The sequence below is a fragment of the Pelobates fuscus genome, chromosome 3 (genome assembly GCF_036172605.1).
Source record: "Pelobates fuscus isolate aPelFus1 chromosome 3, aPelFus1.pri, whole genome shotgun sequence".
Taxonomy (NCBI): domain Eukaryota; kingdom Metazoa; phylum Chordata; class Amphibia; order Anura; family Pelobatidae; genus Pelobates; species Pelobates fuscus.
The window spans coordinates 360,689,999-360,762,087 of record NC_086319.1 but is presented as its reverse complement, the minus strand read 5'-3'; the positions used below and the strand labels follow the sequence as shown (position 1 = coordinate 360,762,087).

At 43.4% G+C, this 72,089-nt stretch overlaps 1 protein-coding gene across 1 annotated transcript in view; it reads right to left on the bottom strand.

The window, feature by feature from the left end:
• Positions 1 to 71,839: 71,839 nt before the first annotated feature.
• Positions 71,840 to 72,089, bottom strand: part of LOC134601851 (proto-oncogene Mas-like) — a 972-nt gene continuing 722 nt past the window's right edge. The window contains exon 1 of the mRNA XM_063446353.1: positions 71,840 to 72,089. This exon is cut by the window's right edge and continues 722 nt beyond it. Coding sequence (XP_063302423.1) covers positions 71,840 to 72,089 — 250 coding nt within the window.

Genomic DNA, 72,089 nt, shown 5'->3' with positions numbered 1-72,089 from the left:
AGCCATTTACGTTGCACTCATTAGAACCAAACACTGTGGGGTGATTTCACCAAGGACCACACGACGGAACAGGATCTGATTTTTAGGGTCCTTCAAATTGAAAAGGAGGATCCGGTATTTATTCTTATATCTGCTGTCAGTACACAGGAAAAGTTTAAATATTTCTTGTTCTACGTTCTCTGCAACTCCACGCACCGACTCATCCAATACGTGAAGATCTGGGGTTTCTCTGACTCTCCTCAGTAGTGTATCAAACAGAGTCTGCACTGTGGTAACACGGACATCTTCAGGACATAACTCAACTATTTGCAAATAGGCAGTCTGCAGCTTCTCTTTTTCACCTGTTCTCTTCTTTCTCTTATGCGTATTCTTGTCTATATGCAGGTCTCTTGCCTTTCTTTTAACCAATTCGTTCCTTCCATATGGTTTCAAAAGATCTCTGGCATCATTACTTTCAACGCAAATAACGTCATCATAGTTAGTCTCCTCATTATTCACCGGGAAGAGAGTGTTTGCACTGACTACCCACAGCATGCTCTTGCCATTGCCTACTCCACCTTCAACGACAGGGTGCAAGTCCCAAGGAGAAGGATCATTCACTTTATTATCTGTCTTTATTTCACAAGTAGTGCCTGGAACATCCTCATGGGTCACTAGATGTAAATCTGGACTAATGTCAATCACAGGGTCTGGAAAATCATCAATTTGAAATTTTTCGAATAATCCCAGTGGGCTGCCACATTCTTCCTCCTCTGATGGTATTAAAGTTTGCAGAGATTCACTATGGGGTGGTGTCAAGCATTTTGGAGAATAATTAAGCATCTCCATCCCAATACGTTTCAGATGTCCTATCAGCTCTTCCACCCTATGCGATACTATGGGCAGGCTACCCGTGACGTCATTACTCACGGCCCTATTTCACGCGGACACTCTGTGTCAGTGTGTATCATGGTCTCTGTGGACAGGGAACAGTCTCTATTCTGTTCTGTGTCAGTGTGTATCAGGGGTTTTGAGGACAGGTGTCAATCCATATCTGCCAAGTGACCCTATGTAGGGGGAACAGTCCCTATTCTGCTCTGTGTCAGTGTGTATCAGGGGTTTTGAGGACAGGTGTCAATCCATATCTGCCAAGTGACCCTATGTAGGGGGAACAGTCCCTATTCTGCTCTGTGTCAGTGTGTATCAGGGGTTTTGAGGACAGGTGTCAATCCATATCTGTCAAGTGACCCTATGTAGGGGGAACAGTCCCTATTCTGCTCTGTGTCAGTGTGTATCATGGTCTCTGTGGACGGTGAACAGTCTCTATTCTGCTCTGTGTCAGTGTGTATCATGGTCTCTGTGGACAGGGAACAGTCTCTATTCTGCTCTGTGTCAGTGTGTATCAGGGGTTTTGAGGACAGGTGTCAATCCATATCTGCCAAGTGACCCTATGTAGGGGGAACAGTCCCTATTCTGCTCTGTGTCAGTGTGTATCAGGGGTTTTGAGGACAGGTGTCAATCCATATCTGCCAAGTGACCCTATGTAGGGGGAACAGTCCCTATTCTGCTCTGTGTCAGTGTGTATCAGGGGTTTTGAGGACAGGTATCAATCCATATCTGCCAAGTGACGCTATGTAGGGGGAACAGTCTCTATTCTGCTCTGTGTCAGTGTGTATCATGGTCTCTGTGGACGGTGAACAGTCCCTATTCTGCTCTGTGTCAGTGTGTATCAGGGGTTTTGAGGACAGGTGTCAATCCATATCTGCCAAGTGACCCAATGTAGGAGGAACAGTCCCTATTCTGCTCTGTGTCAGTGTGTATCAGGGGCTTTGAGGACAGGTGTCAATCCATACCTGCCAAGTGACCCTATGTAGGGGGGACAGTCTCTATTCTGCTCTGTGTCAGTGTGTATCATGGTCTCTGTGGACGGTGAACAGTCTCTATTCTGCTCTGTGTCAGTGTGTATCAGGGGTTTTGAGGACAGGTGTCAATCCATATCTGCCAAGTGACCCTATGTAGGGGGAACAGTCCCTATTCTGCTCTGTGTCAGTGTGTATCAGGGGTTTTGAGGACAGGTGTCAATCCATATCTGCCAAGTGACCCTATGTAGGGGGAACAGTCCCTATTCTGCTCAGTGTCAGTGTGTATCAGGGGTTTTGAGGACAGGTGTCAATCCATATCTGCCAAGTGACCCTATGTAGGGGGAACCGTCTCTATTCTGCTCTGTGTCAGTGTGTATCAGGGCTGGGCTTTGAGGACAGGTTTCAATGTTAGGTGATTTCTGCCCTTTATGGATTAAAAGCAGACTCTGCATCAACTGTGCAATTTTCCATGGGAGTTTTGCCATGGATCCCCCTCTGGCATGCCACAGTCCAGGTGTTAGTCCCCTTGAAACAACTTTTCCATCACTTTTGTGGCCAGAAAGAGTCCCTGTTGTTTTTAAAATTCGCCTGCCCATTGAAGTCAATTTGCGGAAGTTCGCGTTCGCCGTTCGCGAACCGAAAATTTCGGGTTCGCAACAACACTAACACTGACACAGAGCAGAATAGAGACTGTTCCCCCTACATAGGGTCACTTGGCAGGTATGGATTGACACCTGTCCTCAAAGCCCCTGATACACACTGACACAGAGCAGAATAGAGACTGTTCCCTGTCCACAGAGACCATGATACACACTGACACAGAGCAGAATAGAGACTGTTCCCCGTCCACAGAGACCATGATACACACTGACACAGAGCAGAATAGAGACTGTTCCCCGTCCACAGAGACCATGATACACACTGACACAGAGCAGAATAGAGACTGTTCCCCCTACATAGGGTCACTTGGCAGGTATGGATTGACACCTGTCCTCAAAGCCCATGATACACACTGGGGGGAGCTACTGTCCTCCCCAACCCCTGCGCGGTGGGTGGGGGCCATAAATCACAATGGGGGGACCTACTGTCCTCCCCCCTCGGCCCCCACCCCTGCGCGGTGGGTGGGGGCCATAAATCACAATGGGGGGGCCTACTTTCCTCCACCCCGGCCCCCTTCCCTGCGCGATGGGTGGGGGGCATAAATCTCAATGGGACGGACCTACTGATAGGAGTGGAGTATTGTTCATATCAGTTTAATACCTTCCGCGTCTCCTATCAGTGGACGTGTATATGGCAGCCATTTTAGGAATCGCACACCTGGGACCCGAGCAAGGTCACCTCGTTCAAGCTGCTCTGGTTCCTTGATAAGCCAGCTGCCCGTGAGTTAACATGTCCCGTGGAGAAGCACTCTGTCCTGTAAAGCCTCACCACAAAAAAATTAAATAAATAACAGCACTCGGAGTGGTGAGTTTAGTAAATGTTCATATCAGTTTAATACCTTCCGCGTCTCCTATCAGTGGACATGTATATGGCAGCCATTTTAGGAACCGCACACCTGGGACCCGAGCAAGGTCACCTCTTTCAACAGGCGACATGATTTGGCCCTGTAAAACTCTCCTGGATATTATGTACAATTTCTATGGATATGGCAGTGATTTCTGTAACAGGGAGATGGAAGAAGATGCTTGGTCGGTCCTCTTACTTGAAATTTGGGGCACTGCGCGGGCAAGCTAATGTGCCACCAGATAGGAGTGGTGAGTTTAGTATTGTTCATATCAGTTTAATACCTTCCGCGTCTCCTATCAGTGGACGTGTAAATGGCAGCGATTTTTAATTGTTGAATCACCTCCCCTTTTTAGGCCAAGGTGGGAAGATGCTTAGACCACTGGTATATTGGTGCCATCTTGGAGGATTTTTTTTGGGTTTGGTTTTTGAAGCCACAGTGCTGCACCAGTGGGCCTAAAAATTAGGCATGTACACATGCCTGAAAAATTTGGTATTGTTGCAGCCGCTGCTGTAGCAGCGGGCAGAAAAATTGATGTTTGTTTCACAGGCAGAAAGTGCCCTAAACATGGCGGCTTGAACCCTAGTTGGTGGCGGATAAGTCACGCAAGTCAAACGTAATTCAGAGCTAAAATACAGCAGCGTGGGGGGCGGAGCTTAACCAGCGAGCTAAACGGACGCCATCTCGACAAGCTCCCCAGTAAACGGGCACAATCTATTAAAAACACCCTCAGCCGATCCAACCTCCTCCAGCCCTCAGCTGGACTCCCTACCTACTCCCGAGCCGATCGATGCCCTTCTTTGCGGCTTCCACCCAGCAGAAGCGGAGACGGAAGGTTGGGGCCTACCCCACGCTCACAATGCCAGACCTGGAGAAACTACTCGGCGGCTACGGAGCGCGACAAGCGCGGGACGAAGCCTCCCTACAAAGGTCAGACCATCCGGCACACACACCAGCCATGGGCCGCCGCTCACAGCGCCCACAAGCCATAGAACAAAACCGGGACATAGGGACCATGCTTCAAAGGCCTGCTCCGGCTACAACTACTCCCGCGGACACGCCGCGTACGGCGCCCCACTACCAACACAAGGATCAACCGGAGGCAGAAACAACCTCAGAAGCCCACATAGGGCCACAACACCAACTAGACCCTCCAGCAGACATGACCCCAACATCCAGGCATGATTTAAAAATCCCATAAAATCCTTGCGGCAGAACTGGCCCCCATCAAAAAGGACATCACTGCCACTATAAACAGGGTACACACTAATGAAAAACACATTACAGACATGCAAACTCACCTAGCTGAGCTGCAAGAATCAATGCACCACCTTCAGGCGCAACAAAGAGCCATAATGGCACAGCAGACAACCATGGAGGAACGCCATCGGCGCACTAATATAAAAATTAGAGGCATCCCGGCAGCCATCTTGCCAGATGAACTACCGCACTACACAAGGCGCCTTCTGGCCACTATTCTGCCTCACACCACGGTCAAGAAGATGGTCACTGAGGAGATCTACCGCCTGCCTACGTCCTCAAAGGTACGCTCAAACACACCCAGAGATGTGATACTCAGGTGCCCAAATGTACACGACAAGATTCAGGTCATGTCTGCATTAAAAGGTAAAACACCCCTGATATTTGAGGGCGCTAGCCTAACCTTTTTCCAGGATCTTACAAAGTCTACCCTCATGTGGCGCAAAACCATCAGCTCCCTCACCAACAGACTGAGGGCAGCAGACATCACCTATCGATGGGGGGCACACGGATCCCTGGTGATACCACAGAACGGATCCCAACTCACACTTGCCTCCATGGAAGAGGCACCCACAATAATACAGGCCTTGGGACTGGACCCACCGACCGCCAACTCACCCTCAAGACCCTCTACTACCAATTGGGACCCAGAGCGCACCGCAACGTTTGTACCGCGGAACAGAAGCCCTAGGTCCTCGGACCCAAGACAGCCTCAAGGGACTGGCTGACAATGAGGCACAGTAGGGACACCTTCCCAGCGCTCACCTTTACTTCAGGTCTAAAGACTGCAAAGTTATTTTCATTGAACGTTTAACATTTCTTATAGTACCCCATTGTTCTTGGGGGCAACAATATATTTATATATTTTTTTTTTTGTGAGCCCAATTTTGGTAACCAAGTGCCGTTTTGGAAATGTTACGATAATTCCTACAGTTTGTACACTCAATGCGAAAATCACAATTGTTTATTACCTTGTTCTTTCTCCTGAACCTTGTTTTTGAGCCGGTGGCTGTCAGTTTGTAAGGTCTCCAAACATCTGATAGAGGTTAAAGCCAAGCTCAGTGTCCCATGACTAGGGGACATTACCCTCCTAAGGCTGAATAGGGGCACTAAAATTTAATAAACACATCTCACTACTTTCAAGCTACAAAAACAAGATTAAATGGTCTGACAAAATGTATATATTGCTAAAGCCCATTAAATGCTGACCTTATATAGATGACTAATCTAGAATACTGAACAGTAGCCGGCCTTTAAGAGGGCAGCATAGTAAAGGTACAGGTTGTATACGACCCATTACCTACCGTCAAAGTGTCCATATGGCAACGTACATTATTCTGCAAAGATTAGGGTTTGTCCTGCACTCTTAGTGGGTGTAGAGCTTTAAGCTCGAGGGTTTGTGAAGTCTAAAACGAGTCAAGAATTGCATACAAAAGCATAGGTCAGGAGAAACCTATCTAACTTCACACCATACCTGAGTTACAAAAGGACGTTTAAACGGTTTATTGTTTATGTTGTTGCGATCCCTACTAGAAGACTGACACACGTACAACAATCGACAGGCCTAACCCTGACATGGACCGTACTTGACTGACACCACAGGCTCAACGGGACCCACTCTCACACGACTGGTACACCTAAGACGGGGACATACCACAAACGCTTAATAGAGTGACTGCTACACTCTTACCACGACCACCCCCCCTCCCCTGCGACTCCCTAGGTTAGGAGTTTCGATCACGTGAGGCAGAGACCACACTCACGGCAGGAGGCAGCACTGGACAGCCCACACGCTTCAGAAGTCACTCACTAGTACACACCCATCAATATGCCCACGGGACACCATACCGACACATACAGGCACACCCAAGTGTCATAACCATGGAGGCACCACATACTCCATAACTACTTCACACACGGAACGCGGATACCAGCACCGAATATACGACTCAAACACACAAATAACACAGGTTAAGCGGTTAATGACCCGGATCCAAGTTATTGCTTGTATTTTATAAAATTATATAATTGGTGCAGTCTCACAAGATGCAAGATAAATATGTTGATGCTATATACTGGAAATTCTGACTTGCAATGTACTGTTTTACTGTCATGCAAAGCACCGCAAAAATAAAGAATTAAAAAAAAAAATAAAATACAGCAGCGTGTGGACCATTTTTAGCCCAAGGCAGCTCATCTCATCAGGCCTTTTTTAATCGAATGTATCACCCAGTGTCAGTCCCTTCGGGATCCATCATTCATTCACCTTAATAAAGGTGAGGTAATTTAGACTTTTTTGACCTAGGCGACTTCTCTTCTCAATACCTCCTGCTGCACTGAAGGTCCTTTCTGACAGGACACTTGAAGCGGGGCAGGCCAGAAGTTCTATCGCAAATTGGGATAGCTCAGGCCACAGGTCAAGCCTGCACACCCAGTAGTCAAGGGGTTCATCGCTCCTCAGAGTGTCGATATCTGCAGTTAAGGCGAGGTAGTCTGCTACCTGTCGGTCGAGTCGCTCTCTGAGGGTGGATCCCGAAGGGCTGTGGCGATGCGTAGGACTTAAAAAGGTCCGCATGTCCTCCATCAACAACACGTCTTTAAAGCGTCCTGTCCTTGCCGGCGTGGTCGTGGGAGGAGGAGGATGACTTCCACCTCTCCCCCTGTTAGATTCCCGTTGTGCTGTGACATCACCCTTATCCGCTGTGTAAAGCATACTTTTTAATTTATTTTGCAAATGCTGCATCCTTTCCGACTTGTTGTAATTCGGTAACATTTCCGCCACTTTCTGCTTATACCGGGGGTCTAGTAGCGTGGACACCCAGTACAGGTCGTTCTCCTTCAGCCTTTTTATACAAGGGTCCCTCAACAGGCAGGACAGCATGAAAGACCCCATTTGCACAAGGTTGGATGCCGAGCTACTCATTTCCCGTTCCTCCTCCTCACTGATGTCATTGAAGGTATGTTCTTCCCCCAGCCACGTACAACACCACGGGTACCAGATAGGTGACAACGAGCACCCTGGGATGCCTGTTGTGTTTGGTCTTGCTCCTCCTCCTCCTCCTCAAAGCTACATTCCTCCTCTGACTCCTATTCCTCACAATCCTCTTCCAGCATTGCCGCAGGTCCAGCAAGCGATGCTGATAAGGCTGTTTCTGGTGGTGATGGTGACCACAACTCTTCCTCTTCCTCTTCACGCTCATCTACGGCCTGATCCAGCACTCTTCGCAGGGCACGCTCCAGGAAGAAAACAAATGGTATGATGTCGCTGATGGTGCCTTCGTTGCGACTGACTAGGTTTGTCACCTCCTCAAAAGGACGCATGAGCCTACAGGCATTGCGCATGAGCGTCCAGTAACTTGGCAAAAAAATTCCCAGCTCCCCAGAGGCTGTCCTAGCACCCTGGTCATACAAATATTCATTAACAGCTTTTTCTTGTTGGAGCAGGCGGTCGAACATTAGGAGTGTTGAATTCCAACGTGTAGGGCTGTCGCAAATCAAGCGCCTCACTGGCATGTTGTTTCGCCGCTGGATATCGGCAAAGTGAGCCATGGCCGTGTAGGAACGCCTGAAATGGCCACACACCTTCCTGGCCTGCTTCAGGACGTCCTGTAAGCCTGTGTACTTATGCACAAAGCGTTGTACGATCAGATTACACACATATGCCATGCACGGCACATGTGTCAACTTGCCCAACTTCAATCCCGCTATCAAATTTTTTCCATTGTCACACACCACTTTGCCGATATCCAGTTGCTGCGGAGTCAGCCACTTTTCCACCTATGCGTTCAGGGCGGACAGGAGTGCTTGTCCGGTGTGACTCTCTGCTTTCAAGCAAGTCAAAACCAAGACGGCGTGACACTGCCGTAACCGGGATGTGGAATAGTACCTGGGGAGCTGGGGGGTGCCGTTGATGTGGAGCAAGACGCAGCAGCACAAGAGGACTCAGCCGAGGAGGTTATGGAAGAGGATGGAGTAGGAGGAGTAGAGGAGGTGGCAGCAGGACTGCCTGCAAGTCGTGGCGGTGTCACCAACTCCTCTGCAATGCCACGCATTCCTTGCTTGTCAGCCGTCAGCAGGTTTACCCAATGCGCAGTGTAGGTGATATACCTGCCCTGACCATGCTTTGCAGACCAGGTATCAGTGGTCAGATGGACCCTTGCCCCAACACTGTGTACCAGACATGCCATGACTTCCTTTTGCACAATCGAGTACAGGTTGGGGATTGCCTTTTGTGAAAAGAAATTCCGTCCGGGTACCTTCTACTGCGGTGTCCCAATAGCTACAAATTTTTTGAACGCCTCAGACTCAACCAGATTGTATGGTAAAAGCTGGCGGGCTAATAGTTCGGACAAGCCAGCTGTCAGACGCTGGGCAAGGGGGTGACTTGGTGACATTGGCTTCTTACGCTCAAACATGTCCTTGACAGACACATGACTGTGGGCAGATGAGCGGGAACTGCTCAAGGCGGGAGACGGAGTGGCGGATGGTTGAGAGGGGGCCAGGAGGACAGCAGTGGTTGACGTGGCTGAAGATGCTGGACCAGGAGGAGGATGGCGGCTTAGAGTAGGCGTGCTGCTTGTACTCATGTGTTGATCCCGTAAACGTTTGTGATGTGAGATCATGTGCCTACGCAAAGCAGTTGTACCTAGGTGGGTGTTGGACCTCCCACGACTCCTTTGGCACAGGTTGCAAATGGCATCGCTGTTGTCAGAGGCAAACACAAAAAAAAATGCCACACTGCTGAGCTCTGCAATGACGGCATTCTGGTGGTGGACACAGCATGCGTTGATTGGCGTGCTGTCGGGCTGACCCCGGGTGCCGATGCATGCTGTCTGACTGTGCCACTAGCTCCTTGCAACAGCCCCCCCTGCTTCAAACTCGTCTCCTCCTCCTCCTCTCTGTCTCCCCATCTGAACTTTCGCCCTGTTCTTCTTCTTGCCGAGCGGGCACCCACGTGACATCCATGGACGCATCGTCATCATCAACCGCTTCGCTTGTATCTGACAACTCAGAAAAGGAAGCAGCAGCGGGTACAACATCATCATCATCACACCGTACCTCCATGTGTTTAATGCTGCCTGCTTGAGACATATCCCTGTTATCTACATCCTCTAGCAATAATGGTTGCGCATCACTCATTTCTTCAAACGGGTGTGTGAATAACTCCTCTGACATACCAAGTAAAGCGGCTGTGGTGCTAGATTTGGTGGTGGCGGCAGGCGGGTGAGTGGTATCTTGAGAGGTGCCTGAAGCTAAGCTGGAGGAGGATGGTGCGTCAAGGTTCCGAGCGGAGGCTGTACAAGATTGGGTGTCTTGTGTTAGCCAGTCAACTATGTCCTCAGAACTTTTCAAGTTCAGGGTACGTGGCTTCTGAAAACTGGGCATTATTCTAGGGCAAAAGGGAATCACAGCACCACGACCACGATGGCCCCTGTGGGGTGGCCTGCCTCTGCCTGGCATTTTTTGGGGGATTAGTGGTACTATGCGTGCAAGCTACTGTGAGACCAGATATGATTGGCAATGTGCACTGTAACAGTTCTGCAGAGCACACACTGTAGGCCTGACACACCCGCTTGAAGACAAGTAACTGCTATTCAATCTATAACAGTGAAAAACTAATTTTGGTTTTAAAAGCACGCTATAGAGACACCAGATATGATTGGCAATGTGCACTTGAACAGTTCTGGAGAGCACACACTGTAGGCCTGACAGAGCCGCTTGAAGGACACTGACTGGCTGCTATTAGCTTACACTGGAAACCTTTTTTCTTTGTAAAAGCACGCTAAAGAGACACCAGATATGATTGGCAACTGTCAAAGCACGCTGGCACAGGTCTGCAGAGCACACGCTGAAGGAGGCCTGACACCCAGACGCTTGCAGACAACTAACTGCTCTTCTATTACAGTGAAAAAAAATTATTTATTTTAAATCTAAAGCTTAAGCTATTGTAAAAACAGATATGAGTGGTGGCACTGGGCAAGAGGGCACAGTATCCACTGTGAACCTCACACAGAAGCTGGCAGGCAGGCAACTGCTCTTCTATTACAGTGGAAACTAAATTTTGGTTTTAAAAGCACGCTATAGAGACACCAGATATGATTGGCAATGTGCACTTGAACAGTTCTGGAGAGCACACACTGTATGCCTGACAGAGCCGCTTGAAGGACACTGACTGGCTGCTATTAGCTTACACTGGAAACCTTTTTTCTTTGTAAAAGAACGCTAAAGAGACACCAGATATGATTGGCAACTGTCAAAGCACGCTGGCACAGGTCTGCAGAGCACACGCTGAAGGAGGCCTGACACCCAGACGCTTGCAGACAACTAACTGCTCTTCTATTACAGTGAAAAAAAAATATTTATTTTAAATCTAAAGCTTAAGCTATTGTAAAAACAGATATGAGTGGTGGCACTGGGCAAGAGGGCACAGTATCCACTGTGAACCTCACACAGAAGCTGGCAGGCAGGCAACTGCTCTTCTATTACAGTGGAAACTAAATTTTGGTTTTAAAAGCACGCTATAGAGACACCAGATATGATTGGCAATGTGCACTTGAACAGTTCTGGAGAGCACACACTGTAGGCCTGACAGAGCCGCTTGAAGGACACTGACTGGCTGCTATTAGCTTACACTGGAAACCTTTTTTCTTTGTAAAAGCACGCTAAAGAGACACCAGATATGATTGGCAACTGTCAAAGCACGCTGGCACAGGTCTGCAGAGCACACGCTGAAGGAGGCCTGACACCCAGACGCTTGCAGACAACTAACTGCTCTTCTATTACAGTGAAAAAAAATTATTTATTTTAAATCTAAAGCTTAAGCTATTGTAAAAACAGATATGAGTGGTGGCACTGGGCAAGAGGGCACAGTATCAAATGTGAACCTCACACAGAAGCTGGCAGGCAGGCAACTGCTCTTCTATTACAGTGGAAACAAAATTTTGGTTTTAAAAGCACGCTATAGAGACACAAGATATGATTGGCAATGTGCACTTGAACAGTTCTGGAGAGCACACACTGTAGGCCTGACAGAGCCGCTTGAAGGACACTGACTGGCTGCTATTAGCTTACACTGGAAACCTTTTTTCTTTGTAAAAGCAAGCTAAAGAGACACCAGATATGATTGGCAACTGTCAAAGCACGCTGGCACAGGTCTGCAGAGCACACGCTGAAGGAGGCCTGACACCCAGACGCTTGCAGACAACTAACTGCTCTTCTATTACAGTGAAAAAAAATTATTTATTTTAAATCTAAAGCCTAAGCTATCGTAAAAACAGATATGAGTGGTGGCACTGGGCAAGAGGGCACAGTATCCACTGTGAACCTCACACAGAAGCTGGCAGGCAGGCAACTGCTCTTCTATTACAGTGGAAACAAAATTTTGGTTTTAAAAGCACGCTATAGAGACACCAGATATGATTGGCAATGTGCACTTGAACAGTTCTGGAGAGCACACACTGTAGGCCTGACAGAGCCGCTTGAAGGACACTGACTGGCTGCTATTAGCTTACACTGGAAACCTTTTTTCTTTGTAAAAGCACGCTATAGAGACACCAGATATGATTGGCAATGTGCACTTGTACAGTTCTGGAGAGCACACACTGTAGGCCTGACAGAGCCGCTTGAAGGACACTGACTGGCTGCTATTAGCTTACACTGGAAACCTTTTTTCTTTGTAAAAGCACGCTAAAGAGACACCAGATATGATTTTCAACTGTCAAAGCACGCTGGCACAGGTCTGCAGAGCACACGCTGACGGAGGCCTGACACCCAGACGCTTGCAGACAACTAACTGCTCTTCTATTACAGTGAAAAAAAATTATTTATTTTAAATCTAAAGTTTAAGCTATTGTAAAAACAGATATGAGTGGTGGCACTGGGCAAGAGGGCACAGTATCCACTGTGAACCTCACACAGAAGCTGGCAGGCAGGCAACTGCTCTTCTATTACAGTGGAAACAAAATTTTGGTTTTAAAAGCACACTATTGTAAGCTAGACTTGGGCATTCGTATTCGTACGAATGGATTTTCGTACGAAAATATGCATTTTCGGTCATTCTTCCGAATACCGAATTACGAAAGGCTATACAAACTAAAGAACGAACAAACGAATAGCCGTTTGCCGAAAATCTTTCGTTTGTTCGTTCATTCGGCATTTTGAATTATACTCTGGGTGAATTTACATTTTAGCACCTCTGTGTAATGTATTGCAATGCAAACTACCGAACGAGAGCATACTACCGAATTCAAACTACCGAATTCAAACTACCGAATTCAAACTACCGAACGCACAAACCATTCGTGCTTTTTCATTGCTTTACATGGGGATGGTAGAAAAACGAATGAACTAATGAACTAATGAATGAACTGATTTGCCTCAATTCGTGTATTAGTTCATTCGGATGCCTTCTTGTATGAATCAAAAAGGAGGGGTATGGGAGTGAGCTGATTTTCATTTATCTAATCAGCTCACTCCTTTGACATGATGCTGTAGGGGCTTATCCAATGGTGAGTGCTTTATCGTGGATTTAAAAAATAACTAAACAGCAGTATAAAAGCAGGCAGTGGATCTTTCTATGCCCTTCTTTGACTGAGTTTTGTTGTTGACACACTGTGCTTCTGTGCTGTGTTAGCCTCATTGCTTGTCTTAGAGATTTTCTGTGAGTGAGTCTTGGTGTGCCTACCAGTTCTCACTTGTTGAATTTGAGTCTATTGCTGAGAATTTTTTATTTTATTTTAGTGCTTTTTGAGAGCTGTGCTGCTGTCAGTGTGCCACACGGTGCCTGGCTGGCACTGCCAGTGCCTGCCTTCCCCCCCGCTTGCTTACTGCCTACAGCAACCAGGTATTACTTTTTAAATCTTTTTAAATCTGTTTATTTTTATTTAATCAAAATTAATTAGCTTAAATTGATTTAGATTTAGAGTAAAGGTAGAATCAGTCCAGTACTTTAGCGTAGTGGGCCTGAGGGCTTCTGCCCTAGGGGTAGACTAGCTTGTTAGCCTAGAAGAAAAGAAATCTAGTTTATCTGTTAATTATTTTTAGCAGCAAAGTGGATTTTTGTTAAATTGATTTTACAGAGGTGCTGCGTCATTTTGCAGGCAGTCAGTATAAAAGTTAAGTAATATTTTTTTATTCAGTTAATAGAATTAGCTTCAGTTTTAATTAAAACATTTTATTAAGTTGATAGAATTATCTTCAGTTTAGACTATATATTTGTTGTAGTACAGTCTCTTTGTGCTTTGTTAGAACAGAAAACACACTAGTCAATCAAACAGTCTATTTTTTGTTTTACATTTTTCACACTTTTAGTGTCATTTTCTTTTTGTGCTCACATCAGCATCAGCAGTGAAGTTAACTGTTCTGACTGCTGTTGTGAAGAAATTCCTTTTTTCATTAACTGATTTTTATTAGTTCAGTTAGTGTGTTTGTTTAACAGCAATCAGTGAAGCTAACTGGTTGCTGTTTTTATTTGGTTCATTTTAGTTTCTGATTGACTGTGTGACTGTCCTAACCTAAGCTTCAAAGTAGCTGTAGTAAACCTTTTATTATTTTATTTTTCTAATATTAGTAAATTTTTTCATACGCTGTTTTTTGCAGTAGTCGAGCAGGGAGCACTTGTTGTTGGCAGACAGTGCAGTTTTGTATAGTTCCTCAGAAAGCACTAGAGTGAAGAAATCTGCCTCAGTACTAGTGTCTCTATTTTTTTTTTTTTTATCTGTGTTGATCTGTATATTAGCATAGCACCAAACTTCAAATAATCCTTTTTAATAAAAATATAAACGTTATTTTAAAAACACCACATAGTACATACATTACATTATCTCTTTCTTTTCTTTTCTTCAACTTCTTTTCTTTTCTTTTCTTACTATTTTAAAATTCTAAATGGATCCTCTTAAACGTTCATCCACTAGTAAAGTGAGGGAGGGTCAGTCAGCCACCACCACCACCAATACCACCGCCACCACCACAAGTAGTGGTAGTTTGAGTACGCAGCCTATGCGTCAGCCTAAGCGGTCAAGGAGTGCTGCTATGTCAGACTCACCACCTAGGAGGCCAAAGTCTGGTCAAGGAAAGGCAGTGGCACCAATAGCAGGCAGCAGTGCAGCAAGGCCCAGAATTGCAAGTCTTTTCTATGGCAAAGGGAAACCAGCAGGGCTTTTAAGGGTGAGCACTATGGCTACTAATACTAAAAACACAACTGGTAGTAGGAGTAGCCCAATAAGTAAGAGGAAGCGTGTTTTTCCCCAAGCATCTTCCAATACCACAAGCAGGCCTGTGAGTCGTGCTGCTAAGAAGCGTCCTTCTTGTACACGGAGGCTGTTTCCTAATCCCCCTCTCAAGACCACCACTTCCACCACCACCAGTGCTGCGCCTGCTTCTACCACTGACAGCGGCACCTCAGCACAGGAGTTGTTGCCATTGCCAATGCTACCCAGTGCTCCTAGTCCTATTATTCCTGGAGGTGATATCAGTCTTACCCCCAACCTTGCAGGAATTGCATTTAGTCTGGCTGATGAAGAGCTTGACTATGAGCCTGAGAATGAGGATGAGATAGTAGAGGAAAGTCAGAATTCTTCAGGGAGCAGTCCAACCTTTTCTCCTGCTACAAGTGCACATTTTTCCCCTTCCTCTCCACTTTCTCCAATAGTAGCACCTGCTACTTCAACCATTAGCAGACCACCACCACCACCACCACCACCACCACCACCACCACCACCACCCCCACCACCAATTATTACACCACCATTAGCAGCAGAATCCCGAAGGGCAAGTGCCAATGTTTTGCGCCGCAGCAAAGTTTGGGATCACTTTGAAAGTGTTGGAGATGGGCGCTTTGCAAAGTGCAAACTTTGTGGGAAGGAAGTTAGCAGGGGGAGAGTGTTGGGTCATCTCACCAGTGCAGGGATGAACCATCACCTTCGCAGCCATCACAAGGCTGTGTTATTGAGGGAAGAGGCAGAAAGTACTAGGGCAGGCAGCATAGCTTCTACTATTACAGTGTCCAGTACCATGGCAGCTAGGAGTGACATGGGAGGTGTTGCAGAGCCAAGAGCTACTGGTGCTGCCAGCCAACAACCAAGACTGGTTGGAGCATCACAATGCGTCCAGCCCACCCTGGAACAATTTGGGGGATTCCACTCCAGGGCTATGTCTAAACAGCAGGCCAATAAAATTACGCGACTTATTGGCCAGTTAATTGCTGTTGGGGGTGCTTCATTTTCTATGATAGAAGGGCAGCCTTTCAAACAGTTGATGGAGGCTGTGGCTCCACAATATCATCTTCCCTCACGCTCCACTTTCAGCAGGAGGATAGTCCCTTCACTTTACCGGTCCTGTGTTGGAGTAGTTAAAAGGGAGCTTTCGAAGGCTGCTGGTCAGTCTGTGCATTTTACCACAGATTTGTGGAGTGCACCAAGTGGCCAGCATGCCTTCCTTTCCCTGACAGCACACTGGTGGGAGCCTGGTGTGTCTCAGGAAGCTGCTGCTGCAACTTCAGCAGCAGTGTCTAGCAGAAAGGGAGGTGTATCTGATCAGCTGGGCTATCGCTCTTTCCTTCTCCATGCTGAAGTGATGGATGAAAAACACACTTCAGATAACATTCTGCAGGCAGTAAGGAGGATGGTGTCTCTTTGGGTTGGAGCGGAGGCAGGCACCAATGTAGAAGTGGGCTTTGTGGTTACTGATGGAGCTACAAATATGGTGAAAGCTCTGCGTGATGGCAACCTTGTTGGTGTGCGCTGTGCAGCGCACATTATCCATCTAGTAGTAAAGTCAGCAATCCCAGAAGGTAATAACAGAGTTTCCAGTGTGATTGAAAGGTGCAGGAGGATTGCTGGGCACTTCCACCGCAGTGTGAAGGCTAGCCAACTGTTGAGGCAGGAACAAGAGAAGGCAGGTCTTCCCACACACTGTCTACGACAAGATGTCAGTACACGGTGGAACTCTACTGTAGAGATGCTGGAGAGGATTTTAGAGCAGCAGAGGGCAATCCATAGTCTGTCATCAGACCAGTACATTGGTATTGGTTCTCCACTAGGTAGAGACGATTGGACAGTGATTGCTCAGCTAGTGGCAGTCCTGAAACCCTTCAGGGATGCCACTGAAAATTTAAGCTTGAACACTGCCAATCTGGGACAGGTAATCCCTGTTTTCACCCATCTAGGGAGCAAGATGGGTGTCTTCCTTGAACGCCAAGAGGTTGTTCAAGGTGATCCTTTACATCCTGATGTAGTAACTCTGGTCAGGAGGCTGAAGGATCAGCTTAAAGTTCGCCTACGTGAGCGATTGGATAATTCTCCTGAACTGATGCTAGCTTGCCTGTGTGATCCAAGGATTAAGGGAAAGCTTGCACTCAGATCCAATAACTTAACAAATTGGAGGGAGAAACTGATCCAGAGGGTGTGTGACTGGCAGCAAAAGAGGGGAATGCTGTATGAGGGAGTAGTTCAGCAGGAGGCTGAGATGTCGGCCACTTCTTGCAGAAGCAGTGGCACTACCACCACCACCACACAACTGAGTGGAGCAGCTGCATTTTGGGAAGAGTTGCTTGAGGATATAGTTGGACCCACTGAGAGTGCTAGCAGCAGACAGGAGAGCACTGCCTCAGAAATGGTCAGAGCGTACCTCTCTGAACCTCCTTTGCCCCATAATGTCGACCCTCTTAGCTATTGGGATGAGAAGAAGAGTGTGTGGCCTGCACTCTCATTGGTTGCGCAGGAGCTGCTTTCATGTCCGCCAACCACTGTCCCAAGTGAGCGTGTGTTTTCGGTAACCGGTAATATACTGAATCCACAGCGCTCACAAATGTCACCTCATCTCATGGAGCAGATTGCCTTTCTTAAATTTAATCTGCCTAAATTGGGGTACCCTGCTCTACACTTTGACTGTAATTGAGCTTAGGGTTTCTCAAATTTCTTTCTAGTTATATGGTTGTGTAGTGGATGATGTGTATGGTTGTGTAGTGGATGATGTGTATGGTTGTGTAGTGGATGATGTGTGTGTGGTTGTGTAGTGGATGATGTGTGTGGTTGTGTAGTGGATGATGTGTGTGGTTGTGTAGTGGATGATGTGTATGGTTGTGTAGTGGATGATGTGTGTGGTTGTGTAGTGGATGATGTGTATGGTTGTGTAGTGGATGATGTGTGTGGTTGTGTAGTGGATGATGTGTATGGTTGTGTAGTGGATGATGTGTATGGTTGTTTAGTGGATGATGTGTATGGTTGTGTAGTGGATGATGTGTGTGGTTGTGTAGTGGATGATGTGTGTTGTTGTGTAGTGGATGCTGTTTGTCTGTTTGATGTGTGTGTGTGTGTGTGTGTGTGTGTGTGTTGGATGTGTGACAAATGCTGCTGGGATTATTTTTTTTAATGTAGAATTTGTATAATTAAAAAAAAAAAAGTATTTCCCCCTCCTTGCCTCTTAACTGTAGCCTGTAGTTGGGGCAGCAAAGAGGAGCCCAGCAGACTCCCTCCACGTTCTCCCTCCTGCCAGCCACTGCTCTATGCGAGCCCAGCATGCTCTGCGTACTCCCTTAGCTACTGAGCTCTTGTTCCTGATCCTGCTTCCCTCTACAGAAGGAAGAGGTTCACCCACTAGAACCTGGTCATAAGTCCAGGGTGGATAGCAGACAGAGTGATTCCAGCCCAGCAGCGGCGGTTCATGAAGTCAGCGGTACTCATGGTGTCTACGGTGTTGATGGTCCTTTGGTGAGCGCTAGGAGCAACGTTTTTGGGGAGGGGGGCAGTAATGTATTGTGGAGGGGACAGTAATGTATTGGGGAGGGGGGCAGTAATGTATTTGGGGAAGGGGGCAGTAATGTATTGGGGAGGGGAGTAATGTATTTGGGGAGGGGGGCAGTAATGTATTGGGGAGGGGGCAGTAATGTATTGGGGAGGGTGCAGTAATGTATTGGGGAGGGGGGGCAGTAATGTATTTGGGGAAGGGGGCAGTAATGTATTGGGGAGGGGAGTAATGTATTTGGGGAGGGGGGCAGTAATGTATTGGGGAGGGGAGTAATGTATTTGGGGAGGGGGGCAGTAATGTATTGGGGAGGGGAGTAATGTATTTTGGGAGGGGGGGCAGTAATGTATTGGGGAGGGGGCAGTAATGTATTGGGGAGGGGGCAGTAATGTATTGGGGAGGGGGGGCAGTAATGTATTTGGGGAAGGGGGCAGTAATGTATTGGGGAGGGGGCAGTAATGTATTGGGGAGGGGGGGCAGTAATGTATTTGGGGAAGGGGGCAGTAATGTATTGGGGAGGGGAGTAATGTATTTGGGGAGGGGGGCAGTAATGTATTGGGGAGGGGAGTAATGTATTTGGGGAGGGGGGCAGTAATGTATTGGGGAGGGGAGTAATGTATTTGGGGAGGGGGGCAGTAATGTATTGGGGAGGGTGCAGTTATGTATTTGGGGAGGGGCAGTAATGTATTGGGGAGGGTGCAGTAATGTATTGGGGAGGGTGCAGTAATGTATTGGGGAGGGGGGGCAGTAATGTATTTGGGGAAGGGGGCAGTAATGTATTGGGGAGGGGAGTAATGTATTTGGGGAGGGGGGCAGTAATGTATTGGGGAGGGGAGTAATGTATTTGGGGAGGGGGGCAGTAATGTATTGGGGAGGGGAGTAATGTATTTTGGGAGGGGGGGCAGTAATGTATTGGGGAGGGGGCAGTAATGTATTGGGGAGGGTGCAGTAATGTATTGGGGAGGGGGGGCAGTAATGTATTTGGGGAAGGGGGCAGTAATGTATTGGGGAGGGGGCAGTAATGTATTTGGGGAGGGGGGCAGTAATGTATTGGGGAGGGGAGTAATGTATTTTGGGAGGGGGGGCAGTAATGTATTGGGGAGGGGGCAGTAATGTATTGGGGAGGGGGCAGTAATGTATTGGGGAGGGGGGGCAGTAATGTATTTGGGGAAGGGGGCAGTAATGTATTGGGGAGGGGAGTAATGTATTTGGGGAGGGGGGCAGTAATGTATTGGGGAGGGGAGTAATGTATTTGGGGAGGGGGGCAGTAATGTATTGGGGAGGGGAGTAATGTATTTTGGGAGGGGGGGCAGTAATGTATTGGGGAGGGGGCAGTAATGTATTGGGGAGGGTGCAGTAATGTATTGGGGAGGGGGGGCAGTAATGTATTTGGGGAAGGGGGCAGTAATGTATTGGGGAGGGGGCAGTAATGTATTGGGGAGGGGGGGCAGTAATGTATTTGGGGAAGGGGGCAGTAATGTATTGGGGAGGGGAGTAATGTATTTTGGGAGGGGGGGCAGTAATGTATTGGGGAGGGGGGGCAGTAATGTATTGGGGAGGGCAGTAATGTATTTGGTGAGGGGCAGTAATGTATTTGGGGAGGGGGGCAGTAATGTATTGGGGAGGGGGCAGTAATGTATTGGGGAGGGTGCAGTTATGTATTTGGGGAGGGGCAGTAATGTATTGGGGAGGGTGCAGTAATGTATTGGGGAGGGGGCAGTAATGTATTGGGGAGGGAGGGCAGTAATATATTGGGGGGCAGTAATGTATTGGGGAGGGGAACAAGGGGGTCAGCAATGTATTAGGGGAGGGGGGTCAGCAGTATATTAGAGCAGGGGGGTGACAGCAGTATATTAGGGGGAGGGGGGCCAGCAGTGTATTGGATAGGGGGAGGGGGGATGAGAAAGATCTGACTTGGGAATTTGAGATGAGGCAATGATTACATTTTTTACATTGATATTTGTGGCCCAATTAATATTTTATATCTATGGGTTAATCTCATAAGAGCAGACATTAGACTGTGAGAGTAGGACCTGCCAAAGATTGGGTACATTGACGTTGTGGCAGGCTTATGCAATGTATGATCATATAATGTAACTAAATCCCCATTATTTTTATTTGCCTAGATTAGGTGTTTTTAAAAAAACTTTTAAAAACTAATAAAATCTGTCAACATTGAAGTTGCTGTTTAGTAGATAGGAGAGTGCGCTGGATCTTGTGTATTGTTTATTGTATAATATGGCCCCCAGCAGCACTCCATTTAAGCATGTTCAGGTGAGTGCAACCGTCCCCCATGTTTCATATATATATATATATATATTTGGGAGTCTAGCCAACTCCTTGGTTTTGCACCCCTCCCTGTTACAGGTGCCTCATCTCATGTCCCTATTTAGCCTTGTACTGCAGGGAGTCTCAGATGGAATTTTTTCCCAAGTTAGTTTGTTAATCTCATTAGAGCAGACATTAGACTGTTAGAGTAGGACCTGCCAAAGATGGGGTACATTGACGTTGTGGCAGGCTTATGCAATGTATGATCATATAATGTAACTAAACCACCATTATTTTTATTTGCCTAGATTAGGTGTTTTTAAAAAAAACTTTTACAAACTAATAAAATCTGTCAACATTGAAGTTCCTGTTTAGTGGATAGGAGAGTGCGCTGGATCTTGTGTATTGTTTATTGTATGTATTGTAATGTGCACACTTCCTTTAAGTCCCGCCGGAAACTGGAACCTGAAATTGAAGTTCCAGTACCGCGTTGCGCGCTGAACACCGGCCCGCGCTTCAAGACAGGTAAGTAAATATGGTATATCGGCGTATAACACGCACACATCATTTCCCACCTATATTCAGGGAGAAAAAGTGCGTGTTATATGCCGATAAATACGGTATATTTTTCGTTCAAGTTTGTTTGTGTGTGTGTATATGTATATGTATATGTATATGTATATATATATATATATATATATATATATATATATATACACCCACACACACACACCATTAAAGAAAAGAGGAGTCAGAAGTTGTAATCTAATATTTTTTTTTATTAGAAAAGCAAGTGGGAGAAGCAACGAAGCAGAGAAAGCCCAGGTTGTTAGGAGCAGTCCTGGGAGGATATAGTGCAGAGGAGAATAACCAATGTATATTCAGGGGAAGGATAGGGAAAACCAGGAGAAAATTGAGAATATAACAACCTATAATGAACAGCGTCAGTTGTGTTCACATTGTGGATGATAATGAGAAATAAACATCTGAGTGCATTATTCCCGCAGATATCTATTCATCATCATCATCCCTTCTGGGAAGACCCTGCGCACGTTGTTCACGAACTAGGCTATCTACATCAGCAAGGGTTATGCCCAAATTATGGGCAGCTTGCGCGCGCATTAAAATGCACTCTTCCTCCCTCATTTCCATGAAGCGCTGACCATTTTGCTGCAAGCAAACCATTGCTGATGTAAATTGCCTAACGCCCTCATTCAAAATGCTTGACATGGAGCGTACCTCGGTTACCACATTCTGCAAAAGTTCTCGCAGATATTCCCTATCCTGCTGTATGGACGTGTCCGGTTCAGCTTGACGAGCCGGGCTCGTCGCATACAGCGCAGCCATCGTTGGAGGAAGTTGCGGCAACTGTTCTTCGGCCACTGATGTCTCTGAATCAGGATCCACTGCTGTTAGGGTAATGGTACCCTCCTCTTGCAGGGGGAGAGTACCATCAGAACCTATAAGGGAAAACAGAGAAAGAACATTGTTAGCATGTGTCATATGTTGCAATGCTTACTATTATCTGTACAACAATATTATTTAAACTTGGAAATAAGATATATGCAGTCATGCTATTAATTTAATATTATGTCTATGTATAGTTATGCATCTTTGTCCCCCCTAGCCCTTTTTCAGTCTATTTGTGGCCTCTCAACGCATTTCTTTGTGCCCACCTCCCTTTCCTTCGAATCTCACTACATGTATCGTGTCCGAGCGTCCCCAGGTAGAGAATCTCCTGTTTCTTCTGCATGACAGGAAGTTGAGTGCAACAATCAGCTTCCTGTCATGCAAAAGAAACAGGAGATTCTCTACCTGGGGACACTCGGACACGATACATGTAGTGAGATTAGAAGGAAAGGGAGGTGGGCACAAAGAAATGCGTTGAGAGGCCAAGTAGATGGTACAGAAGATCATCCACGTGGTACACTCAGCCACAGTACATAAAGTTAACAGAAGGAGAGGAGCGATGTGCGCCCCCCCACCCCTGCTGGTCACCCAGACATTGAGCCCCCTGGCCAGTGCGCCCTAGGTAGACGGCTAGTTTGCCTAGCGGTCGACCCGGCCCTGATTGTTACATAAACTAGTATGCATGTAAAGAAAATGTGTACAGTTAAAGCATTTTTTACTTACGCTCAGCAGTGGATCCCTGTTCCTGGACACCAGTGGCCGGCTGTTGGAGGGAAACCACACTCATACGTGGTGAAGGAACATCGACAAGTTGCGGATGGTCTGAAATACATGTATGTGATAAATTAACTTCATATACAGTAAAATCATACGTGTGTGTGTATGTTTAAATGCACGCACACACACACACATATATATAACATTCATCTTACAATGCTATGCAAATACTTACCAGAGGAAAGTGAAGCCAGGCGCATTTCCAGGGAGACAGGAGGTGAACCTGCTGCCCTGCTCTCCATGGAGACCACATCTCCTGCAGTTCCTGGTGCCTCTTCAGGGGATTGAGGGGCTTGCACTGATGGCATAGAAAACACAAATTGGAGGGTTAACACAAGAAAACTGATATATGTACATTTTGACTGACAAATATGAATTTAAAGGAGCACTATAGGCACCCAGACCACTTCAGCTCAATGAAGTGGTCTGGATGCCAGGTCCCTCTAGTTTAAAGCCTGCAGCTGAAAACATAGCAGTTCTAGAGAAACTGCTGTTTCACTGAGGGTTAATCCAGCCTCTAGTGCCTGTCTCACTGACAGCCACTAGAGGCGTTTCTGCGATTCTCACTGTGAAAATTACAGTGAGAAGATGCTGGAAGTCCATAGGATAGCATTGAGTAATGCTTTCCTGTGGGCGGTTTGAATGCGTGCACGGCTCTTGCTGCGCATTCGGAGCTGACGTCGGCAGAGAGAGGAGTGTTCCCCAGCGCCGAGGGAGCCCGGTGCTGGAGAAAGGTAAGTGGCTGAAGTGGGAAGGGCACCACGAGAGTGGGGGGGACCTAATTACCCTATAGTGCCAGGAAAACGAGTTTCTTTTATTGGCACTATAGTGGTCCTTTAACAACATACCTTCAGATGTTTCAGTGCCAGTTGTCCCCTCAATCCCAAGGATGTTGTCTCTTCCCAGGAACTGCAGGAGCTCCTCTTCATAGGGCAGCAGGTTCGGTTCTTTGTCTTGTGAACCACCTCCTGTCTTCCTGGAGGCGGCTGCTGCCTTCACCTTCCTCTTCACCATCCGCCTGATGTCGTAGTAACTGCAATGACATGTGTGATTGATTAATTACTTTAATATGTTTCTATATATATGTATACCGACATGTTTAAAGGGATACTATAGGCACCCAGAACAATTCTGCACATTGAAGTGGTCTGGGTTCAGTGTCCCAATTATTGCAACTGCAATAATTATCTTTAGGGGTTAACTCCACCTCTTGTGGATGTCTGATGGATGTGTCGCGCGCATGCACAGTACACCCATCCGATTGCTATATCTGAATGGTAGTACTTTGTGTGCTGTCATTCTCATTATCCCTGCACTGACTGAGTACTACCATTTTCATTATCCATGCACTGACTGTCAGTGCAGGGATAATGAGAATGGTAGTACTTGGTCAGTGCAGGGATAATGATAATGGTAGTACTTAGTCAGTGCAGGGATAATGAGAATGTTAGTACTTTGTGTGCTGCAATTCTCATTATCCCTGCACTGACTAAGTACTACCATTCCCATTATCCCTGCACTGACTAAGTACTACCATTCCCATTATCCCTGCACTGACTAAGTACTACCATTCCCATTATCCCTGCACTGACTGAGTGAGTACTACCATTTTCATTATCCCTGCACTGACTGTCAGTACTACCATCCTCATTATCCCTGCACTGACTAAGTACTACCATCCTCATTATCCCTGCACTGACAGTCAGTGCAGGAATAAATGAGAATGACAGAACGCAGTCAGTGCAGGGATAATGGGAATGGTAGTACTTAGTCAGTGCAGGGATAATGAGAATGGCAGCACACAAAGTACTACCATTCTCATTATCCCTACACTGACTGAGTACTACCATTCTCATTATCCCTACACTGACTGAGTACTACCATTCTCATTATCCCTGCACTGACTGAGTACTACCATCCTCATTATCCCTGCACTGACTGAGTACTACCATCCTCATTATCCCTGCACTGACAGTCAGTGCAGGAATAAATGAGAATGACAGAACGCAGTCAGTGCAGGGATAATGAGAATTGTAGTACTTTGTGTGCTGTAATTCTCATTATCCCTGCACTGACTAAGTACTACCATTCCCATTATCCCTGCACTGACTGAGTGAGTACTACCATTTTCATTATCCCTGCACTGACTGTCAGTGCAGGGATAATGAGAATGTTAGTACTTTGTGTGCTGTCATTCTCATTATCCCTGCACTAAGTCATACTGTTACAAATTGCTATTTGTAACTGGCCCTTTAAATGATAAATTGCCCTGCTTCCCTGGATTGTGTAGAAGCCTATTTGCCAGCCTCCTTCCTCATGACTATGGCCCCTGGAAGATTGTGCCCCTGAAAACTTATGGACTTTTATTGGGTGTGTATGGCCCTTTAAGAACCGTCTGGGGGACATATTGTGACTTTGCTGAACAATGTCCCTTTAAGACTATGTCCCCAGACCTGTAAAATAACTTGCCCCTGGCTTTCCCCCACTTGGTTCAGTAAATATGGCTTACTGAACCAAGTATTACACAGGCAGACCACCCAGAAGCTAAAGTGTGCAGGCAATTTACCTCCCAGGCTGTGAGGTTACTGCAGGTTAATTGCACGTGGCGGCGGCCATCTTGGTTTCCTCGAATGCGGTCAGCGGTGTATGCTAAAGATTCTGTGGAACTGAAATCGGCTACACATTTTGCCGAACACCGCTGACCCTTACCTTCTCCCATACTGAACTTGCAGCTCCAGAGACTAAGTCCCGTTCGAAATGGGACTTAGTCGTTTTTTCGCATGAAATTGACCGACCGCACAGCCCAAATCTATGGAACTGTTTTGGGCAGGAAATTGTGCTTGCGGTCGGTCATAAAGGACTTCCAGCTAACTTTTGATCCACTGGGGGGATTTGGCTGATTTTTGGAAGTGTTTATGTTTGATGTATGCTGAGTCTGACTGTCAGTGCAGGGATAATGAGAATGGTAGTACTTTGTGTGCTGTCATTCTCATTATCCCTGCACTGACTTAAGTACTACCATTCCCATTATCCCTGCACTGACTAAGTACTACCATTCCCATTATCCCTGCACTGACTGAGTGAGTACTACCATTTTCATTATCCCTGCACTGACTGTCAGTACTACCATTCTCATTATCCCTGCACTGACTAAGTACTACCATCCTCATTATCCCTGCACTGACTAAGTACTACCATCCTCATTATCCCTGCACTGACAGTCAGTGCAGGAATAAATGAGAATGACAGAACGCAGTCAGTGCAGGGATAATGAGAATGGTAGTACTTAAGTCAGTGCAGGGATAATGAGAATGACAGCACACAAAGTACTACCATTCTCATTATCCCTGCACTGACAGTCAGTGCATGGATAATGAGAATGAAGGAACACAAAGTACTATCATTCTCATTATCCCTGCACTGACAGTCAGTGCATGGATAATGAAAATGGTAGTACTCAGTCAGTGCAGGGATAATGGGAATGGTAGTACTTAGTCAGTGCAGGGATAATGAGAATGGCAGCACACAAAGTACTACCATTCTCATTATCCCTACACTGACTGAGTACTACCATTCTCATTATCCCTACACTGACTGAGTACTACCATTCTCATTATCCCTGCACTGACTGAGTACTACCATCCTCATTATCCCTGCACTGACTGAGTACTACCATCCTCATTATCCCTGCACTGACAGTCAGTGCAGGAATAAATGAGAATGACAGAACGCAGTCAGTGCAGGGATAATGAGAATGGTAGTACTTTGTGTGCTGTAATTCTCATTATCCCTGCACTGACTAAGTACTACCATTCCCATTATCCCTGCACTGACTGAGTGAGTACTACCATTTTCATTATCCCTGCACTGACAGTCAGATAATGAGAATGGTAGTACTTTGTGTGCTGTCATTCTCATTATCCCTGCACTGACTGCGTTCTGTCATTCTCATTTATTCCTGCACTGACTGTCAGTGCAGGGATAATGAGGATGGTAGTACTCAGTCAGTGCAGGGATATTGACGATGGTAGTACTCAGTCAGTGCAGGGATAATGAGAATGTTAGTACTTTGTGTGCTGTCATTCTCATTATCCCTGCACTAAGTCATACTGTTACAAATTGCTATTTGTAACTGGCCCTTTAAATGATAAATTGCCCTGCTTCCCTGGATTGTGTAGAAGCCTATTTGCCAGCCTCCTTCCTCATGACTATGGCCCCTGGAAGATTGTGCCCCTGAAAACTTATGGACTTTTATTGGGTGTGTATGGCCCTTTAAGAACCGTCTGGGGGACATATTGTGACTTTGCTGAACAATGTCCCTTTAAGACTATGTCCCCAGACCTGTAAAATAACTTGCCCCTGGCTTTCTCCCACTTGGTTCAGTAAATAGGGCTTACTGAACCAAGTACCACACAGGCAGACCACCCAGAAGTTAAAGTGTGCAGGCAATTTACCTCCCAGGCTGTGAGGTTACTGCAGGTTAATTGCACGTGGCGGCGGCCATCTTGGTTTCCTCAAATGCGGTCAGCGGTGTATGCTAAAGATTCTGTGGAACTAAAATCGGCTACACATTCTGCCGAACACCGCTGACCCTTACCTTCTCCCATACGGAACTTGCAGCTCCAGAGACTAAGTCCCGTTCGAAATGGGACTTAGTCGTTTTTTCGCATGAAATTGACCGACCGCACAGCCCAAATCTATGGAACTGTTTTGGGCAGGAAATTGTGCTTGCGGTCGGTCATAAAGGACTTCCAGCTAACTTTTGATCCACTGGGGGGATTTGGCTGATTTTTGGAAGGGTTTATGTTTGATGTATGCTGAGTCTGACTGTCAGTGCAGGGATAATGAGAATGGTAGTACTTTGTGTGCTGTCATTCTCATTATCCCTGCACTGACTTAAGTACTACCATTCCCATTATCCCTGCACTGACTAAGTACTACCATTCCCATTATCCCTGCACTGACTGAGTACTAACATTTTCATGTTTTTTTCCCTCTATGTGCTTAAGTGACCCAACCCTCACTTTTAAAAGACTTAAAAGCATAGCTGCCACTGGTGGGGGTGGGGGTGTAGCAAAAGCACATGGAGGAAAAAAAAAGTTTTAAAAAACATGGCACAAAGAAAATTATTTTTTAGGAATATAAGTGCACTTACCGTTTCTTCACCACGTATTCAGTGCGGTTGTTCCCTCCAACAGCATTCACCGCTGCCACAATCTTCCTCCACATTTTGTTTTTTCTTGCTCTAGAAGTATTTTTGGCTGCTCCCCCAAATATACATTGGTAGTACTGGCAAAGCTTGTTTACCAGTACTTTATTCTCCTCTGCACCAAAGCTGTGAGCATATTTACTCTTCCTCCCAGGACATGCTACTTTTAAAATCCTTGGCTCTCTCTGCTTCTTCTTGCTTCTCCCACTTGCTTCTCCTTGATCTTGGCCAGAAGGGCCAATGCCCCCCTCCACTATATCCATAGCTGAATCACTAGAGGAGCTGGAGGAGGACATGACCACTTCTGGCAAGGTCCCAATAAAAATGACTAAAATGGCTGACACAGGGTAGTGGGCTGGCTGAGCTCCAAAATGGCTGAATGGCTGGCCTATAGAAAATCTGGATAGATTTTGCATTGAAGTTGATACTTTTATTTTTTACAGTTTTGTCTGGCAGTATGTAAAAGCCCATTTAATTGGCTCCTACTTTCCCACTCTCTGCTAAAATGATACTGTGTTGCCAGTACCACCTGTCAGGGAAGCATGACTCATGTCTGAAGCCAAAAAAAACCTAGACACTAGACAGTACACCCCTATAGTTGAACTAGATGACCTATTGACACAGTAAGATGTAGGTATCCCTATGCTAAGCAATGAAGCATTACTGATGCAGGTTATTAACAATCATTAACAATCAATATTGAAAGAATATAATATAACCAACGACACAGAGTTAGTAGAGCTTAATTCAGTAACTTAACTCAGTATATGCCGTAGTGTTGATGACGGCAAACACCAGAATATCATCCCCGGCCGTTACCGGTCTCTATTTCCTGAACGCATAACGCTTCCAAAAATTTTACTAATCTTCGTCCACCCATCTCACCACCTAACCACATAATCCTCTGATCATCTAAATGTCTATGGTGTCCTCCATGGTATATATATGTAGTCAGTCACTCATGTTGTGTAACTAATCTATAATCTGTAACCATTACAAAGTTGACAGGGTAGGATCTTGTGAACCTAAAGCCGTAAACTTATGTTTTTGTGAATATGTTTCCTTGCGCAATCACACTGGATGTATATGCTGTACTGGATTATATATTTGATGTATGTTCCCCTTTTTTCCTCCTTCTTCCCTTCTGTACCCCCCTACTGAAAATCTAGATAAAATACAAGTTGAAAAAAAAAACTAAGCAAAAGCAAAGCAATGCATTGCATTTGCAATGTCATTCGCCATGCGAATGACTATAGTAAGTGGGGTTCGGTAGTTTACTAATAGAGCCAATTCATTTTCATGCGAATGGCAGCGTTCGTACATTTGAACATTCGGGAGTTTTAGGCGTAAATTAAACGAAATTACGAAATACACTACAGCATTCAATGCCATGTTGTTAGAGAAATGTATGTTCCCCTTTTTTCCTCCTTCTTCCCTTCTGTACCCCCCTACTGAAAATCTCAATAAAATACACGTTGAAAAGAAAAACTAAGCAAAAGCAAAGCAATGCATTGCATTTGCAATGTCATTCGCCATGCGAATGACTATAGTAAGTGGTGTTCGGTAGTTTACTAATAGAGCCAATTCATTTTCATGCGAATGGCAGCGTTCGTACATTTGAACATTCGGGAGTTTTAGGCGTAAATTAAACGAAATTACGAAATACACTACAGCATTCAATGCCATGTTGTTAGAGAAATGTATGTTCCCCTTTTTTCCTCCTTCTTCCCTTCTGTACCCCCCTACTGAAAATCTCAATAAAATACACGTTGAAAAGAAAAACTAAGCAAAAGCAAAGCAATGCATTGCATTTGCAATGTCATTCGCCATGCGAATGACTATAGTAAGTGGTGTTCGGTAGTTTACTAATAGAGCCAATTCATTTTCATGCGAATGGCAGCGTTCGTACATTTGAACATTCGGGAGTTTTAGGCGTAAATTAAACGAAATTACGAAATACAGCATTCAATGCCATGTTGTTAGAGAAATGTTCAACATTTGAAACGAATGGTTTTACTGAGTTCGGTTGAAGCTATTCGGTATTTAGGGATTAGGGAACATAGTGTTATGAATATGAATGAATTCATTTGGTTCAATTAAATGAACAAGCCGAATGAACGAACGAGTTTATCCGAAACGAAAATACTAACGAATATCGTACGAAAACGAATGAAAGAATTGACGAATTTCGGTTCTGACTAAACTACTTTATTTTTCGTACGAATACATTCGTACGAAACGAAAAGTTCTGAAATGCCCAAGTCTATTGTAAGCTATTGTAAAAACAGATATGAGTGGTGGCACTGACTGTGCAAATGGGCAAGGCATCCAGCCTGACACAGAAGCTGGCAGGCAGGCAACTGCTCTTCTATTACAGTTAAAAAATCTATATATTTTTTTAATCTAAAGCTTAAGCTATTGTAAAAACAGATATGAGTGGTGGCACTGGGCAAGTGGGCACAGTATCCAATGTGAACCTCACACAGAAGCTGGCAGGCAGGCAGCTGCAATTACATTACACAGAAAAAATAAATAAAAGCAGCCTAATGTTCTAGCCCTAAAAAGGGCTTTTTGGGGTGCTGTCCTTACAGCAGAGATGAGATGAGTCCTTCAGGATTGTAGTGGACACTGAATACCCTAGCCTAGCTATCAATTTCCCTATCTAATCAGCAGCAGCTAAACTTTCCCTCCTCTCACTAAGCATGCAGCTTCAGAATGAATCGAAAATGGATGCTGGGAGGGAGGTTGGAGGGTGTGGAAGGGAGGGAGTGCTGCTGATTGGCTGTAATGTGTCTGCTGACTGAGAGGCACAGGGTCAAAGTTTGCCCAATGATGACGAATAGGGGGCGGATCAAACTGCGCATGTGTCCGCCCGCCGCGGCGAACGCGAACACGCTAAGTTCGCCGGGAACTGTTCGCCGGCGGACAGTTCGGTACATCACTAATTACAGTCCAAAAAGTTTAGTTTTTTTTAAATGCAAGCTATTGTTTTTTTTTGTTTTTTTTAATTCTTTATTTTTGTTGTGCACAAAATTAACAAGTAGCCTTGGTGCGCCACAGCAGCGACATCAGGGTAAGTTAGCAGTCATTTGTATTACATGTTGTGGCATTCGTTGAACAGGCACATTTTTAAGGATAGGTTTTAACAAAGATTAACATTTTAGTTTTCAATGAAGGAAAATTATACAGATTGACTAACCATATGTCACCTCAGCATGAGCACGGATCACTAAATATGCTTAAAGCAATGAATGACACATGAGGAACATGCACTTTTTCGTAAGATATGTTTAAACAGGCTTCAACCCTCTAGGTATATCCGAGAAGGGTTGCAAGATAGGGAGGGGAGGGGGGCTGTTAGGTGAGGGAAAGCTCCCATGTATTAGGTTTTTTAGATTTTAGTTATATAGATAGCATGCTTAACTTTGCAGTATAGCCCCTTTAAAATAGGCTTGTAGATGGGCTTAATGAGTTATCCTGGGAGTGAGACAGGGTTTTTTTTTTTGCAGTGCAAAAGATTTTAACAGGGAAGCATGAGGTACCCCAACAGCATTCCTCATTTGTAGTGTCAAGTTTTACATCAGGGGTATCCGATAAGGCATGCACATTTTTTAATTATACAGGGAGTGCAGAATTATTAGGCAAGTTGTATTTTTGAGGATTAATTTTATTATTGAACAACAACCATGTTCTCAATGAACCCAAAAAACTCATTAATATCAAAGCTGAATATTTTTGGAAGTAGTTTTTAGTTTGTTTTTAGTTATAGCTATTTTAGGGGGATATCTGTGTGTGCAGGTGACTATTACTGTGCATAATTATTAGGCAACTTAACAAAAAACAAATATATACCCATTTCAATTATTTATTTTTACCAGTGAAACCAATATAACATCTCAACATTCACAAATATACATTTCTGACATTCAAAAACATAACAAAAACAAATCAGTGACCAATATAGCCACCTTTCTTTGCAAGGACACTCAAAAGCCTGCCATCCATGGATTCTGCCAGTGTTTTGATCTGTTCACCATCAACATTGCGTGCAGTAGCAACCACAGCCTCCCAGACACTGTTCAGAGAGGTGTACTGTTTTCCCTCCTTGTAAATCTCACATTTGATGATGGACCACAGGTTCTCAATGGGGTTCAGATCAGGTGAACAAGGAGGCCATGTCATTAGATTTTCTTCTTTTATACCCTTTCTTGCCAGCCACGCTGTGGAGTACTTGGACGCGTGTGATGGAGCATTGTCCTGCATGAAAATCATGTTTTTCTTGAAGGATGCAGACTTCTTCCTTTACCACTGCTTGAAGAAGGTGTCTTCCAGAAACTGGCATTAGGACTGGGAGTTGAGCTTGACTCCATCCTCAACCCGAAAAGGCCCCACAAGCTCATCTTTGATGATACCAGCCCAAACCAGTACTCCACCTCCACCTTGCTGGCGTCTGAGTCGGACTGGAGCTCTCTGCCCTTTACCAATCCATCCATCTGGCCCATCAAGACTCACTCTCATTTCATCAGTCCATAAAACCTTAGAAAAATCAGTCTTGAGATATTTCTTGGCCCAGTCTTGACGTTTCAGCTTGTGTGTCTTGTTCAGTGGTGGTCGTCTTTCAGCCTTTCTTACCTTGGCCATGTCTCTGAGTATTGCACACCTTGTGCTTTTGGGCACTCCAGTGATGTTGCAGCTCTGAAATATGGCCAAACTGGTGGCACGTGGCATCTTGGCAGCTGCACGCTTGACTTTTCTCAGTTCATGGACAGTTATTTTGCGCCTTGGTTTCTCCACACGCTTCTTGCGACCCTGTTGACTATTTTGAATGAAACGCTTGATTTTTCGATGATCACGCTTCAGAAGCTTTGCAATTTTAAGAGTGCTGCATCCCTCTGCAAGATATCTCACTATTTTTGACTTTTCTGAGCCTGTCAAGTCCTTCTTTTGACCCATTTTGCCAAAGGAAAGGAAGTTGCCTAATAATTATGCACACCTGATATAGGGTGTTGATGTCATTAGACCACACCCCTTCTCATTACAGAGATGCACATCACCTAATATGCTTAATTGGTAGCAGGCTTTCAAGCCTATACAGCTTGGAGTAAGACAACATGCATAAAGAGGATGATGTGGTCAAAATACTCATTTGCCTAATAATTCTGCACTCCCTGTATATCGAAAAGGGAAACATGTCACAGCTTAGCAGGGCTGCCATCAGAAATTTTGGGGCCCCTGACAAAGCACAAGGTCTGGGCCCCACCCCCTCCCTCCCGGGCCCGCCCACGCCCTATCTAGTCCGCTGACAATGATGCGGAACTGAATGTGGTGTGTATAGTGTAATTAGAATGTGTGTAATGGATGTAGTGTTTGTGTGTATTAGATACTGTGCAGTGAATGCAGAGTGTGTGTTTGTGTAGCGGATGCAGTGCGTATAGTGAACGCAGAGTGTGTTTGAGTAGTGGATGTAGTGTGTGTTTGTGTAGTGGATGTAGTGTTTGTATGTACTAGATGAAATGTGTTTAGTGGATGCAGTGTCTGTAGTGGATGTAGTGTGTGTATTAGACGCAGTGTCTGTGTATAGTTTATGCAGAGTGTTTCAATTTGTGGTGGATGTAGTGTGTGTACTGTGAATACAGGATGTTTGTGTAGTGGATGCTGTGTGTACAGTTAATGCAGAGTGTGTGTCAGTATAGTGAATCCAGAGAGTGTGCATAGTTTAGTGAATGCAGAGTGTGTGTTAGTGTGTAATGAATGCAGAGTGTGTCAGTGTAATGAATGTAGTGTGTGTGTTAGTGCAGTGAATGCAGAGTGTGTGTTAATGTGTAGTGAATGCAGAGAGTGTGTTAGTGTGTAGCGGATGCAGAGTGTGTGTTAGTGTGTAGCGGATGCAGAGTGTGTGTTAGTGTAGTGAATGCAGTGTACAATAGGCGAAGATAGAAGAATAGACTAAGGAGGGCAGAAAGGGCTAGGATTGTTGCATAGAGGGTAGATTCTTGTTTTACCAGTTCTTGAAGAATGAGTCATTTGGGAAAAAAGCCAGAAAGAGGTGGCAAACCGCCTAGGGATAGGAGGGTTAGTGAAGAGAGGACAATAAGAGTGGGGGTTTTAGATCAGGAAGTAGATAAGGTTGAAATTTTGGTTGAATTAAGGAGTTTGAAGGTCAAAAATATAGATGAGGTAAGGATAATGTACAGGGATATGTTTAAAATTGTGAGGTTTGGGAGAATAATTAGGGCTGTGATTATCCATCCTAAGTGGGCAATTGAAGAATAGGCTATGATTTTTCGAATATGTGTTTGATTTAGGGCGCCTCATCCCCCCACTAAAGTAGAGATAACACCCAATAGAAGAAGTAGTGGAAGATTTATATTTGGGGCTATTAAATAAACGAGACTTAGGGGTGCAAGTTTTTGTCAGGTGGAGAGGATGAGCCCTGTGGTTAGTGTAACTCCTTGAAGAACCTCTGGAAGTCAAAAATGGAAGGGGGCAAGTCCTAGTTTGATAGATAAGGCAATTGAAAGGAGTAATGAGGCTGTGGGGTTAGTTAAGTTAGTAATGGCTCACTCACCTGATGTCCAGGCGTTAAGAATGCTTGAGAATAAAATTAATGCTGCGGCAGCAGCTTGAATAAGGAAATATTTTGTTGTTGCCTCAATTGCTCGTGTGCGTTTCAGGGCCTGCCAGGGCACAGTGTCAAACCAGTGCAACTCATATCTGGTGTAACAGTAGTGTACATTTAAAAAAAATATATTATTTTGACTGTAATAGATTGAATAGCAGTTAGTTGTCTGCCAGCGTGTGTGTCAGGCTCACAGCATATACTGTGCCCACTTGCCCAGTGACACCACTCATATCTGGTGTCACAATAGCTTGCATTTAACAAAAACTAAACTTTTTGGACTGTAATATAATAGCAGTCAGTTTCCTTCACGAGTGTGCATTTCAGGGCCTGCCCAGTGCCACCACTCACTCATATCTGGTGTCCCAATAGCTTGCATTTAAATAAAACAAAACATTTTTGACTGTAATATAATAGCAGTCAGTTTCCTTCACGAGTGTGCGTTTCAGGGCCTGCCCAGTGCCACCACTCACTCACTGGTGTCACAATAGCTTGCATTTATAAAAAAAAAACTTTTTTGACTGTAATATAATAGCAGTCAGTTTCCTTCACTCGTGTGCGTTTTAGGGCCTGCCCAGTGCCACCACTCACTCACTGGTGTCACAATAGCTTGCATTTAAAAAAACAAAACTTTTTTGACTCTAATATAATAGCAGTCAGTTTCCTTCATGCGTGTGCCTTTCAGGGCCTGCCAGGGCACAGTGTCACACCAGTGCAACTCATATCTGGTGTAACAGTAGTGTACATTTAAAAAAAAAAAAAAATGTTTTGACTGTAATAGATTGAATAGCAGTTAGTTGTCTGCCAGCGTGTGTGTCAGGCTCACAGCGTATACTGTGCCCACTTGCCCAGTGCCACCACTCATATCTGGTGTCACAATAGCTTGCATTTAACAAAAAAAACCTTTTTTGACTGTAATATAATAGCAGTCAGTTTCCTTCACACGTGTGCGTTTCAGGGCCTGCCAAGGCACAGTGTCACACTGGGTTTATTATACATTCTCCTCCCCATAACCAGTAACCTGTGTTTATTATACATTATCCTCCCATAGCCAGTAACCTGTGTTTATTATACATTATACCCCATAGCCAGTAATCTGTGTTTATTATACATTATCCCTCCATAGCCAGTAACCTGTGTTTATTATGCATTATACCCCATAGCCAGTAACCTGTGTTTATTATACATTATCCTCCCATAGCCAGTAACCTGTGTTTATTATACATTATCCTCCCATAGCCAGTAACCTGTGTTTATTATACATTATCCCTCCCATAGCCTGTAACCTGTGTTTATTATACATTATCCCCCCATAGCCAGTAACCTGTGTTTATTATACATTATCCCCCCATAGCCAGTAACCTGTGCTTATTATACATTATCCTCCCATAGCCAGTAACCTGTGTTTATTATACATTATCCCCCATAGTCATTTATCGTTGGACCTAGGCAGCATGATGTTTTAGGCCGGCCCAGAGAGTGAGTGAGTGAGTGAGTGAGTGAATAATATAATATATATGTTCAGAAACATATTAGTAATATATGTAAATCGGGTTCATGCAAAGAGGGTGAAAAAGTATTAAAGAAAAACACACTTATTGCATCAAATTTACAAAGCCATACTTTTAAAAGCTTTCCTCATTTCTTTCTCGGGATGAGGAATATATCGGTTGTAGACTGAGGATTTCCATCTGCTCAATCTTTTAATAATATGCACTGGATTGTCATTGTTGAAGGAGACCGAAGCTGCCCCTATTCTAAATGAAAGACCCGAGACATGGATACAACCCAATCTTAGGAGTAGTGTTCTGATGTAGAAGATGAATTTAGCCGTAGTCAGAGGGATTCAGTGAGAGTAGTGGTGAAATGTGTGTGGCATGACTGAGTGTGGGTAAGTAAGAGTCAAGTATTTTAACTGGGCACTAGTTATAGCTGGGATAAAGTGGTATAGCGGATGGATGAGTAGTTTGGTTCGTTTTAGAGGTTTGTAGAGAAAGTAAATAGTGATCATGATTTTTAGCGATATCCAATATTTTAAGGTGGTCTCAAACAAACATAAAATGATATATAAAATTTGTGGGAATATCGAATAGTCGTGTACAGTAAATCAGAGAGGACTCAGAATATCGAACCATCGATCGGTAACCTGGATGAAGTAGGGGGTCTATCTGTTTTATTAAATACGCGGTAATATGCTTTTAATGGGATAGGACGTTAGGATAGGTGTGTGATTGGGATAAGTGGTTGTGGCTGTATTTAACTTATCCTGGGACCGACCTGGCTCCTAAGCTTGAGCCGCGCGTGGCTGGATCACTCCTGCCTCCACACGAGCCGCATGCGGCTTGATCTCCTCTTCTGACTTAGCCGCGTGCACTGACCGCAGTGATCAGTCACGTGGCCCGCCTGGCACTAGGAGCACAGCTCGAGTCACGAGCTTGCTCTTAAAGGGGCAGTGGGAGCCAAAAGTTGATTCCGGCTCCCATTGGCCCACGTCATTCCAGCACCCCCGCACACGAACGTTTTGGGGGTGTAGGCATGACGTGGGTAAATCACTGGTGTAACAGTAGTGTACATAAAAAAAAAAAAAAACTAGAAATTTGACTGTGAAATAATAGCAGTCATTTTCCTTCACACGTGTGCGTTTCAGGGCCTGCCAGGGCACAGAGTCACACCAGTGCAACTCATATCTGGTGTAACAGTATACATGTGTACATATGTGTACATTTTAAAAAAAAATACAGGGGGCTTGTTGTCACCTTTCGGGGACCTTTTGTGTTGTACGTGGCTGGGTGGAGGAAGAGACCTTCAATGACATCAGTGAGGACAAGGAACAGGACATGGCTAGCTTGGTATCCAACCTTGTGCAAATGGGGAGTTTGCGGTTGTGCAAATGGACTGTTTGCAGTTGTTTGCGGTGCGTTAAACGGGGAGTTTGGTCTGTCACTGTGAAGTGGGCGTAACCCTTACACTACCTGATCGATACAAAATCATATCTGATGTTTTAAAGCACGTTATTCCAAACAATTTAGGAATGTTAGGTGATTTATGCCCTTTATGGATTAAAACCAGACTCTGCATCAACTATGTAATTTTCCATGGGAGTTTTGCCATGGATACCCCTCCGGCATGCCACAGTCCAGGTGTTAGTCCCCTTGAAACAACTTTTCCATCACTATTGTGGCCAGAAAGAGTCCATGTGGGTTTTAAAATTCACCTGCCTATTGAAGTCTATGGCGGTTTGCCGGGTTCGCCCGTTTGCGAACATTTGCGGAAGTTCGCGTTCGCCGTTCGCAAACCGAAAATTTTATGTTCGCGACATCACTAGATATAATCAATATTACTTCACCTGTCAGTGGTTTTAATGTTGTGGCTGATCAGTGTGTAACTGCATATTGCAGGGAGTAAGAGAGAGGCTGAGCATATGTAGCAGAAAATAAAGTTAGCTTGGACTTGGTGTGAAACACATTCAGCTTTTGGTCTTTTTCTCCACCAAAAGCAGGAGGTAGCCAGGAGGCGGTTTGCTGTGCGCTAAGGCAGAGTAGGCACCTGTGAGTATCCTCAGTGTGTAAATGTGTGTGTCAGTGTTCTCTGTGTGTAACTATTATGTGTGTACTATATTTAAATTTGTGACTTTCATACTTCAGATTAATAGTTTGTACACTTCTCCATATACATTAACATTATGTCATCTTTATTTTAAAAATATTCTTTACTACCTTAAAAAATAGGATTAAAGGGACACTATAGTTACCAGAACAATTACAGCTTATTGCATTTGTTGTGATGAGTAGAATCATTCCCTTCAGGCTTTTTGCTGTAAACACTGTCTTTTCAGAGAATTGCATTACAGCCTAGTAATAACTCCACTGGACACTCCTCAGATAGATGCTAGAGATGCTTCCTGCCTACTGTGCAGCACTGCCATTCAGTGTCTCCACCCTCTGAACTTGCCTCATAGAGATGCATTGATTCAATTCTTCTCTATGAGGAGATGCTGATTGGCCAGGGCTGTGTTTGACTTGTGTTGGCTCTGCCCCTGATCTGTCTCATTGACAGTCTCCGCCAATCCTCAGACCACCACTTCTGATGATATCAGCAGACAGAGGCAGTTCACAGGCAAACAGGGGCAGAGGTAGCAGCTGCAGACTTGAATACAAGTAGGATGTTACTATATTTAAGGACATAAGAGGGGCCCGGGGGGGGGGGGGGGGGGCGGTTGTGGTTTTAACACTTTAGGGACAGGAATACATGTTTGTGTTCCTGACCCTATAGTGTTCCTTTAAAGTTTAATATCAGTGTCTACACATTTCATATGGAATTTAAATCAAAAGAAATTACTTTATCGAGGAATTTCTTAGGAAATTCTTTTAGACCTGCAGGGATACGTCTCAATAAAAAGATGAGAAATGTGTGAACTGAAGTTTTCCTTTAATCTTGTCAGAATATCAAAATGGCAGTATTCATTTGATTCCCTGCTTATTTTGAATGTTTGCCCACTGCCAAAGAAATGATCAATCTCTAATTTTAATGGTAGGTGTATTTTAACAGTGAGAGACAGAATAACAAAACAAAAAAATCCAGAAAAACACATGTCAAAAAAGTTATAAATTGGTTTGCATGCCAATGAGTAAAATAAGTATTTGATCCCCTATCAATCAGGAAGATTGGATCCCAGGTGTCTTTTATACAGGTAACGAGCTGAGATTAGGAGCACTCTCTTAAAGGGAGTGCTTCTAATCTCAGCTTGTTACCTGTATAAAAGACACCTGTCTACAGACGCAATAAGATTCCAAACTCTCCACCATGGCCAAGATCAAAGTTCTCCAGTTGTCCAAGGATGTCAGGGAAATATCGTAGACCTACACAATATACACACTTGGTGAGAAGGTGACAACAGCTGGTGTGATTATTTGCAAATAGAAGAAACACAAAATAACTGTCAGTCTCCCTCGGTCTGGTGCCCCATGCAAGATCTCACCTCGTGTAGTTTCAATGATCATGAGAACTGTGAGGAATCAACCCAGAACTACACGGGAGGATCTTGTTAATGATCTCAGCGCAGCTGGAACCATAGTCACCAAGAAAACAATTGGTAACACACTCCGCCATAAAGGACTGAAATACTGCAGCGCCCTGCAAGATCCCCTGCTCAAGAAAGCACATGTATAGCCCCGTCTGAAGTTTGCCAATGAACATCTGAATGAGTCAGAAGAAAACTGGGTGAAAGTGTTGTGGTCAGATGAGACCAAAATCGAGCTCTTTGGCATCAACTCAACTCACTGTGTTTGGAAGTGGGGGAATGCAGCCTATGACCCCAAGAACACCATCCCCACCATCACACATGGATGTGGAAACATTATGCTTGGGGGGGGTGTTTTTCTGCTAAGGGGACAAGACAACTGCACCACATCAAAGGGACGATGGACGGGGCCATGTACCGTCAAATCTTGGGTAAGAACCTCCTTCCCTCAGCCAGGACATTTAAAATGGGTCGTGGATGGGTATTCCAGCATGACAATGACCCAAAACACACAGCCAAGGCAAAAAAGGAGTGGCTCAAGAAGAAGCACATTAAGGTCCTGGAGTGGCCTAGCCAGTCTCCAGGCCTTAATCCCATATAAAATCTGTGGAGGGAGCTGAAGGTTCAAGTTGCCAAACGTCAGCCTTGAAACCTTAATAACTTGGAGAGGATCTGCAAAGAGGAGTGGGACAAAATCCCTCCTGAGATGTGTGCAAACCTGCTGGCCAACTACAAGAAACGTCTGACCTCTGTGATTACCAACAAGAGATTTGCCACCAAATGCTAAGTCGAAGGGGTCTAATACTTATTTCATTCATTGACATGCAAATCAATTTATAACTTTTTCATACATGCGCTTTTCTGGAAAAAACTAATTGTTATTCTGTCTCTTACTGTTAAAATACACCTACCATTAAAATTATAGGCTGATAATTTCTGTGTCAGTGGGCAAATGTTCAAAATCAGCAGGGGATCATACTTTTTTTCCCTCACTGTAACTCTCTCTCACTCACTGGAATATCAGTAACGAGAGATTTAACAAATTACGAACATCGATCCTAAATAGTAGCTGCTGCCTATGAGTATAACTCCACCAAATTTTAAGCAGGCTGATATGTCTCGGCACTGCCATGAGATTATGGGCTCCTGTATAACACAGTACCAATATGGTGTTTGAATTCATAATGTGTCGATTGACGTAACAGACAGATCATGATTAGATAATATTATACATAGATTGTGCTTTTCTAAATAAATAGGACTTTATCGTGATTTGGTCCACTGAGATGCCATGTTAAAGAAAAAGTTTATTTATGAGTACATTTAATTATACTGTAAATATGTACAGACTTGGCATAACAGGCGTGTACTTGTTTAACCACTGTAACAAAAACACAATCTGAAAAACAAACAGTACATTAAAGGAAATTCTGAAAACAAACTTTATTTGCGCTAGGTTTTAAGGATGCTGTCGAAAGATAATATCTGCAGATTACAGGTGAGGTGTTGTCTGCTTTGGAACCAACACACAGGGTTTTGCATATAGAAACAACAGTGGCATAAAACACTGACATGACCCAGCTTACATGACTGACAGTATTAGACCGTGCCTCTCTTGGGAAACCAAATCCATTGTCTCTTGATTTTATTGATTTGCTATGGAAATATTTAGCGAACCGTGCCATTGTCAACATTATCTTGTTTGTTGTTAGTTTTGGCAAACCCTCTTATCTTCTTATCCATCTGTATTCTGAAATAAATTAAAACCATGATTAGTTCTTTTGTGATGGGACATTTTGTGCCTGTTAATTCTGTTGTTGTGCTGGCGGATAGGATAACACAAGAATGGATATTTAACATGGTATACGTTGATTTACAGAACTGGCTCTAACCCTTGGCAGAGCATATGAGCAAAGTGTCATTTGTAAATATAAAAACAGATATAAAACTCATATATTTCTGCATAATTGCATGAGATGTGCCATTTATTGTTGCAACAATAAAATTAAACTAAGGAAATATATTGAGTTAAAATCAAATTGCCTGGAGAAGGAAAACACAATTATTGCCCAATTAAAATTGATAGTCTTTTAAACAAGACAGTTGCTTCTAGACACAACATAATACACCAAAAACATGAAACGCCAAAACAGTTTGGACAAAAAGGTGGTGATTTACATGGTTGATTTATTTTTTTTCAGATTCATATCAATTGCACTTGTATTGGATGATCTACATTTGAATACAGAAATTAATTTCAGACATAAAGGGAGATGTATAAACGTTTTCTGAAAATTGTTTTTTTGCTCAAATCATCTTAGAACTCTGGCACAAGATCTGATTTATTTACTTAAGGGGATACTCTAAACACAAAAAAAAAAACTTTTCACTGCTCAATTTAAACCAAAAAAGAGTTAAACCACTTTTGTTTCTGTTTATGCAACCCAAGCCACACCTCCCCTGCCTATGACTCTCACAGCCTGCATGAACAATACAGTTTAATTTTCAATCAGTACAATGTGTTTAGTTTGGAAGTTTTTATTTTTTTTATTTTTTATTTCCTGCTCTGTAAATTGAACTTTAAAAACACACAGGAGGCTCCTACAGGCTCTAGAAGGCTAAATTGACTAATGCATTACTGTTTAGTGGTATCAATCTGAAACCACATTTTAATTGCAGGAGATAAAAAAGAAGATACAAAAATTTAAACTTAAACAGACTGAGTAATAAAGGAAGTTTAAACATTAGGTTTCTCTTTACATGAAATGTATACAGAGACTGTGTAGGTCACATGCATGGGAGGTGTGGCTGGAGTTGCGTAGACAAAGGAATTTAACTCCTAAATGGCAGATAATTGAGCAAGGAGACTACAGTGGCATGATCTATACACCAAGTCTACTTAATTAACCTAAGGTTGCTTAAGATGATTAATGTAATCATCTTAATATTGGAAGCAACTTGGCTAAATGCTAATCCTTTTATACCAGATAATAAATTGCATACGATAATAAATTAACAGGACTAAAAGAAACAGTAAAATAGAAGAAAACATAGATTGCAGTGTGCAATCATGTTAGCAATAGCAGGTAGGATTTATTGCACTCACATACAAGGGGAGCACAAAATAGTAAACGTCTAACAATATCTTAGCATTGAGAAAATAATCAGGATTAAATTTATCCATCATAAAAATGTCACTAGTTATTGTAATGCTCTGATAGAAGTACAGAAATTTGTAGTTTGACATTGCACAATTATTCATGCATATAATCCTTCCTTCGGTTCTTTGAGGGTTGAAGAATGTGGAATTTACCGTTGTACTCTGTACTTAGCATTTTCAGTAATGTATAGCGTTAGTGATTGAGGTAATTACCAGAATTCACTCTTATGCTGTTCATTCACTATTGAGATTGCTTTAGCATGAAACATGTCACCTTTTTTCATTGTCACCTGTCCAGGTTACGGGCTCCTTACACCAGGATATTCGTGTTTATGTTTCTGAGACCTGGTAACAAAAGTGTTTGTTTACTTCTATGTTACTTCACAAGGCTGAAATTCTAAAGAATTTGGCTCTTTTCCTGTGAACAGCCATCTTCCGCTGTTAAGCTTTGATTTAAAACCTCTTATCCATGTAGCCGATTTTGCCCGTAAGCAACATAATACATTTCAGATTGTCAGTTCGTAAGGTAGGAGTGATTGGCACTCTTGTCCTCTCCCACAAGCATAAGACTACAAAACTGAGGTCTACGTAACATACTTCAAGACCAAAGGTTCCTCCTTAGAACTGCTCAATATTTATGCATTCACTTAATTTATTTATATTTAATTTATTATATTTAAAAAATCTTATACAGTTTTGTTATCCAAAGCGCTTTACAATGTATGAAATGGTAATTATACAAACATGGGATAAACAATTAGACACATTGAAACAAAAGGAGAAGAGGCCCGTGCCTGTTATCTTACAATCAAGAGGGAACAAGCAAGAAGATTATTTTTCCTATAGTGGTTTCTAAAGACAGCTACTGTGAAATGGCAAAGTTTGACAGCAAAACCAAAGTTTGACAGCCATTGTCAACTTATATCATCCTCAGCATTGCCCATAAGATAAAGCAGTTATTACCTTGTTTTATGATATCTTGTGATTTTTCCAGGATTTTAATTAAATTCCAATGCAGATAATATGAGTATTTCATAAAGATTTTACTGCTTTTAGCAATTTCCCATATATTTTTTTTAATGAGTAAAACAGGGCTGTCCACAGCTGGGCATTGATTATTAAAGATCTTAACTCATTCTTTGGCATTAACAACTACATCCTAAAACTGCAGGTCTTAGCGAAATGTTTGCATGCTAAAAAAAAAAACATTGGCTGTAATGGAGGGAGGCAGAGGGATCACATACAGGTGCAGTGGCGTGAACACAGCTTTCCCTTGCTCTGCAAGGCTCCTTATGTCTGTTGCCAGCATGCCGCGTGTGCTGATGACAGACATAAAATATGCACAGAATTTACATTTGGCAGGCAGGAACAGAGTTCTGGCTCGCCAAAGTCACGTGTGCCAGGGTTATAACTCACCTTGGCACAAACAGTTGAATATCTCTGGGTGTGCAGTGTTTCAAGCAGAAATGTTACACAACCATACTCCTATCACCATGGCTATTTCAAATCACTGAGAGGGTTATGTTTGCTGGAGTAACCTTTAAATAGAGATTCTGCATTAATCAAATATCTACTTTTGTGTATATTTTTGGGTTTCTGAGACTACTATTAAACTGAATCAGTGTTATTCACTAAAGTAAAAATTGTCAGAAATGTAAAGTGAATTTCAATTTTTTTTTAAGATTTACGTTTTTTATTTTTCAATAAAGGGTAACTTGGGGATACAGAAAGGAAAAGGGAGGGAGGTACATGACATAGATATACTGTTCAGACCATAAGACATTGCAGTAGAGCCAGATGTGGCCCTGGGTTCCAGTGTAGCGAATACAGTTAAAAGCAAAATAATATGTCCAAAGTAGCTAAAATACATTCAATACAATGAATCCGTCTCAACTAGATATTGTAACACAGATGAGTAACACTCTAATCCCAGTGAGGTAAAGTAAGTTGTATGTGCCTGCGTCCTTAAGAATCCTTGTGGGGGCGCGGGATCTAGTGACTATTGGGGTGGGACTGTAAGTGTGATATCACCGGATCACACTTATGTGTGTAATTAACGTCAGGTCAGCTGTCTTGCAGTCAATCTGCTCTTATCAGGAAGCCCAAATAACGTTGGGTGTATGAGTGGAGTGTTTGGTGTTCATGATAGAAGTGTTAATATCTGTGAAAAGGTATAGGTGTATATCCCGTTATCTGGGGTGGGATCATGTCTGGTATACATCTTCCTTTATCTTAGGTGTGTATAACCCATTCTGTGGGTAGGTTATCTTGTTTCATGTCTTCTCCGCGGGAAGTGTCTCTCATGTTCAAAGAGGGCAAGCGAGGGTTTCCAGAGTTCTTCTATCTTCCTTTTTTTCATGTATGAGTCAGAGGATAGCACTTCTGATCTGTAGTATTGATGTCCTTTTTTCATCAATTCCTTGGTGAAAGGGCAGTATGTGTCTTTCCAATGTAGTGCCAAGAGGTTCCTGGTTGCTAATATAATTAGAGTTGCAATCTTTTTGGTTTCTAACTTCCACGTATCTTGGAACAATAACAGGAGGCCCACCATAGGTGTAATGAGGTGAGTAGTGGGTATCAATTTATTTAACAGTATTTGTGCGTGTGACCACAAAGGTCTGATGTCCCCACAATCCCACCATATGTGGGTCATGGTGCCTTCCGAGGCCCCACATCTCCAGCACTGAGGGTTTACATTAGGGTATATTTTATGTAGTCTGTGCGGGGTACCACCTATAGACCACCTTTTTGTGGGCTTCTATATGGCAACAACAGGACGTGATACCTCGGAGCGCTGAGAGGGACTTGAGACACTGCTCATCTGAGAGCCTGGGCATGTTCTCCTTTTCCCATTGTGTTACATATGTGAATGAGCCTGGTGGAGCTTTATCTCATAGTATTTTGTAGCAAAGGGTTTGGGTTTAGTGTGGGCAGAGTGGCATCTCTCGACCAATGATCTTAGAGGATTGCTTTGTGTGTCTTCTAGGTTCGGTGTTATAGACACCTTAGTGAGAACGATGCTCTTCAATTTGTAAGTACGTAAAGATGAGCGAGTTAGGTAGGTGATACTGTTTTTGTAGGTCTGGGAAGGGTAGTATCGTCGAATTTGAGCATAGGTCCAGAATTCAGGTGATGCCCCTGGAAGTCCAGGGTTTCAGTGTCAGCCATGGTGAGATTTTCTCCAATGCCATTATTGGAGCATGTATACAGATTTTTTTGTCGTCAGCTACGGACACTCGCCATGTGTCCCAGATGCGTAATGTCAGAGTAGTGGTCGGGTATAGCGGGGTCATGTGCGGTCTGAAGGCTTTCGGGGACCATAATATGTTTTTCAAGGGGCTGTGGTGAGCTATATTGTGCTCCATGTCTACCTATTGGAAGGTATTCCTAAGGGCGTGGAGTCTGATGGCAGATTCTAGGATAGCCACTTTATAGCAGGTAATCAATTTCGGGAATCCTAGGCCCCCTGCTGTCAGTGCCAATTGAATGAGAGAGAGGGGGAGTCGTGGTTTTGCCTTGCCCCACAAGAATTTGTTGAATGTGGCCTGGGTGTTTTTGAACACCTGTAGTGGAACTTGTAAGGGCAACATTCTAAATATGTATAGGAGTTTAGGCAATATCATCATTATAATTGTGTGGAGTCTTCCCAGCCATGACAGTCGGACATCCTTCCATTTCTGGAAGCAAGAGTTGCAGGTGTGCACCATCGGAATGTAGTTAAGGGATATCATACTCTGTTTATGGAGAGCTAGTTTCACTCCAAGATAAGTGATGTATTTTTGTCTCCAGTCAAACTGGTGCGTGAGGCGTAGTTTTTGTGTTTGTGTTTTGTGCCGATATATGGATCGGTAGCGCTTGTGTTTTAGACTTATTTAGCCTATAATAAGAAACACAACCATAACTATCTAATGGGGTCAGGAGTCGTGGTAAAGAAGTCGTAGGGTTACTCAAAGAGATCAGAATGTCGTCACCGAACAAAGCTAAGTGATAATTTGTGTTGTTGATTTGAATCCCCATGATAAGCGGGTCCTGCCTAATTTTATGGGCTAGTGGTTCCAGCGACAGAATAAATAGGAAGGGAGATAACGGGCACCCCTGTCTCGTGCCATTGGTAAGGCTAAAGGGAGACGAGACAAAGCCAGAGTGAGAGACATGGGCTGAGGGTTTCCCCATAAAGTGCCATAATCCCTTGTAGCAGTTCCTGTGGGAATTTGGATTTAGTTACTACAGAGGACATATAGTCCCAGTTGAGTCGATCAAAGGCCTTCTCTGCATCTAAGGCCAAGAGCAGGTCCTCTGTGCCCTTCCCCTCTATGTGTGAGAGTATGTTTAGGATTTTCCTAGTTTTGTCGGATCCCTGCCTACCTTTTATAAAGCCAGATTGGTCATTATGTACTATGCACGGCAGTATGTTAGCTAATCGGTTCGCAATGAGTTTGGCATAGATTTTGGTATCGCAATTTAAAAAAGAGATAGGTCTAAAGTTCGGGCAGTGGGTGGGGGGTTACCCCAGTTTTGGTAATGTAGTAATATGGGCCTTGAGCATATCCGGGGGCATGGTGCCTGTTTGAAAGCATTGGTTAAATAGGGTTGTCATATAGGGTGCTAGTATGTGTTTAAATGTATGGTAATAGAGGTTGGTGAACAACTTCTGAAATAAAAGGGAATCATGACGGAATATTTCTGTCATGTGTCCTTAAGGGGTTAAGGACCTTGAATATGAAGGTATTTTGGTCTGTATGGGGTCCATAGACATTGACCAATGTGTAGTTGGCGTTATTGTAATGTAAGGTAACTCCCTTCTTTGTCACTTATCTTTTTTAACAGTTGAAAGGATACGTCTTTGCTAATCAATGTCATAATACTCGTTTTTTTAATCTTATATGTATTGTGATATCCTATGGGTAAGTATTTGGAGGAGAACTGTGGGTGGTTTGTTGTTTGGAAATGGGTCTCTTGATAAAATGCAACATGTGCATTGTGTTTTTTCACTTCTGTGAGTGCTAATCTCCGTTTGTGAGGTGAGTTTAACCTTTAGACATTAAGAGAAAAGACGTTAAGTGTCACGGCAGAGGAATGTGTTGCTAGGTACCGGTCGCTGAGACCTCCTGAGTGTCAGGGACCAGGAACCAGACAGAGACAGAAGTAGATGCAAACACACCTTTATTAATAAATAATAAATAAATAACAAAAGCAAAGTCCAGGAATCAAGCAGGGGTCAGTCACCAGAGCGGGTAGTCAGACAAGCCAGGATCAGGAGCACGGAGAGCAGCGGAGTCAGGAACAAGGCCGGAGTCAGGAACCAGGATCAAACAGGAAACACAGGAACAAGGAGACTTCTGGGGAACAGGAAACCACGCAAGGGCAAGGAGGTTCTGGGCTTAGCTGCTTAAATAGGCAGAACTGATTAGCAGCAGGGTTGATTACTACTCACAGGTGAGTAACCGTGGCAACAAGCAGAAGCAGCTCATAGTAATTGCAGCTGAAAACTCAATCACTGAAACAGAAAGGGTTGCTGTTTAAAACAGCAAAGAAACCCTGACAGTACCTCCCCTTCAACGACTCCCCCCATCTCTGTTGGTGGGTCCGGGCTTCATGGGGAAGCGGGCGTGATAGGAACGAAGGAGGGATGGTGCATGGACATCAGAGGCTGGAACCCAGGAGCGTTCCTCTGGACCGTATCCTTTCCAGTGCACCAAGTATTGGATCTGTCCTCTGAAGACCCGTGAGTCAATGATGCTGCGTATTTCATATTCCTCTTGATTGTCAATCAGAACAGGACGTGGACGTGGCACTGAGTTGGTGTAGCGATTACAAACCAAAGGTTTCAAGAGGGAAACATGGAAAACATTTGAGATGCGCATGTTAGCAGGAAGGTCAAGTGCGTAAGCTACAGGGTTAACCCTTCGAAGTATACGAAATGGCCCAACGTATCGGGGTGCCAGTTTTTGTGAGGGAACACGGAGGCGTAGGTTGCGGGAAGACAGCCAGACCCTCTCTCCGACCTGATAGGTAGGTGCAGGAAGGCGTCTGCGGTCGGCCTGGAGTTTGTAGTTCTGCATTGCGCGTTGCAAAGAACTCTGAACCTGCACCCAAGTGGAACGGAGTTCCCTGAGATGTCCCTCCAATGCCGGTATCTCCTGTGGCAAGAACGTATCAGGCAACATGGACGGTTGAAACCCATAGTTTGCCAGGAACGGGGATAGCCGGGAGGAGGCATTAATCGCACTATTGTGGGCAAACTCCGCCCAGGGTAGCAGATCAGACCAGTTGTTCTGGTGGTCAGAAATGTAGCAACGCAGAAACTGTTCCAGTAGTTTGGTTAGCTCGTTCCGCTGCACCATTGGATTGCGGGTGGTAGGCCGAGGAGAAGGAAAGCTGAATTCCCATTTGCGTACAAAAAGCTCTCCAAAATCTGGACACGAACTGGCTACCCCTATCTGAGACTATCACTTTGGGTAACCCATGCAAACGAAAGATCTCCCGACCAAAAATTGTTGCAAGTTCCTGGGAAGTTAGAAGTTTTTTCAAGGGAATGCAATGCGACATCTTCGAGAATCGGTCAACAACCATGAGAACGACTGTATTGCCACGGGAGACCGGAAGATCTACGATAAAATCCATGGACAAGTGGGTCCAGGGTCGTTCACCATTAGGTATGGTTTGCAGGAGACCCACTGGAGGGCGTCGTGGGGTTTTGTTTTGAGCGCACACAGGACAGGCAGCTACAAAAGCGGTGACATCCGAACGGAGACTAGGCCACCAAAATTGCCGGGATACGGACCAGATTAACTGGTTTTTGCCTGGATGTCCAGCTGCTTTGGGGTCATGGTATGTACTCAATAGTTTCGTATGGAGGTTAATAGGTACAAAACAACGGCCATTAGGTTTCTCTAGAGGAGCATTACTTTGTGCAGCCAGAATCTCCTCGCCTAGGGGTGAGGTGAGGTTAGTACGGATGGTTGCCAGTATATGGTCCGGAGGAATCACAGGAGTAGGGGTTATCTCCTCTCTAGATGGAGGGGAGAACTGTCGAGACAAGGCATCAGCCCGAATGTTTTTTGTACCGGGCAAGTAAGAAACCACATAATTGAATCTTGATAGGAAGAGAGCCCATCTAGCTTGCCGGGGGGAAAGTCGTTTAGCTTCAGAAAGATATGTTAGATTCTTGTGGTCTGTGAGTATGAGGATTGGTACTGAAGTACCCTCAAGAAGGTGCCTCCATTCTTTGAGAGCTAAAATTATGGCTAGAAGTTCTCTATCACCAATCTGGTAGTTGCATTCCGCCGGGTTCAATTTCCTCGAGAAATACCCGCACGGATGCCTGGAGCTCTCTGGGTTAGGGCGTTGAGACAGGAGGGCGCCCACTCCTGTCTCAGACGCATCGACCTCAAGAATGAACCAAGGGTTTGTGCACACATATCTCTGGGTCTGCAGAAAGACCACCCAAGATCTGCCCCTGACAGTATCTTGGGTACGGACCCTTTGCCGGACGGATCGGGCAAAACTTTAACATGTGACCGTGGTGTCCGCAGTATAGGCACAGGCCCTCCCTCCTCCTAAAGGCTCTCTCCTCGGCCGAGAGGCGTGAGAAGCCTAACCGCCTTGGCTCCACACAGACAGAGGACTCAGGACCAGGAGGCAAGGGAGGTGAGGGAGGTTCGGGTGGGCAAGAAAAGCTCGGTGCCAAATTTACAAGAGGCCTCCGCAGGCGCTCCTTGGATGAGGATCTCTCTCGGAGTCTGATGTCAATGAGGGTGACAAATGATATCAGTTCCTCGAGATCTTTAGGTAATTCTCTGGCTGCAATCTCATTTTTAAACACATCGGAGAGACCTTGTGCAAAGGCAGCCACGAGAGTCTCGTTGTTCCAGCCACCCTCTGCTGCCATGGTACGGAATTCACTGGCATACTCGACAATAGTTTTTGTGCCCTGAGAATTAGACATGAGTAGTTCGGCAGTAGGGGTGGAGCGAGCTGGAATATCAAAAACCCTATTGAAGGATGCAACAAATTCAGGGTAATTGTAAATAATAGGCTTCTCTGCCTCCCAGAGAGGTTTTGCCCAAGCTAGGGCCTTTTCAGACAGCAAAGAAATCATGAAGTGAACTTTGTCACTGTCTGTAGGAAATGCCTGGGGCAGGGTTTCAAGGTATCCTTTAACCTGATTTATAAATTCTCTGCACTGTGCTGGGTCGCCCCCAAAATGCTGAGGGAGCGGGACAGACCCAGTCATTTCTCTAGCTGCTACAGGTTTGGAGGCTACAACCGGTGCTAGAACAGGAAGTGAGGCAGAGGCGGCCGCAATCGCAGGCTGGCCGGGTACTGGATCCAGATGGGCATACTGGTCCAAATGGTGGTTCTGCTGGTCCCACTGGGTAAGCAGGTTAGGTATAGGTGTCTTGCCTGTACCATCTGTATTCATGGCCCTTGCGTAATGTCAGGGACCAGGAACCAGACAGAGACAGAAGTAGATGCAAACACACCTTTATTAATAAATAATAAATAAATAACAAAAGCAAAGTCCAGGAATCAAGCAGGGGTCAGTCACCAGAGTGGGTAGTCAGACAAGCCAGGATCAGGAGCACGGAGAGCAGCGGAGTCAGGAACAAGGCCGGAGTCAGGAACCAGGATCAAACAGGAAACACAGGAACAAGGAGACTTCTGGGGAACAGGAAACCACGCAAGGGCAAGGAGGTTCTGGGCTTAGCTGCTTAAATAGGCAGAACTGATTAGCAGCAGGGTTGATTACTACTCACAGGTGAGTAACCGTGGCAACAAGCAGAAGCAGCTCATAGTAATTGCAGCTGAAAACTCAATCACTGAAACAGAAAGGGTTGCTGTTTAAAACAGCAAAGAAACCCTGACACTGAGGTTGTTTAAGAGCTTAGGGACTTCAAAGAAACACACCTGGTCTTGGGACTGTGTGAGCACCCGCTGTGTAAACTCAGGTAATTGGGCTTGTGTCGGGGCAAAGATGTCGCACCATGCATCAGTATAGCCATGTGGGGGGTGGAGGGAAGTGGTAGGTTGACAATGTGTCATCAAAGCATCAGAGACATGATAGGTAAGGTTAGAACACAAAACATAAAACAAACTATTTACATAGGTATGGTCTCCAAAGTGAGACCTGGTCACAATAGTGTCTAGTAGGCAATGAAGCCCACATGGGGGGGAAAGTCCTTCTTTAGTATCAGGAAAGGAATGGTTAAGCTTTAAATAATTGCTAGGGATATGGAGGTCTCCTGCCGAGGATGCGTTCCCGTGTATGGCTAGACAGGCAAGTCGGGCTCTGTAAGCTAGCATCAAGTAGGCAGGGAGACCGTAATATAGAACTAGCATATCACCATATTGTCAGGTAAGACTAAACTTCAAACAATAAGAAAATAATAACAACGATAGTAAAGGCACATATATACAGTCTGTTGGGGCCTTAAGTAACTCAAGAGGTAAGTGGAACCTGTGTCTTACGGTCAGTTACCAGTCACTTAGCGGTGGCAGTAGTTTTCCAATCATGGGATAGTTTCAGAGGAGAGGTAGAGCAGTGTTGCTTGGTTGGTATTCCATTAGAATTCATGTCCACCGAGATTCTCCAGTCTGCCAGCAGTTTTTTTCCATCTCCCGGGGTGAGGAGGTGATGCTCGATGCCGTTGCATCTCACAATGAGTCTCGCCGGGAAGCCCCATTTATATAGTATGTCTGCAGTGCGCAAAGCTTTCGTAACCTGGAGGAATGTCTTCCTTGTTGCTAAGGTGGCCGCAGATAGGTTGTGAATAGCTGGATGTTTTTATAGTCCCCTGGGAGCGTCTGCATTTTTCTGGCCACTTGCATGAGTGCCTCCTTAGTTGTATAGTGCACTCTGGTGATGGTATCTCTCGGTACGGTAGCTGGTAGGTGTTTAGGCCTTGGTAGCCGGTGAATCCTGCTCAGCAGGAGTGCTGATTCTGGGATATCTGGAACTAGTGTTGTAAATAGTGCCTTTGTAAATGTTCCCAGGTAAGCCGGCTGATTTCTTCAGGGATGCCACGGATGCGGATATTATTCCGTCTATCTCTATCCTCGTGGTCAGCAAGTTTGGTGAGTATAGAGTTCAGTTTGGCATCCATGGTCTCCTAGGCCACAGCCACATTGTTTTGTGCGGTTACTAATTCTTCTGTTTTATTTTCAAGGTAATCCGTGCGTTCCCCAAGGGCTTGCATGTCTGCCCTGATTTTCTTAGCCAATTTGGCGAAGTCAGCCTGTTGTGAAGTTTGTAGCTCCATCAGCATCTTTTTGATGGAGGAATCAGTGGCTGGAGTAGCTTTTGCAGAGATGGAGGTTTCATCGCTCCGTCCGAAGTTCGACGCAGGTGAGGTAGGTCTGTCAGAGCCATCATGTGCGCGGCGTGGCGGTGAGGTTAAGGCCGCAACTTGCATAGATGTTGGTTTCAGTTTAGGTTTTTTTAGACGCTCGTTGTGCCATATCTTTAGGTAGATCTTCTGTTAAGTCAGGGTATACATTTTTTGCTGATTGCTCGGTAAATCGCTGTAGAAATCAGACTCTCTCAGGGACCTGAGCGTTCACATGTCCATCTCCTCGAGCAGTTAGGCCACCCCCCCTGAATTACAAATTTTAAAGGTCATTATAGTTGAATTGGAAACATTCTATCCTTTAGTTCGACTCTTTTGGCCTTAAATTTTACATTCACAATAAAGTCCCTGACAATTCTAATTTTAGTGATAAACCTTTTAGTAAAGGTTTAGATTTGAATCTTTAATTCACTCCTTGCAATACTTTTCCAATAATTTCCAAAAACGAATTAAGATCCTAGAAAAATTGGGCATTTTGAACTCTAGTTATGTAGAAATGAACATAAGCAAAATAGTGCCAAAATGTTTTTTTTAAGTCACACGTTAGGTATTAGAAGAAGCCTCTGTCCTTAAAAAACAAACTATATATAATATGTATTGGTGCATTTTAAGAGAAAGCATTAAATTACAGGGAATAAACACACAAAAGTGTCACAAAGGCCTCCAAATGCAAGCAATATTGGAAAGTCCTCGGTAACTATAACTAAAGGGTTAATACAAATAGTTAAAACATTTTTTAAATGATCTTGATTTTAACCAATATTTTCTGATTGCCATCCATTTGCTCATTCAAACAGCAAACTCTTTTTTATTGTCTCTATGCGTCCAGAATTCTTTCTGTATTTAAAATTATATAATTATCTACCTATTAAATAGAAACACTATAAGAATAATGATACACATACCGCATATATTTTCATGTTACATTACATATTTGTTCCTTCTTAAAATATTTGTGGGTTTTTAGCAGCTGGGAAAATCTGATATTGTGCAATCACTTTATACTGGCACGTACAATGTTTAGGCAACATTCTGACCTTTACAATCCAGCCTTTCAGTGATTCACTCTAGAATGCCAAGGTCAGATATCTCATGTTGGGCATATTCTTTATTCATGTTTATTTATAACTTTAATATCATTGTTTGTTTTACAGACTTTCTCTGTCCATTTTAGTAATCATGTTTCAACAGCACATTTATAAAGCTTAATGGTGTTTCGGCTGTGTCATGAGCACTCATTACAATTAAATGATTGCTTTCAAATAGTGCTCTAGATGTCTCCTCCAGGCATATTTTATTTATTTGTATGAGATTGCTGTTTTTTTTTTTTTTAATCTTTTCTATTTACAGTTTCCAGGTAAAGCAGGTCAGTCCATTAGCCTCTTTTGGCAGATGAAATTTTATAATCGTGGTGATATCACTGTATTTGCCTATCCTCTTGTGTTAAAATGGTTAAAACGTCATAATAAATTAAACTGTGGAATAGTTACTATTCTGGGTTATATTAAAAAAAAAAAAAATACCACTTTGGCTGTCACTGTTTTTAGTCTTTTTTATGATTTTATTTTCTTATACAGTTGTCCTTTTATTTTAACCTCTTAAAAACCTAGTTCATTATTTCACACTAAAAGACCAAAGTTATTCCAAAATGTTATATGTATTTCCTCATCTGGATTCACATATTTTTTTATTAAGTGCATAAACACTTGTAATATATATGTTTTTGGAGTGGGGGGGAGGGGGAGATGGAGGTTGAGGGAAGCACGCATTAAGCCTCAATTGGGATTTTTTTTTTTAAACTTGCAGGTGTGATGCCAAAGGCTTACTGCTGAACAGCTGCACTGATTCCCGTAAATGTGTGATGTGCTCACTTCCGGTTTTGAGTAACTACATCGTCTAACAGAGAAATTACATTGTAGTTAAAGGTACATTGTAGGCACCCAGACCCCTTCAGCCCATTGAAGTGGTGTGGGTGCCAACTCCTATCACCCTTAAACCTGAGCATGTAATTATTACAGTTTTTATAAACTGCAATAATTACCTTGCAGTATTAAGTCCTCCTCTATTGGCTGTCTATCAGACAGCCACTAGAGGGACTTCCGGGTTCTTAGATGACTTTTCGTTGTCTTAAAGATGCTAGATGTCCTCACGCTATACATGAGGACTTCCAACGTCACCGGAATCCCCATAGGAAAGCATTGAATAATGCTTTCCTATGGGGAGATCCTAATGGTGCTCGCAGTAGAAATAAGGAGAAGGTCGTCAAGGATAAGCCAAATTCAGAGGATGGGAAAGTCAAGGTCAGGATAAACAAGGAAGAAAGGCAAGGTCAGGAGCCGGGGTCAATCTGGAGAACAAGTATCAGGAGACAAAACTGGAACAACACACAATCACCAGAATCAAAGAACTAACAATGTTCTCATGTAGAGGCAGGTTTAAATACCTTGCTAATATTCTATCTGCCTCAGGTGGACATAGAGAGACAGGAGCAGCCACAGGTAAAGTCCAGACCCCTAGTGCTGGAGACAAGGCAGGATAGGACAGCAGGCAGAAACATGAACTGAAGTGTAGTTCAGAGACAAAACAGCAGGACTAAGGCAGCAAGATCCCAGAGTTCAATTTCCCTTTTTGGCACCTGGTGAAGCGGCCACGCCTGGCCATTTGGATGTCGCGGTGAGAACCGTGACAGACACCTTTCTATCATCCAGCATGTGGCGCACCACTCGGTAAGGGACTCGAGTGTCACCGCCAAGGCTGTCCTTTCCATTTCGAAGTATCATATTCAGCACAGTAGTCATTAATTATAGCACGCAGGATAGCAGTAGAGTATAGCAGTGTTATAGGGGGGTAAAGTTTTGATCGGCCACACACGTAGTCTAGAGAGTTCCAGAACAATTAGGGCTGCAGCCGGTCAAAAGTCGGGAGCTCATGTGGATGAAATAAGGGACTCTAACTCTGGCTCTATGGAGCAATTGTGGCACATAGTCTTGCCCATTTTTCTGCTTTTAAAACATGAACATCAAGAACTGACTTGTTGCCTAATATACCCTACCCATTAAAAGGTGCCACTGTAACAATAAAATCAATACCAAAGAAAAAAAGTTACCTTCGATCTTTCCACATCCCTATGTATTTTTAAACAAATGGAGGTTTTTAGTTACCTACAATGACGGCAGCTTATGTGTACTAGGGTCATTGCTGCCGCCCTGGAGTAATGGGAGTTTGAGCGCAGGACTAGTTTCAATGTATTTGTATTCACTTTTGTATCACACAGCTAGGTTGCAATGCTGCTGCCCATCCCATGTGTTTCTTATTAACCCCTTAAGGACCAAACTTCTGGAATAAAATGGAATAATGACGTGTCACACACGTCATGTGTCCTTAAGGGGTTAAGGGTTAAGCATGTAGAGATGTATATAAAAAATACCCCTTTCTGTCTCATTAGAGATATTTTGCCAGAAGCTCAAGGAAGCAACGCAAATGGTTAGGACCCACCTAAGAGGACTGCCTTGACGTGGCAGGTGGGCATACCCTCTCATGGCCATTGGAGGTAACTAAAAACCTCCATTTGTTTAAAAATACATAGGGATGTGGAAAGAGCGCAGGTAACTTTTTTTCTTTGGTAACAATATAATCAATGTTATTCACATCACCTATCAGTGGTTTTAATGTTGTGGATGATCAGTGTAGAATTACATTACCATCTTATCTGCCATAAATCTAAATATTGAAATCAGTCATAATAAATAATAAATCTTCCCATCAGCATGAAGTTACTTTGAAGTTGGCAGCCCTTTCATGTTTCACTGTGGCCTAGTAAGACAACAGTCTATATTAAGGATTATATTTTGAGAATTCCATCTTTTTCATGTTTTTGTAACTTTCAGCCAAAGAACATAATGCTGTTTCTTTTATGTATAATTAGAATATATATCACTTTTTGCTATCTGGGAATCACTTTTTGCTATCTGGGATTTTTTTCACTCTACATATTTTTGAGAACCAATTTAGTGCACCAATGATTATCTTTCTGATGTTATCCCATTTTTTTCACTCAGAATGTAAGACTCAATAGTATTTATGCATTTATTTAAAGCGGCACTGTCATGCCGAACTTACCTTTCCTCAATCTCTTCCTCTTCTCACCCTCTCTCGGGATCTGTTATTCTTTTCTTCCATTCTTCTTTAGTTTTCTTTAAAACCATAAGACAAAGTAGGGACTCTTTGTCTTATGGGATTCCTCCGCTTGACCAGCTCTGACCAGCGGAGGAGCAAAGTGTGCTTCATTTCCGCTGGTCAGAGCAATTTTCCCATGATCCCTAGCTTTCCTCCCTGTTCCCACAATGCTTCCTGTCAGTATTGCCGAAAGTCCTGTCACTTAGACAGAACGCCGGCAAAACTGCCGAATTGCATCCTAACAGAATGAGAAGAGTTTCTCCATTGGTGTTAGGATGCAATTCGGTACTTTGTTCGGATCGGAATTTCATTCAAATGAATGAAACTCCGATCCTATTCATTGCTGTGGCTGCATCTTGCAGCCGCTTAGTAGATAACTCCCTAATTCCCACGGTATCAGGGAGCTATCTACTAAAAGGCTGAAAGACCTAAACTGGTCTTTCAGCCAAATTTACTAACACCAAGTAAAAATGACTTGGTATTAGTAAATAATATGCCCCTACTCGCTATACCGCGAGTAGGGGCATGTCTAGTAAGCAGTGAGCAGCCTGTGGCTGCTCACTGTAGAAAAAAAAATAAAAAAATATTGCCCCCCACCCCTAAATGACGGGTGGGGGCCGTTAAGTAAAATAAGGGAGGGAGACCTATTGTCCCCCCCCCCGGCCCCCACCCCTGAGCGGTGGGTGGGGGCCATAAAGATAATGAGGGGGGGGGACCTACTGTCCTCCCCCCCCGGCCCCCACCCCTGGACGGCGGGTGGGGGCCATAATGTTAATAAAGGGGGGGGGGGACCTACTGTCCTCCCCCCCGGCCCCCACCCCTGGGCGGCGGGTGGGGGCCATAATAGTAGTAGGGGGGGGGGGACCTACTGTCCTCCCCCCCGGCCCCCACCCCTGGCCGGCGGGTGGGGGCCATAATGGTAATAAGAGGGGGGGGGACCTACTGTCCTCCACCCCCCGGCCCCCACCCCTGGGCGGCGGGTGGGGGCCATAATAGTAGTAGGGGGGGGACCTACTGTCCTCCCCCCTGGCCCCCACCCCTGGCCGGCGGGTGGGGGCCATAATAGTAATAGGGGGGGGACCTACTGTCCTCCCCCCCCCAGGCCCCCACCCCTGGGCGGCGGGTGGGGGCCATAACAGTAACAAGGGGGGGGGACCTACTGTCCTCCCCCCCGGCCCCCACCCCTGGCCGGCGGGTGGGGGCCATAATAGTAATAGGGGGGGGACCTACTGTCCTCCCCCCCCCGGCCCCCACCCCTGGGCGGCGGGTGGGGGCCATCATAGTAATAAGGGGGGGGGGACCTACTGCCCCCCCCCGGCCCCCACCCCTGGGCGGCGGGTGGGGGCACTAAGTAAATCCCCCCCCCCCCATCAAGGTGACTAGGGGTGCCCAAGCCCCTAGTCACCCACCCCCCACCCAAATAAAAAATGCCCCTACCTACCCCCCTCACCCTAAAAAATAGTGAGGGGGGAATAAAATTGCTAACCTGTAAAGTAAAATTAAACTTACCATTCGACGTCTTCTTTTTTCTAAAATCTTCATTTTTCAGCCCCAAAAAAGGCCAAATAAAAAACCATCATAGCTGTCGAACTAAAAATAAAATAAAAAACCCGAGCGCAAAAAAAAAAACCCGACGAAAAAGAAAAAACCCGAGCGCACAAAAAAATAATCCATCTTCACCCATGGAGGGCTCCGCGCAGACTGAGCTCCGCAGGGCGGGGCAAGGCTTATAAAGCCTTGCCCCGCCCTGCAATTAGCCTAAGAACACTCTGATTGGTGGGTTTAAGCCAATCAGAGTGCTCTTTGTCATTTTACAAGCGTGGGAAAGTTCTTTGGAATTTTCCCACGCTTGTAAAATGACACAGAGCACTGTGATTGGATGGCTTGAAATCCATCCAATCACAGTGCTCTGTGTCATTTTACAAGCGTGGGAAAATTCTTTGGAACTTTCCCACGCTTGTAAAATGACACAGAGCACTGTGATTGGATGGCTTGAAATCCATCCAATCACAGTGCTCTGTGTCATTTTACAAGCGTGGGAAAGTTCCAAAGAACTTTCCCACGCTTGTAAAATGACACAGAGCACTGTGATTGGATGGATTTCAAGCCATCCAATCACAGTGCTCTGTGTCATTTTACAAGCGTGGGAAAGTTCCAAAGAACTTTCCCACGCTTGTAAAATGACAAAGAGCACTCTGATTGGCTTAAACCCACCAATCAGAGTGTTCTTAGGCTAATTGCAGGGCGGGGCAAGGCTTTATAAGCCTTGCCCAGCCCTGCGGAGCTCAGTCTGCGCGGAGCCCTCCATGGGTGAAGATGGATTATTTTTTTGTGCGCTCGGGTTTTTTCTTTTTCGTCGGGTTTTTTTTTTGCGCTCGGGTTTTTTATTTTATTTTTAGTTCGACGGCTATGATGGTTTTTTATTTGCCCTTTTTTGGGGCTGAAAAATGAAGATTTTAGAAAAAAGAAGACGTCGAATGGTAAGTTTAATTTTACTTTACAGGTTAGCAATTTTATTACCCCCTCACTATTTTTTAGGGTGAGGGGGGTAGGTAGGGGCATTTTTTATTTGGGTGGGGGGTGGGTGACTAGGGGCTTGGGCACCCCTAGTCACCTTGATGGGGGGGGGGGGAATTCACTTAGTGCCCCCACCCGCCGCCCAGGGGTGGGGGCGGGGGGAGGACAGTAGGTCCCCCCCCATTATCGTTATGGCCCCCACCCGCCGCCCAGGGGTGGGGGCCGGGGGGCGGGGGGAGGACAGTAGATCCCCCCCCCTTATTACTATTATGGCCCCCACCCGCCGGCCAGGGGTGGGGGCCGGGGGGGAGGACAGTAGGTCCCCCCCCCTTGTTACTGTTATGGCCCCCACCCACCGCCCAGGGGTGGGGGCCGGGGGGGGAGGACAGTAGGTCCCGTCCCCCCCTTATTACTATTATGGCCCCCACCCGCCGCCCAGGGGTGGGGGCCGGGGGGGGGACAGTAGGTCCCCCCCCCTATTACTATTATGGCCCCCACCCGCCGCCCAGGGGTGGGAGCCGGGGGATGGAGGACAGTAGGTCCCCCTCCCCTTATTACTATTATGGCCCCCACCCGCCGCCCAGGGGTGGGGGCCGGGGGGTGGAGGACAGTAGGTCCCCCCCCCCTTATTACTATTATGGCCCCCACCCGCCGCCCAGGGGTGGGGGCCTGAGGGGAGGACAGTAGGTCCCCCCCCTTATTACTATTATGGCCCCCACCCGCCGCCCAGGGGTGGGGGCCTGAGGGGAGGACAGTAGGTCCCCCCTCATTCCCATTATGGCCCCCACCCGCCGTCCAGGGGTGGGGGCCGGCGGGGGAGGACAGTAGGTCCCCCGTCCCCCCCTTATTACCCTTTTTTTTTTTTTTTACAGTGAGCAGCCACAGGCTGCTCACTGTTTAGTGGACATGCCCCTACTCGCGATATAGCGAGTAGGGGCATCGGGGAGATTTGAATCTCCCTTGTGCTATTATGGGGGTCATATTGACCCCCATAGAGTGAGGGGAGGACCTGGGGGGCTAATGAAGTGGTGGGGAGCACTGCTCCCTGCCGCTTCTGTCTTTACATATTGCAAGGAGGGAGCTGCACGCCGGTAGCTCCCTCCTTGTAATAAACCGAACGAACAAACTAACACTGATACACAGTGTTAGTTTGTTCGTCTGATTTTTTCTATTCATTCATTCGTCTGTCTGATGAATGAATGAATGAATGAATAGGTGAAATTCCCGTTCGCATGTCCAGGTGTTTCACTGGGCATGTGCGGGAATCTCACAGTCTGTGTAGTGTGGGTAGATGACGTGTCCCACAGGGACTTCACCTACCCACACAAAGATGGCGGCGCCCTGAATATAGATCGGGGCAGAAAATAAAGAATAAGAAATAGGTAATGTGGGGGGCATAGGGGCATTTGGGGATGACTAGGGGGTCGATTGGATGTAGTTGAGGCGGGAGGGGGGTTAAAAAAAAAACGGAATTCGGCATGACAGTGCCGCTTTAAATATCTCTCTTAGCTGTCTGTGTTTAGTGCTGCATTTCTTTTTTTGACTCATATCTCTGTGTATCTTTCTCTGTTTGTGTGTCTCAATGTTTGCCTTTAATGTATATCTGTATATTATGTGTCTCTCAGTATGTATTATGCTTGTGCATGGCAACAAGAATTCCTTCATCCAAATAAATTAATTTAAAAAATAAATAGTTTTCGGAGAACAAGGTTTTGTCCATGTGGAGATTGGTTTCAGACAAACTTCATCCATATAATTGTTTCGTGAAAAACCATTCGGAAGACCCAAAATGGCATGAAAATTCACCAGACTGTGCATTGCAAAATATATACATAATAAATATATATAATTACACAATATGTATAAATATATTTAGACTATTTGATTCACGGCTTAAGTGAGACAAAGTAATAGAAGAAGAAAAAGAGCAGCCGTAAAAAAAATCTGTATTTATATATTGTATATTTATTAAACATATACATTAATAAATATGGATTTTTCTTTACCACTCCTCATTTTTTTTGTTCCTTCTTTTGCCCAGTGCTAGCTTGATTAGTGAATAAATTCAACATTTATTGTCGTACCCTAACCATCAATCATCTTTTTTTCTCTGGTGCCGAAGACAAAAAACTCCACATCACAAAACAAACAAAATGGTTTTGGCCGTTTGTTTTGTGATTCGTCTATATAACGTTCAGGATTTCAGATTAATTGCAGATCACCCAAACTTCAGACAAATCACAATTTGTTTGAAGCTGAGTGCAGAGGTCTAGAATTTATCAACTCTCACCAGCTGCTTTTTGTACTATTTGCTGCCTTTTTCTTATCCTTTTCTTGCTGTTTCTGAAAAAGAATGCGAGAAGTTCGCTTTGATTTGTGAAATTACAGCTAATTATGCCAAAATACTAAACAGATGTTTCTCAAAACTGATCCAAAATCTGTTGAATTGTCCAAATTCCCTTCCATAAATGGAAATGATCATTTCGCTTTACTATCACAATCTGAATCTGCAGTTCTGAACATAGGCTACAACTGTTCTAGAAAGTTGTGCAGTTACAAAAGCAACATCTGTGTTCAAAATATTTATCTTGATCGCAAATTGAAATCACATGATTACAGTGATCTAATATAAAGTTAGGGTTATAACGTAATTGTTTAATGTAGAACACACTTTAAGCTGTCATACTCAGCAAAGCTATGATAAAAAGCTGCTAGAATAAAGATATATATACATTTATATAGTGTGCGTGTCTACAATAGAAGCAGTGAGCCACCATGTGGCATAGATGATGCATTACAGCTTTCTTTAATAATAGCAATACAATACTTTAAGATACCCCAACCAAAAAAAAAAATACTTAATTTCTTTAAACTGTTCATGAAATAAATGTTGTATGGCAGCTGGTTGTAACAAAACAATTGATTTAGTGGACAAGTTACAGTCATAGTGTGATGGTCATTAAAGGGGGTACTGACAAATTAATAAAACTGCAGATTTTGTTTATAAATGTATTAACCTTTTTTCATACGACTTTCTATTTTCTTTATATTGAGCATTTAGAAAACTGCATCATAATCCATCTCAGGCAAAGTCAGGGCAAACATGCAAAGAAAGAGGAGACATAGACACTTCCAGGGCTATTTACTTAAGTGTAGTCCTTGCTTTAGCATAGGCAGTGTTTAAACTATTCTCTTAATAGTACACATAGGTGCTGAACCTGACTCTATACATTTAATATGCAGTTTCAAATATGGAGAACTGTTCATCTCTAACTCATCTTGACTTTTTTTCCCCCTATACCAATTAGAGCACAATAGATAATTCCTCTGTACATTATATTAGCACTTCTGGTAATTACAATAATATTGGTTGGAATACTACTTAAAGAAAGAGGTGTATATCAATAATACAGTTGCACTTCAAAAAACTGGTCATGGTGCTTGAAGTATATAACATATATTTTGTTTTTTTGAAAGCGTATTTTTTACTTTTCATTTACACATGTATATTATCTCTTGCTATTCTGTCAAATATATTTGATTAACTTCCACAGTTTAGGGTGTTTCCCCTTTACATGTTTAATTACTTCATTACCTTGGAGGTATTTAAATCAGGTCTTTGGTGCAGCTATCAAGTCTTGATAAAGTCCCGTGGGCGGGACGAAACGCGTAGACGTGGCTGCACTTCATTGCTGGACCCACTGTTTTTTTCGGCTGCCTATTATGATTTTATTTTTATTTATGTTATTGATTTCTCTTTTATGAGTGAGGTTCTTAATGTCTACACACTCCTGACCCCTGGCCCTGAGGACTTTCTGTTATACCAACGGCTGCTTCATTCAACTATACCGCGGTCTTTTGTGAAGATACCGACCGCGGTATATGTTTCCAGCTCGTCTGTTATCCATCAGCTGTATTTGTGGGTGGTCTGCTACAACTACACCGCGGTCTTTTTTGAAGATCTCGACCGCGGTACATATCATTGGCATCTGACGGATTCCCTTTGGAGTGGGTCGGAAGCTTGCTGCTCAGAACTCCCACTCTCCGTCTTTCTTTGTTTTCTACTTGATTTTTTTCTTCAAGTACCGACTTCCATTCATATATACCTCGGTGGGGGGCCCACACCGAGGCAGGTACTATTATTATTATTTCTCTTTTTTTTGTATATATTTTATGTTGTTTCTTTTTCACATATATTGTGTTACTTTTTAGGCAGGTGTTTTGATATTCTATTTTACACTATGTATCTATAATATAGAGTTCATTTGTGCATCATTGACAACAGTGGGTTCATGTTTTTATTTTTATTTTTATTTATTTAGTGTTTGTTTTGATTTATCTTATTTATATTTATTGTATATGAGTTTTTATTTCAATAAATATATCATATATATTTTCTAAAGTATCTACTTTTGAGCGCACATACTTTTCTACTTTTGAGCTATCACTCATTTCCAGACGCTTGTGAACGTATGTAGCTGCCAGTTCTAGTATTCTCTATTTATTACACCTTGTATTTATCTTTTTATGGTGCTTGAAGTAACCCTTTAATTTCAAAAGTAACCAAATTAAACTTTGGTATGTGTTTTTCTCCTACCAATATGTTGTACACATTTTTTTTTACAAAGAGTTTGATGAATCTGTAAGAATTGGTAAATGAATATTAATATCATTAATACTATAATCTGTTGCATTAAAGGGACACTTTAGTCACCAGAACAACTACAGCTAAATGTATTTGTTCTGGTGAGTATAATCATCACCTTCAGGCGTTATGCAGTAAACACTGACTTTTCAGAAAAAATGCAGTGTTTATATTATAGCCTAGGGATACCTCCACTGGCCACTTCTCAGATGGATACTAGAGGTGCCTCCTGTGGCAGTGCTGCACAGAGACTCTGAACTTTCCTCATAGAGATGCATTGCTTCAATTCATCTCTATGAGGAGATGCTGATTGGTCAGGGCTGTGTTTGACTTGTGCTGGCTTTGTCCCTGACCTGCCTCCTTGGCAGTCTCAGCCATTCCTATGGGAAAGCATTGTGATATGCTATTGTTCATCACTTCGATGGATGTCAGCCAAGTAGGCAGATCAGAGGCAGAGCCAGCGGCAGGAGCAGACTGGAATACAAGTAAGATGTTACTATACTTAGGAGGACAAATGGGACCTGTGAGGTTAGAAGGTGATCTTAACACTGTAGGGTCAGGAATACATGTTTGTGTTCCTGACCCTATAGTGTTCATTTAACAGTAAACTTTTTTTTTTAAATGATCAGACGTTTTGTTACAAAATTTTGAATTCATAATTTTACCAATTTCCTTTTGATGTCAGTCACTTTTTAAGATTAGCTACCTGTGCTTTAAACATACTTTTTACTTAATAGGTTTTTAAAGTGGAAGACATTTTGCAGGTTTTGCTTTTAAATTTTATCTTCCAATTGCTACTTGTAAACACCCTTACATGTTTGTTTTCTAAAGGAAGAATTGTCAGGAATTATAAGGAAATTCAAAGTGATTTCACATTTTAGATCAAAATGGCTGAAATGGAAGCATGGTTAGCTTTGTTGCTTTAAATTTGAAATTCACTTTAAATTTTCAAGTTCTCACTTTTGTAAATAACCCTGTCAGCTTGTAATTATACATAAGCAAATGTAGGATTTTTTTTTTTATGGGAAGTATAAATATTATTATCAGTATTATGTTATTATTTATATAGCGCCAACAAATTCCGCAGCGCTTTACAGTGGGTGGACGAACAGACATGTAGTTGTAACCAGAAAAGTTGGACACACAGGAACAGAGGGGTTAAGGGCCCTGCTCAATGAGCTTACATGCTAGAGGGAGTGGGGTAAAGTGACACAAAAGGTAAGGATAGTATTAGACTAGTGACAGTTGCAAGAGAGGAATCAGTCGGGAGCTATTAACAGTTTAATTGATACACTTTTATGAAGAAGTGGGTTTTGAATGATTTTTTAAAGGAGTGGAAACTGGGTGAGCATCTAACGGAGGAGGGAAGTGAGTTCCACAGGAACGGTGCAGCCCGGGAGAAGTCTTGAAGGCGAGCATCAGAGGTGGGAGTACGGACAGAAGATAGATGTACGTCTTCAGCAGAGCGTAAGGGTCTAGACGGGACATACTTGTGTATTAGTGAAGATAGATAGGTGGGAGCAGCATAATACTGGATTTAAAGCAAAAAACAGAATTTTTAATTGAGCCCTATATCTTACAGGAAGCCAATGTAGGGACTGACAGAAGGGTGAGGCATGGGGGGTGCGGGCGGACAGGAAGATGAGCCTTGCTGCCGCATTCATTATGGACTGCAACGGCACAAGTTGGGAGCCATAAGACCAATGAGAAGTGGATCACAGTAGTCAAGGCGAGAAAGCACAATGGAATGGACGAGCACCTTAGTTGCATCTGGCGTTAAGTAGGGTCAGATGCATGCAATGTTTTTGAGATGGAAACTACAGGATTTGGCAATAGACTGAACATAAGGCGTGAAGGAGAGGTCGGTGTCAAAGAGAACACCTAGGCAGCGAGCCTGCATGGTGGAACAGATGGTAGCACTGTTGACTTGGAGGGAGACAGACACAGGAGTAGCAACACTTGAGGGAGGAAAGACTAGAATTTCAGTTTTGGTCAAGTTGAGTTTAAGGAAGTTGGCAGCCATCCAGTTAGAAATAACAATCGTTGGCAATTTTGTGGCAATGTGTGTAGGTTACATGGACACTGTATGCATTGTACCTACTTCCTCTCATTGAAGTGGTTATAACATCTGGACTCCCCTGGCACCGTCCTTCCATTCAGCAATGATTTAATGTGTTAATGTTAAAAACAGACCATTCCCTTTGTGCTGCTTTGGCTAATGAGGTAGCATTAGCCTGAGCAGCGATCTATGGCTGAGATTATCACTCCAATCATCGATGGTATGACATGGTATGGTTAGAAGGAAGTGTTTAATCAATGCCTTAGTCATACCTCCAGTAGGGGCTGGGCTGTGGTCGCCAGGGACCCTTATTTAGAATTCAACTGTTTAAAAATGATCTAACACAGAAAGGAGCAACAGAGGCAGTAAACTCCAGGCACTATAACCAATTTACCGCAATAATATTATTTTAGTACCCTATGTCCATTTAGGTTCCATTTCAGTTGCTAAGCTAATTTACCCACATTCTACCACTCAAACGCCCCTACAGAAGAACACATTTCAGTTGCTAAGCTAATTTACCCACATTCTACCACTCAAACACCCCCACAGAAGAACAATCCGCAGACAACATAGACAGAGGAGAACAAAATTGAGGCACCCCGGTATTGAGATACACACAAGAAAAAAATAAATATAAATAAAGGTAAATAGAAATGGGGGCGTATACTCATTAAGGTACAAAGGGTATAAGGAAAAAAAAACTAAGTGAAAAAACACAACATAAAAAAATAGGCTCTAGCACCTGGTTGATTTTTTTTTAAATGTTTAGTTTCAATACTACATTTACTACCGTAAGACCACATTCCCAAGAAATTTGAGACAAAAATGTTTTATATTTTTTATTGGACGTTATAAAAATAAATTAAGTTACATTAACATGCATTATTACATTGCTATAATTATTCAGAACTTGATTCTATGTATATATGACTTCCCTATAAAATATCAGTATATAATCAATATATGTTATCTATAATATACAATTTTGCATAATACTGGGCAAATAAACTGCCAGAGCATTGCACACACCTTTGGAAACAAAACTCTTTAAACATGAAATTGCTCCAAAATACGGTACAAAAAAAAAAAAAAAAAAAAGACGAGCACAACTGACAATTGATTGCACATCTTAATTAAACATCTAATCTTGATTTGTCCGTAGTATGGGTGATTGCTGATTTGTCCAAATTTGTTAACCCCAAAAAAATAAAGACAAATCATGAAACAAACTAAACATGATTGGAGGTCCACCTGTGGCACAGGAAAAATAATGATTGATGGGAAAAAAAGAGATTGATGGTAGGAGACAGTCAATAAATGTGGATTTTATTCAGAGATCAAGTGAGATGTGATCAATAGAAGGAAAAAAGGAGTAACAGTAAAAATAAATCTATATTTATATATTATACATTTAATAAATATGTAAATATAGATTTTGGTTACTCCCTCACACTGGATCTGCTACAATACATATATATATATATATATATATATATATATATATATATATATATATATATATATATATATTCCAATGTTGTAATAAGGTGCACTCACAGGACTTTTTTCAATAACTTACTTTTATTCTGAGAAGTGAATTACATGTGAAGAAAATATCGTAAATCAACGTTTCAACCCCTATAGGGCCTTTTTCAAAAAAGGCCCTATAGGGGTCGAAACGTCGATTTACGATATTTTCTTCATATGTAATTCACTTCTCAGAATAAAAGTAAGTTATTGAAAAAAGTCCTGTGAGTGCACCTTATTACAACATTGGAATATTCATACCGACGCTGAGGTCTGCACCCAGGCAAGAATATTGGAAAAAAAAATTGAAAAGGGTGAGTGCCAAGTTTATCTCTTTTTTTTTTATATATATATATATATATATATATATATACACATAATATCTATATTATCATATATTTCCACTAATAGTTGCATGTATACATATTTTTTTGAAGCAGAGAGTGTATTGCATATTACTACTGGTATGTAGAATTATAGAAGAACTACCAGTATAGAGTATATTAAACTTGTGATTATATTCCAAGACAATGTTTATGTATTTAACTATGTATCTGTGAAGAACCAGTGACAATTAGACTTTTAATCACTTTATATAACTTCCCTACAACCCAGCTGGCGCTTTCCAGCAAAAGTTCCCTGATTGCAAGCCCCTCGGCTCCAACAGCATGCCAATTTCTGAGATCCAGCACTATTTTTAAGCTGGCCATGTGAAACAGTTTTCGGCTTGAATCTTAACCTCAGTCGATCAAAACTTTATCCGAGGGACATTTCCACTACAGACTTGGGTTCAGTGTGCTATATACACAGATTGGGCACTGGGTGACCAGCTATCTAGGGATACCATATGTGTGGGGGTTCTTAATATTTTCAATGTGGTTTTGGGGTGTGTTTGTGTCAGGTGCATCTGTGTACGGGACATAATTAAATTAAGAGGAGTATGTTGCAATCCTCTCCTAGACACAGAGGCGCCTGAGCGTGCTTTCTATATTTTCATTGGGTGAGGGTTTTAATCACCAACTACTTTGTGGGATCAGGGAGAGGTTCTTAATGGAGGTATTAAGCCGGAGTACCAGAGCTCTGCTACATTATCTATTTGTTTAGCATCTCTTGATGAATTCAGTAACATACACAATTACCAGGACATTCAATAGAAGAAAAAACATTAACCACCGTAAGATACTAAATCAGTTGTTAACTTGAGAAAGACAAGTAGAATGTCAAAATGTTGCCACTCTATGTTTGATGGCTGAATAAACCACAATTTAACACTATGCTGTGTGCTGAGGCTCTGTTCTTGAAAATGTATTTGGTGTGTGCCTTAAATGTAGACTTTGAGACTTGTGCACATTAAAAAATAATGTGGTTCGTCCAAAAAGATTCATAATATAAAAAAATGTGTTTTGGGCAGAGCGGGTTTTGACCGTGTAGTATTTTGATATGGACAAATGTAAACAATTTGGATAAACAAAAATATAAACATAAAAATAATGTGTATATATTATTTTCATCATTCTTTCGGGGGGGGGGGAGGGGGGGGCGGGCACCATGGACAGAACGCCGCATCACAAAATAATCACAAAATAGGCAAAGAAGCTTGTTTATTCCTTGTTTCATTTGATTTGTGATTCTGTCATATGGGATTCAGAGTTACAGAATCTAGATGACTCACTAGTCATCCAAAATGTGGACAAACCAAGGCGTTTTTAAACCAAATGCACAAGTCTATTGGCTCTATTGTTTAACTATCTAGACTGTAAAGCTACCATGACTTGAAAGATATCCAAGTTTATATCAGTTTACATTCATATATAAAAAGCAAAGGTAATAGGCGCTCACTATAGTGTAAAAGGTCTATTAGTGGGGGCTGCAGTACACAGTACAAGGATTCCCAAATCTCGTGATTAGAAAGATGGTGTAATACTTTAGACCTCAGAAAAACATAAAAAACAATAATAGTACAATACAGTCTAATAAGATATAAATTAGGAAGTAACTGCTATATGAGATCCACTCACATTTGATTGAGCTATCTAAGAGCTCTGCTGTATTGCGCGTGGACGGTACAATCCCCGTCTAAGAATGTATGGTGGTGTAGGCAGTGCCGGTGTTCCAAGTGAAATGCAAATATTTGTGGTATATATGGAGACAAATATAAAAAGAAACAAAGGAACATCCAATGGTGTAGTAAGTACTATATAGATAAAAAGATAAAGTGTAATGTACTTACATTTGCTAGAGCAAGACTTGCTCTAGTTAAAGCAGCATGGGTGGTATAATCCCCACCCACGGATATATCTGTACCAGGTAGCAAAAAAAAAAAGCAAATGGCTATAAAAAGTAACTTTAATTTAAACAAAGTATTACAAGCATTAAAATAATCTAAACTTAGATGCAAGAGTCCCACTTGACGTATTTTGCCTGTTCAAGGCTTTTTCAAAAGTGTGGGGTTGTCCTTACAATGTTCTGTTTATATATGGTGATCTTTATTGTAGATTGCTACTTGGTGAATCCAATTTCCGGTTTTGTGGAACGCACAACGTCATACCGGAAATGATGCAGTGATAGTCTTATGTTCATGATGTCTTGCGGGTCTTCCGGGTTCCTGTTCTCCACTTTGGAATGTACGTGTGACACAAGAAGTGACATGGCATAGTTCCATTATAGGTAATCCAAGTAGACTAATGAGATGTCTAATTGGAACGCACGTATCACCACAATGGCGTACATGGCGTTCCACACGCTAATACTGTAAGTCTCTGTGTAGTCCAATGGGGGAAAAAATAGAAGATCCACCTCTCATGGAGATGATCTAATAGATGTGTGATTTCATTGTAGTTTAAATCTTAAATCTGCAGAATAGTGATGGCTTAAACGGCTATATCACAAAAAAAGCAAAATAAATATGTACACAATATCACTCCATCTCAATGAAATTGTCTGGATGTAGTGTGCCTGTCCTTTTAACCCTGGAATGAAAATGTTTTATATTTTTAGAAAGTCCACCTCAAGTGGCTGTCAGTATGAGTAAAACTAAGTCTTGTGATGCTGAAACCCCATAGGAAAGCATTGATTCACTGCTTTCCTTTGGGGAAGTTGGAATGCGTATGCAGCACTTGCCACACATGCACATTAGGTCCCTATTGCTTATCTACAAGGAGCATTAGATTGGACATGTCAGGATTAGGTAGACCCAACACGTAGAGTGTAACCTATAATATAAGTTAAGATATTCCAGACCTGGGCTTCATGTAAAACAAACAGAGAATAGTCAGGGACAAGCCAAAGTCGGGGAAACCAGAGATCAGGAATAACAAGGAACAATAACCAAGTCAGGTAGTTGAGAAAGGAGAATTTTCAGTAGGAGATGGCGAAAAGTATACATTTTTGAGTTATATTTAATGTACAATGGATATGTTTCTCTTTTGTAAATATTTCATTTTGTGTATGCAGAAAATGTGGCTTTAAATTCAGTAATGTCTATATTATGCCAAATATATCATATATAAGAGCAAGAAAAAATAAATAGGTGAACAGAAAGTTGTATCATACTTGTATGTTAATATTAAATATATATTTGAAACCAGACAAATCAACCTCAAACCATGAAGTAGTTTTCAAATTTCTGAAAACTAATCTTGTTTTCCATAAATATAGTTACTTCCAAATATAACTTGTTTTAAAGAATGTGGTAGTTTATTCATTTTTTAAAAAAAGTTTTAGAAGTAGGTTCTTGTTACATTAATACCATATCTTTATACTATTGCATCTCTTGTATTTATGTTACTTTGTGCCTTCCTGATTTGACTTCCTTCTTCTCGGAAAACACTCTGTAGAATAGTACGCAGATTACGCTTTCCACCACCAGTTCCTCTGTGACCAATAAGAAAATAAATGAAAGGGTTTATGCTGCTGTTGACACAGATAAACAGAGAAAAGATGTCCATTATGGGAAAAGGTGGCATAATTTGGTGCTTGTACCACACCAACAGTGAAATCCTCATG